The sequence below is a fragment of the Gossypium arboreum genome, chromosome 10, assembly GCF_025698485.1.
Source record: "Gossypium arboreum isolate Shixiya-1 chromosome 10, ASM2569848v2, whole genome shotgun sequence".
NCBI lineage: Eukaryota > Viridiplantae > Streptophyta > Magnoliopsida > Malvales > Malvaceae > Gossypium > Gossypium arboreum.
In genome coordinates this window covers 110163520-110235608 of record NC_069079.1, presented here as the reverse complement: position 1 = coordinate 110235608, position 72089 = coordinate 110163520, and the positions used below count along the sequence as shown (strand labels likewise).

The following is a 72089-nucleotide window of genomic DNA, read 5'->3' as shown; positions in this document are numbered from 1 at the left end:
TTCAATTAAGAAGAGAGAATTTTCGGTTCCACCCTCAAAAAAAGGAGAGAAATTTTTTTTCTAGTTTTGTGTTTTGATTCTATTGGTCCAGCCCACACTCAAAGTAGTTCATGGTATCAGAATAGTGGAGAAGATCGTTTGGTTGAAAGCTGGAAACAACGAATGTCCGTTAAGTCGAAAACACATGTATGAATTCAATTAGGGTTTATTACTATAAATATCACAAACTGGGCCGATTTTCAAAATTTTAATTTTCCACCTTACAAGAAAATCGTTTTCAAACCGGATTTCTTCCAACAGTCATCTACATGGAAGTTCAAAGTTTGGAGATTTTACTTCTACCGTGTTAAAATTTTCAAACTCATGATATATACGATTTTAAAATAAGATGGTGAGCTACATCTAGAATGGTATTGTTGCTAACTTAGTAGGATTCCTTCTTTAATCTATTAAGATTGTTAATATAACATTCCAATTTTTTTGTTCAGTATTGTTGATGTCAATTTTCTCCTTAAACTCAAAAGGAAAGAGGGAAGCAAGAAATGCACCATATCATTGTGGCCTACTTGCTGAAACTTGGACATCAAAGATACAAATAACTATAGGCAAGCAATGTCTAGGGTGCAGTAAGTACTTTTAGGTAAGTTCCCATAACATCAATTATTATACCACTGATTTGTGTATTGTGGTTCCTAAGTTTCTACTTGTGTTGAAAGTATGACATACCATGTTACACCTTTTAAAATTGCGATTGCGTTGTATTTATCATGTATGACAATAATTGTGGGTTCTTTTGATGGATTGATTATATCAATGATGAATATAACTCGATAGAGACATATTCGAAGGATATGATGTAAGATTTGCTAACTAAAAACATAGTATTGTGGAGGGAACATAGGGAACTTAGAATTGAACATGTTAGATTAGAAGCATATGTGTACAAGATTGAATTCATTTTCTTCATTTTTTTATTTAATGAATTCTAATATGTACACTATCTTATTAATAATATTACATTTCATTATGGAATGTTATATGGTAAAAATACTAGTTCAACCAACTAAAGTTGAAAACTTTTTAATTTAATTCCTTTAAAATGCTAAAAATAACACACTTATACAAAGACAAAATTGAAATTTGACCCATTTACACTTTTATAATTTACTTTTGGCCCCTCCAAATATAAACTTGTGGCTTAAAGCCTAGCATATTAAGGTGATAGAAATGATTAGGGTGTATGATGTTTATAACACAGTCAATGGAACTCTATTGTGATATCAAATACCGTGCCATGCATCATGCATGCAACCTTACACAATAACAGTCCATATATCCTATAAGTACTGTAAGTTAAACATTTAACATTTTGTATGCTAGAAGTGAATTCAAATAATCAAGAGCGGAAATCCTATATTTTTAAACCCACTACACTTGTGTTTTAAAGTTTAAAGTTGGTTAATTTTTACCCATGTCATTTTCGCCCTAAGGTTAACTCAATTTCATACGCTTGTCACTAAAACCCTGAACCATCGCCTACATATTTAGGATTGTAAAACAATATTCTAGCCTTTAACTTCATATTCCGAAGGTTAACTTAGGTAATAATAATGGTTTTATTTGATAAATTCTAGTATAGCAATATGTGTTAAGAGATGTTGACATCATTGACAACAACACTGATACCCTAGTCAATGTATATATAAAGAGACACTCTCTTGTTGGTCAACTGTCGACTTCTCAATCAAGGTTTGCCATGTTCACTTTGTATTACATAATGCAAGGCCAATAAAGGAAAAGTTGGAAATACATGAATTTAATAGGAATTACTTTCTATTTCTTTTTACTAAAGAGAATGATAAACAAATAGTAATGTGTGAAGGTTCATAAGTGATAATTTGGAGGTCTCTAGTCTTGAAGGAGTAGGACCATGATTCCACGTTTGAACAAATAGGTTTAACCCATATAGATAATTGTGTTCAAGTGCAAGGCATGCAAAGCTCCAACATTTCAAATAGGAATGCCCATAAAATTACTTCCTCTTTTTTTCTTTTTTTTAAAATGTGGTTAGATTGATTATTCGTTCTGTGCATCCTGTAAGTTAGATGTGCTTATAAGAATGAATGTGATAATAGATATATATAACCCCCTGATCGGAGGTTTCCACCTGGAACGCACTAGGCAACTGTGATTATTTGCAAGATTCAAATATGAGAGGTTACATATCTATTTCTTTGATTATGTGGTGATGGGTCCTACACATTTTGATTTTTATACCAATGAATAACTTCAATACACATTGGTAGTTGTCAATGACTTTGGTAAGGTTGAGATTGAAATTTATGGTAGCTTTCCAAATTGTAGATGTAATCTAAAATAAAAGCTTGGAAAAAAAGTGGTGAGAACCTAAGCATGTGTATTGTCTTAGCATACTACATACTTAACATATATTGATGTTGATCGAACAAATATTCTATTATGTAGGTACAACTTTGTGATGCGCTATTTAGAATTAAGAATTACGATGCTGGTGTTCGATATGTTGGAAACATAATAGACAGGGAACTCAAACTCATTAAGGATGCTCTAAAACAAGAAAACATGTAAATGTATATGTACAATTCAATATAGTCTTTAAGGAATTTTCTAGAATTTCCTAACTTGGATGAATGTTCATGTGATTTTAGGTGCACTACGACATGTTTACAATTATGTTGATGATAAGTATTGTAACACCCCAAACCCGGCCCAGACGTTATGGCCAAATTTGACGTGCCACATTGGAGTTAAAAATCCGTGTTTCGTTTTAGTGTTTTAAAAGCCATATATTTTGCTTTGAGTTAACAAAGTGTATGGAAGCTAGGCACCGTAGGTATCCGAGGCGGAAGAGGTGAGCCATGAAGGTCGCTTAAGTACCAAGCTCTTTGATTGGATCCAATCCTGACATGCCCACAACCATAGCCACACTTTGTTATACTGAGTTTAAATTTGTTTAAGTGGACGTCTTTGATAAATCAATTAATCGTGGCGTGGAGATATTTTAAAAACAATTATCGTTTTGAAAACACGTCCTAAGTATCAATTATCGTTTTGAAAACACGTCCTAAGTCTAGCCCATTTGAATAATTATCAACCAATTTTAAAGTTATTAAAATTAAAATAATCCCGAAAAGAAATAAAAGGAAAGTTAGAATGGCCTTATTACAACCCAAAAATAAATAATTTTTAAAGGAAATTTAAAAAAAACCAACGCTTATTTAAAAGTCCAAAGACAATCACCGTGGCCACTCAATCTCCTCCTACCAAGTCCCCACATCAAGGCTCACCGCAAGGTTAAGGAAAGGGGTGAGTTTGGAAACTCGATGTGCAACAAGCCCTTTCGAGCCCAAACCAATAACACACTGTTGGGCCTAAGCCCACATCCAATCTCAACATGTCTTGGGCCATAGCCCTTTTCATATTTCATATTTCATAACACTGGGTGAAGCCTTTCCATATTTCATATTCTTGGGCGAAGCCTTTCTCAGAACGTTGTGGCCCAAAGGCCCATTTTATAACACATGTAATGTCAATGAAAGAATGCAACCCATTTGGGAGACTACTCAACCCACCTTCCGCTACTCTCCACCCATACCAACCAAAGACACCATGTGGGATTAACTCGACCCACCCCGCCATAACTCTCCTTTGGCAAATATAGCTTTATCATATATCTGAGGCCTAGCCTCTTTTAATAATCGGGGCAAAAGCCCTTTTAATAAGCGGGCATAAGCCCTTTAATAATCGGGGCATAAGCCCTTTTGATAACCGGGCATAATCCTTTAATAAGCGGGGCATAAGCCCTTTTCACTTCCTCCATTCATATAAAACCCAACCCAATGCATTTATGAGTACATCATGTGCATATCATACATATCATGTGCATATCATACATGTCATGTGCATATCATACATACCATGTTTATCAAAATCCCATGTATTAAAATCATACATAAACCCTAGGGGTATAATGGTCATTTTACCTAGGGGCAAACGGTCATTTTCATGTTATAGAGGTAATCTTGTAATTTTACCAAAAATTAGGGTTTCCATGTCCATTAATGGTTACAAACAATTCATAGGTGCAAACAGTGATCCTAGCCCATTTTTAGCGAAATCGAGTTATTGGGCCTAAAACCCCTAATGGGCCCTACTTAGTCGATTCTGTCATCTAGGCCCATTTAGCCTATATTCCATAACGGTTTTAACAGTCTTATCATGTAATTTAACAGATTTCCCATTTTCTACCAAATTTACCCAAATGGGCCCGAAAGCCTATTGGGCCCTAATTCAGCCCTTCGAGGCCCAACCTACCTGTGAACGCCAAAATCACGTCCTTACCGTTTCCATTGTTCCCAATCATCATCTCATCGATTATAACTAACTAGTGAGCGTTCGCTTGCTCACAAGTCCTCGAAATGCCAGAATTTCGGCATTTCGGCTTTTCGGCATTTTATCGCTTTAAGCTATGAAAAAGGGTTCGTTACACACCTGTTGGCGATATTCCTCGATGAGATCTCCTACACGATTTCTCCTATAATCCATCGTTAATAATCAGCTTCCCATAATTGAACCAAACCAAAAATCATCTAATACTAATACTTACACATTCGGCCACCATCCATAATGGCCTTAGGAATCTTACCTTTGTCTCGATTGATGACTAAGTCTAGCCACTCCGGTGATCCAAGCTACTCCAAGTCGACACTACACCTTGCTGCTCCTCCACTAAATAAACCACAAAAATATTAAAAGAAGACCCCATAAGGCCTACACCCACATTCGGCCACCTCCCTAAACTAGAGGGGTTTCGGCTTTTGGCCAAAAGTTACACTAGGAATTGTTTAGAGTTTGAGCACTTACCACAGTCTTTCTCCTCTTGAATCCGGATGCCTAAAAGGAAAAGGAATTGGACGCCAACAATTAAAAAGAAAAGAAAAGGTTGCTGGTCACAAAGAATCGGCACCCACTATCTTCACTGATTTCGGCTTTTTGCGGTATTTCGGTAGAAGTAGAGATTAAGGAAAGAACAATAAATGAGTAGAGGAAAGTAATGGGCCAGTTTTGAATAAGAAAAGGAGAAAAGATGAGAGGAAAGATGGTAGATTTGGCGGGGAAGAAGAAAGAAGAAAAACTAAAACAAAGGAGAAAACAGCACGCCTAAGACCCTAATGCCGAAATTACTAACCTAATACCCTTCTCGAATTCCCTCTCTAACCCCTTCCAAACGGCTAAGCTCTATCCTTCCTCAAATCCTAAAATCTCTCCCTTATCCCTCCTTAATCCATGCGTTTGACTTGATCCAATTCTCCTCTTACGTAATCCACTTAGGTTCCAACACTTACCCTTCCCGCACATAAAATAAATAATCTTATTTGCCACCACAGGAATCGATCCTGTGTGTTCCCTTATGCTCCACACGCCACCTTTTAGGAGCTTAGTGGCGTCACCCTTGCCACTCTACCAAAGCTCTTTTGTGATACACTTTACCCACAACTTAATATAAGGGCACCTAGCCGAACCCCTAACTCCTAAGTTCAAAATTTAAAAATTCAACCGGGTTTTGGCTAACTCATAAGCCTTCCATAAGCCCATTTACACACCCAAATTATGAATTCCATAATCACATACCAAATTTTATAAAATTACTTAAAATATCAGGAATCGCGAAAAACCCGAAAATCAGGATGTTACAAGTATGCATTTCAAAGATTATCGATACATGGTATAACTAAACCCAGTAAATAAATGTTATCTATTTCACATAGTCTATGCCCTATTAATTAAATTTATGATTGAATGGCTTTTTTCTCAAAGGAATGCAATCCTAGCAATCATACCAATCTAGCAGGCAAGTTGATTTACAGCAAGCTAAATTCTAAACCAGATGAGATTATGAGAAAGTTAAACTTCTTAAACCTAAACCTCAGTTAGATAGGTGGATCCATCTTTATGTAGTATTATTTATTTACTATTTCAATGATGTTTAAGACTGACTTTTTAACTTTGTAAGGCATTGTTGCATTCAATACTTATGATTTACTTGTGTTATTAAAATTGTTAGCCCTTTTCCTGCCCATCGTTTTGGGTTGGAACAAGTTAATGTATTTTCAATATTGGTATGACTCACATAATTTAGTGAACTTATTCATTACGGGCTTCAACAACAGCTAAAACTAAAATGCTAAACCATACTATTGGACTAAGTCCAACTCACTATGAATATGCATTAGCCATTTTGCATTTTATAAATAGTAGCCAACAAATTCCTTCATTATAAATGCATATACCATGCCACTATACATAATAATTCCATAAATTTAATGTTAATGCTAAACACATGAACACGGTAATTAATTGAAAGGCTAGTAGTTGGGGTCGCAAAACTACAGCCTCCATCATTCTTCAAACTGCCAACATTAGCATTGTTGATGGGCTCCATTGATTGATCCTAAAGAAAAATTAATTAAATATAGTTTGGTAAAAATGAAGTCTTACAAATATAAGCACTATAATAGTAGTTTATCAGACTGACTAACGTCAAAATAACGTTTGCTCTCGCTTACTTCATCATTTGATATATTAAATTCCAAATTACTTATTTCTGCACAAATAGAGGTTTTATTAGTACCGAAACTGAGCATTTTGTTGGAAAAATCCAATTCCAGAACAATTTGTTTGCACAATGAAAAATTAAAATTCTGAAAACCGACCCAGTTTGTGATATTTATAGCAATAAACCTTAACTGAAATCGTACTTGTGTTTTTGGATTAAGCGGATTCTTGATGTTTTTCAGCTTTCAACCAAAAGATCTTCTCCACTATTCTCCTACAACGAACTATTTCGAGTGTGGGCTCGAACCAATTGAATTGAAACACAGAGCAAGAAAAAGTTTTCTCTCTTTTTGGAGTGAAAACAAAAATTCACTATTCTAAATACAAACAGGTAGAATTGTTATCCTAGAAAAATACATGTAATAGTTGAGAATAAATTCTCTCAATTTTTCGGTAGAACAACAATCTCTTAAAGTTGTGTAAATAGCTCTAACAGTGTCATCTATTTAGAGAAAGGGAAGGTAAAACCCTTACTGAGTTGTAGTGGTTTATTTCAAATAGAAAAAAAACAACTTTCTACCTAGAGTTGGATAGGGGTGGATGGCACACCCTAGTATTCCTACCAGGGTTGCCGCCCCTTTCATATTACGTGAGGGGTTTTAGGTCTCTCTCAAATGCCTTTTTGACCCAATACTCTGTAATGTGATCTAATTCTATTCGGTTTTTCTATTTCCCAAAATCAATTTTAATATTTATATATAAAATAATTTTCTCATGTCTATTTTACCCCTAACAAAATTTTGACGAATTTACCCCTGGTAAGATTTTGACGATTTTGCCCCTACTAAAATTTTGAGAAAATATATTCAATATTTCACAACTAGAGGTGTGCATGGGTCGGGCCGAGCCGGGGCCAACAAAAAATTAGGTCCATTTACTAGGCGTGGGCCTAGCTCGGCCCTAAAAATTCACCTAAAATTTTGCCCAAGCCCGACCTAGATAAAAATGCAAAAACTTGGGCTCTAATTTACCCACCCATATTAATTTTTTTATTATTTTTATATAATTTTAAAATATATATAATACATCAAAATATTAAAAATATCAAAATAAATATTTCTCAACAAATTGAAAATAAATTTTAAAAATATGTATACTTAAATAATACTAAGATAGGATGCAAATTAACAAGCAAATGTCTCTAAAATAATAACAAAATTAACAAATATCTTTAAAATAATAACAAAATTAACAATAAAATAAGTTTTATACAATATCCAAAAATAACAACAAAATAGTAGCAACATAAGAGTAAAATGGTAGCAAAATAGGGAGAAAATAATATTAAAAAAATAGATTTTTTGTCATTTAGTGAATTCGGGCAGGGTAGGGCCCGGGCAAAAAATGTCTTACCCGAGGCCTGACCCATTTTTAAAACGGGCCTTTTTTGTCCAAGCCCATTTTTCGGGCCTATATTTTTGCCTAAACCCTCCCACATTTCGGGCGGGACTTCGGGCTGAGCCGGGTGGTTCGACCCATGATCAGGTCTATTCACAACTCAACATGTTCACTATTAATGAATGGTTTATTTTCATTTTCAAGCTTCAAAACAGTCCAAAAACATAAACTCATTTTTCCAATCATTTTATAAGTACTCCATATAAGATTGCAAATTTCCATTTTCATTTCCATATCCATTTTTGGAAACCTACATTTATTCATAAATGATTCCATTTCACCATTTCGAAGAAAACCATAATCATTCCTAAATGTTTCCCATTTCTCTTTTTCTATTCATTTTGTTCATTTCTTTTCAAACACGCAATTCATTTATAGTTTCAACGCGTTAGCGAAGGAATCGATTGGACATATGTAGTTAAGGCTTAAATGATTTATAATTAAGTTTTGGCTTTTCACCTATTAAAAATAAACTCATTTAGTCACGAATTCATTCCACAATAGTATTGTGATTGAGCTCTCCCGAACAACATACCATTATGAAAGCAACTACTCAGTGCTCGTCCAATGACCTTGTCATTTGTGTGTTACCTTTATAGGATATCCTTGATCTCTTTGGGGTAATATCCGTTCTCCCAATATGATCTTATTTTATCTTATTGTAACTATTACTTTTTCCTTCATGAAAAATCAATCACTACCAAATAGTGATCAAGTCATCTATCATAAAAATGGACGACATGTGTCCATATTTAATTTTCATCAACCATATAATACCAATGAGAGGATATCATTTACCCATGTTTTGGGCTATGAATTCCATTGTTGTAAATTACGATACATACTATAGAATTCGTACACCAAACGCACTAGTTTTTAGTTCATTATCTATTTGAACTCGGGCTTTTACTTACATCAAAGTGTACAAGTCACGCATACATAGTCCAACATCCACTCAGGATTTAGGTATGTGACACTATGAATGTCACAAGTAAATAATTCCATAAACAGATTTAGAATCTATTCTACTTGTGTCCTGTCTGATGTACTATCAATCACATCTGTATTTCTATCTTCTAGGAGTCATCCACTCTGATGCCTAAGACAAGAAATCTCCCCAATTGGACTTGATAGATGAAATATTAGTCTTTTAACCAGTTTGCTCATTTCTAATTAGACTAAGGACATGTTTAGGTTCATCTACTAATACAAGTTGTCTTTTCGTACTACGATCTGACCACGTAATACCATTTAGTAATAGTTAAACATTTAGCCAACCAATGAGCAACATTTGCTTCCATTTTGCTTTGTGTGAAAAAATCATGTAAGGACAATTATAAAAACTATATTTATGTAATCAATGAATTTGTTTTATTAACCAATTTGTTCAAAAAATTTACAAGTGTATATTGACAAAAATACTACACTTAGGGCACCAAATCCAACACATTTGACAAGTTCAAAAATTATGGCCAAGTTTTCCACATCTCGAATATATTTAACTTCTTTGCTTTTATTCCTTCTGTTCCTCATACTTCAATGGAATTTGGTTGTATCTCTTACAAGGGTCTTCAACACTTGTATCCTTATTCGAGAATTTGTTGTTTAGTCTGGAAGAAGAAAGCAAAGTTGCAGCCATCTCATCCAAACCTCTTCCAACTCGCTCAAAGTCTTTTTAACATTTTGAGAAAGTGTCCAAAACACGATTGGAAATGGAATTTGATTAACCTTGCCATAATTTCTCCATTGCATCACTATTGATGCTAGAATAAAGAGATAGCCAACTAGCATTTCTTGTATTTTTCGTCCAACAATTCATTATGCACGAAGCTACTATTGACTTTATATGCTCAATTTTCATCACAAATATAACATGCTTGCAAGTAAACCCTTCCATTTCAGACATTCTACATGAACATCTCATTGTGTCTGTAACAGCCCGATTTTGGGCCTAGTCGGAACAGTGGTTTCGGGACCACAAATTCGACGTAAGAAAAATTATCTTCATTATATTTTTATGGTATACGATTTCACAAAATTATTTATTGAAAATTTTGTTCGAAAAATTCGTTCGAAAATTTTAACGTTTGGCCACTCAATTTACTCAAAAAGACTAAATTGTAAAAAATGCAAAAGTTGAGTTCTACATGCTAGAGGTGTCCAATTGCTATGAAATTTTAAATTGGAGGTCCTTAAATGGTAATTAGACCATGGGATAATTTTTTGGACAAAAATGGATATGAAGTAGGTGAAATAGAATATTTTTAAGTTAGAGGCATTTTGGTCATTTAGTAATTAAAAGAATTAAAAAGCCAAAATCAAAGCAATTGTGTCCATCTTCAAGCTATGGCCGAATTTCACAAGGGGAAACCATGACTAGGGTTTTTCAAGCTTCTGAACTCGACTGTAAGTCCGTTCTAGCCCCGTTTTTAATGTTCTTTACATTTTTGATATCATCGTAGCTCGATTTAGCTATTTCCACCATTATTTTGAGCTAGGGTTTGTGTTTAAAAATTTACCCATGGATGAAATACATGAGTTTTGATGTCTAATGGTAGAATATGAATGCTCGGTGTGTAATAAATGACTTTTACTAAGTGATTTTTGGTGAAATTGTCAAAAAGGACTGGTTTGTAAAAAGTTGTAAAATGTGTGTAAGTGTGTGAATAAATGGAAATTGTGGACTGCTATAGTTATGAAAATGGTTTATCTAGGCTTAAAATACAAGGAAATTGAATAAAAATCATTTTACGAGCCTAGGGGAAAAAGTGTAAATATGACAAAGTTTAGGGGCAAAAATATAAAATTTTCCAAAATGTGAATTTAGGCTAATTTGAGTAGCAGGATGAATAAATGAGTTAAATGTGTTGTTACAGATAAAGGAAAACGAGATTCAGACTTAGAACGGGAAGAAAAAAAAGTGACGAATAAGTCGTTTTTACCGGTTGTGCTATCGAGGTAAGTTTATATGTAAATAATATATCATTTTTTCTTATATTATAATATTTTGTTATTATATGAGAGGTGGTTGCATATTGAATGATCACTTGATGTAAATTATGAATTGAAATTGATTTTGGATGAATTGGTAAAATGTTGAAAAGTGAGGAATTTTCAGATGGACCTTCAGAATAGAAAAGATACAAATAATCCTTTGTGAGAACACATGTGTAGTACTATGTGCAGGCTAATATGTGTTTAAAATGGATTTAGGTCACGTGTGTAGTACTAATGCAGGATACTACGTGTACCAGATGGTTAGGTTGCATGTGTAGTACTAAGTGCAGGCTACTATGCATACCCGATTACTTCAATCACATGTGTGGTACTAAGTGCGGGCCACTATGTGTAAAAGATATTTTGGGTCACAAGTGTGGTACTATGTGAAGGTCACTTTTTGAAGAAGGTATCTTTAAGTATAAGGGTGGTACTATGTGCAGGCCATCGGGCATCCGTTATTATTCCGATGTGTTCAACAGGAAATGACTAGGTGTAATTGAATATGACTATGTGATGAATAGGTGCAGGTTCGTGTGTGTAAACTTATGAGAAACGTGTTCGATATGTGATCGAACTTTGGTAAGATTGATATGGAGTAAGTGTTACAATAAAGGTTACTACAAAGAAAACATTAAAGAGTGAAATTTAGTAATAAAACAGTTTTGGACAGCAATAGTTGTGTGACTTTGAAAAATCACCAAAAATGGTGAAAATTTAATTAGAAGTTGAATAAGATATGAAATAAAATATTATTGAGTCTATTTTCATATAAAGGAAATGGTGTAAGAAAAAGAATTTCATATTATGAGATATTTGAATTTTTGTGAGACAGAGTCAGAATGATTCTGGAATCCCCTATTCTGGATTTGGAAAATCATTTAAAATTGTAAAAAAATAATTATGGGTTATAATTTATATTATTAGAATCCTTAACGAGTCTATTTTTGAAAGAAACAAACAGAAACATTATCCAAATCTTGTATGAAAAGATAATTAATTTTTACTGCAAAGGGGTTGGAACTATCAGACAGCGAAATAGGGGTGAATTTAAAGAATAAACTGTACTTATTGGCTCAACCAAAAATTCTGGAAATTTTATGGTAAGAATATATATGAGCCTAGTTTCAATTAAAATTATCATATCTTAATTTGGAGTTCCTTAGCTCAAGATATAAATAATTTAGTGACTATGACTTGAGTAGACAGCATGAGATGAACATGAATAAATAGTGGAACTATGTGCAATTATGATTGTATTATCTTGAGAACATATTGTGAAGATTTATAAAAGCATGTTAATAGATTACTTATCATTTACATACCTACTTACTAAGCGATAATGCTTACCCATTTCCTTACCTTTTTCCTATAGTGTCACAGATGCTAGCTCGAGTTGGAGGTTGTCGGAGATTCTATCACACTAACAAGTTATTGATTGGTATAGTATTAACGATCTTCAAGTATTTTTAAGTCTACAACATGTATAGGGACTTGATTATGCATATATGTTATTATGATTTGGCCTAAAATGTTGGCCTATAATATTTGATAGTTCATTTCGTACAAGGCCATTGAGGATGGCTAATATTAGTTAAGTTATATGTTTATGATGTTGTATTTTGTGGATGTGCAAGCTTGCATGACTTGGTTGAATGAGTGTGTGATGATTAATTATGGAAAGTGAAGCATGTGAATGGTTGTGTGAAGAACACGGCCTTGGACACGGGCGTATACCCCTATTTTCAAGAAATTTTCTAATGTTTTCCAAAGTTCATGGTTTAGTCCCGGACCATTTCCAAAGTATGTATTGGGCCTCGTAGGCCCGTATAAGGGACGATATGCATGTGTATGAATGATTTTAAATTGAATGAAATTTTATGACTCGGTTTAATACATTTACAAGCGTATGTGTTTCGTTAATGCCTCGTATCCTATTCCGGCGTCGAATACGGGTAAGGGGTGTTACAATGTCATTCATTAAATTGTAACACAAATTTATCTCCTTTTCAGGCTGCAAATAATGTGTTAGCTTATAAACATTTCTATTTTGGTCCATTTTTATAGCATTCCCTTTTTGGATGATCGTATCTTACCTTCTTCACTTTTTTTAAATCACTTGAATGAATTTATGGTATAAACTTCAACTGTATGTTTTTCAAATGGTTGAATAAAGGTTGCAGTCATGTGCCTCGTATCATAGTCAACTTCTACTTCCAATCTACACTTGCTTGCTACGACATTATCGATCAAATATAAAAAGCGAAGAGAAAAAATCAACTTCTCTTTATATAATTTTTCAAGAATGAGTTGCACCCTTTGGATCTAGATGTTGTTTTCATATGTTCAAAGAATTTATCGATAAAAAAATCTTGCGTCCACATCCATCTTGTGGTATATTTCTTTACAACCCAAGAATGATTATGTAGGTTATGTGTCTCAACCATGTTCTTTCACTTTCGAGACGTACACGAACGTATGGCATTCTTATGTTACAAACTATGATCGTGTATGCAAATGTTCCATAACTTCCAATAAGCACATGGTCGTGTCCGTGTGTGACACATGGCTGTGTGCTAGACCGTGTACAACAAAATAGACCATAGGTGGCATAAGACACCCAATCTTTCCAAAATGGCCTATAATGCATTCAATAACCAATGCAAAACTATCCCAAAACTTGATCAATTCATACAACCAATATATCATCATTGGCACCAACACAAACATTAAAAACAAGTCATTACAACTCATATCATAACCTTTAACTAATTCATACCACATATTAGATCATATTCATATCATCATCTAAGCTTTGTTATTCATATGAACATTCTAAATACCAAACTTGGCAACAAACCATACATCATTTAAGAAGTTACCATATAGACTTTTATACAAGGATAACCATGCCAAAACACATTCTTCAACTTGTACAAGTTTAACCATCCTATGTACATACGACAAATAACCAAGCTTGAACATTTAAAATTTTATCAAATCGGGAAACGATAGGTGTGTGCTTCTTGTTGATTTGATCGACATGTTCCAAACGTCTAAAATTTATAGAGAAAGTAGTAACACTGACAAGTACTATGAATACTTAATAGGGTCATACAATATAAACAATTTACTTACCTCAATCACTTATCACATACTATTCAATATGCTAAACAATTATCCCTATCAAGATATAATACAACATCATCAAATAAGTAAGGTTTTTGAATTATAATCATGCATATAATCTCCAATAACCATATATCAAGAATAAGTCAATTTGAATCTAATATTCATATCATGATAATCTTTTGTCACCATCAATTATATAGTTCCACATTTTTCCATATTTTGTTTTTACCCGATGAAACATCGTAAAAGAACTCAGTACATAGGTGATGATAATGTCAAATGCTCATCCGAACTAATCATAAACACTAGTGTCTGGTTCTCTATCCGAGCTAAACCTTTATTAGCACAACAAATAATTTGGCCAGGGCTTTATATAAATGTAAGGTTACCCGTCCGGGCTACACCTATAAAACAACATCAAGTTACTTATCTGAGCTAAACTTGTGTTAGATGTATCTTTGAGTCCGCAATAGATATTGGAATTCAAAACCATCGAGCATCAACTCGTAACCTCGCATATAAGACTTTTACTAAATTCATCGGGATTAAACTTAACATTTTCGTCTAGTATTATTTCACTTCAATCAAGTCCAACACCAATTTGCATACTACCTCAAAACCAATTCAAACTTCCAATCACATAAAAATACACATTAAAACATAATTAAACAACAAATTAAACTTATTTATACTGTATGAACTTACCAGGGGCAAACAGCAAAAGCAGGAGTATCATGTATAATCTATAAATTTCTCTTTTCCTTGATTATCTATCGGTTCTTGATCTATACAGTAGTTTATTTCCAATTATCAGTTCCAAAAACTTTAAATCATCTCATTTCATGTATATAACATTGTTTATTCATTTTTCATAATTTCCCAAAATTTTTACTTTTTATTCAATTTAGTCCCTTAAACCAAAACAACTGTCACTTTCACAATTGAACCTTGTTTTTCATTTCAGTTTCAATTATACCCTTTTATAGCCCTCTAAAATTTGAATTTATCGAAATTTCATGCTACTTTATCAACTTTTGATTTTTAATCCCTAAATGCAAAATTAACAAAAATTACTTAACAAAATAGTCTTTAAACATCTCTTAGCTTTCAAATCTACCATTTTCTATAAAAAATATCTAAAATTCATCAATGGTAACTTTAACAAACTTTAATGGTTTTGAAAACAGAGGTACAGGTTAACTAATTCGAATTACAACGATATCAAAATTATAAAATTTATCAGAAACAGACCTAGGAAAACTTACATGCAAGAGGATAGAAAGCTTCAATTGAAAATAATGGCTTCCTCTTTTTATTTTAGTATTCAATAAAGACAACCCAAAAATGGGAAAGAAAATGACCATGTTTTATGTTTTACTTTATTAATATTATCATAACATTAAAAGCAACATATAAAATATAACAAATATGTATTATCTGTCTCACTATAATAGAATATGGCATTATTGCCATATTACACCTTAACCATTTTCTAATTAAGCAATTAGCTAATAAAATTCAATAGCGATCAAGTTTTTGGTTTTTACAATTTAGTCATTGTACCTAAATTAACCATCCAATTAATAAAAATATTAAATTAAAATTCACTATATCAATATACTTGACTCGTAAATATTAAATAGTAACAATTACTAACTTATTTATATAAATTGGAGTCTGAAATCACTATTTTTGACATTACTGAAAAATGAGCGGTTACAACATGCATCTTTTAAATGCCTTTAGAACTTCAACTTTGTGGAGGCAACATTCCGTTGTATGTGACAGATGCAAAGCTTATGGTTAACTTTTGGCATTATCATTTTCAACATTGAACGCATTGCCCAATCCCTATCCATAACCATCGAGATTGGCTTCTTCATTCTCATTCATCGTATAAACTTATTCAACACCCAAATAGAACTATTACCTTTCTCATTTGACAAAACTGCAAACGTAAAAGTAATTGCTTGGTGATAATTGTTCACTCTAACAAATACTAAAAGCTGAAGACTGTATCCATTATTCTTGTATGTCGTATCGAATGCAACGACATCTTTAAAGTATGTGTCATTAGTCTTGCCGTATAAGTCAGTCGAAATTTTTTTTGAAGCTGTTTGTCTTCATCTCTGGTATATGTTATGTACAAACTAGGATTAGTTGTTCTTTTCATCTCAAAATATTCTAAAGCAACATTTGCATCCCTATGTTCAACTGCTTTCATTGACTCCACTTGCAAAAACTTAATAAGATTTTTTTTTCCTGAAGCTCATCTTCTTATATCCCCTAACTTGGTCAGCGAAGAACGAGATAATCTTGGAAGGTTGGATTCCAACTTGTCTCATCACCAATGCTTCAAACTTTATGAAATGAATTTATTAGGTTATTCTGTGCATGATGTACAACCCATTCATGATTGTGCTCTTTAATGAAGTTAATAATTGTAACACCCCCAACCTAACCTGATTGCCAAGTCTGAGCTACAGGATGCCGAGTTCATTGTCAGATCAACTACTATCAATTACAATTCAATATCAAAATTCCATACCATTTCCATCAATAATTCATATCACGTATCACATTTCATTTAGCAATTTATATCATACTCGTCTTTATTATACTAAGACCTCAACATTCAACACCGTTGAATAATTCAATTCAAGAAAAATAATATCTTACCTTAATATTTAATATGCAAAAAATATGTATATGCATGTATATAAATGAAATTATCTCAAATCATAAAAGTACAAACCAAAACATTAGTCACTCATCTATGACTCTCTTCTTTCCCTTCTCTCACGACGACCTAACGTTGTCTTTAGCTACGTTTGATAATTCAATAATAGAAGCAACATTTGTTTACATCCAATTGACATTCAAATACATAGCCAAATATATTTTGCATTTGATTCAATTTAGTCCTTATACTCGGGATATGCATATTTTTCGATATCTAGCATCAAATCAAAATCTAATTTCACAATATTTCATTATGGACCCTATACTTTATATGCATAGCATAATTTTATGAAAATTTTTTCATTTATTCAATATAGTCCCTAATGTTACAAAGGTATCTAACAAGCTTAATCAGTTTATAATTTAGTCATTATCATGATCTAAGCTTATTAACTACCAAATTCAAGCCTAATTTATCAATTCCTCTATGATGGTAACTTGATAAAAACTTAAAATTTGAACAAATTGATACATGGGATAGCTAAATCAAGCTCCCATGATCATAAATCTATAGAAATTACAAGAAAATGGCTTGGTTACCTTAATCAATTGATGGTCGAATGTATTAAGAAAATTTTGAAGCTCTCTTTCTTTTTCAAAAATGTTGCACGGTGAAATTGAGGAAGAAAGATGATGTTCTCATCGTTTTCCACTTACTTTGATTTTTATATTATGATTGAACTTTAATTAATCTTGTTTAATTAACTTAATTAAGGTTTTATTGTAATAACCTTACTATTAATTAAACTAAATGGACCAATAATCATCATCCACTAACTCATGTTAAAAATTGGTTTATTAACCATTTTGGCCTTTAGGATAATTATTGTCTAGGTCCCCAGGTCTTTTCTAAATTAAAACTCAATAGCGATTAGACTATTACAATTTTGTCCCTGAGTTTTAATTAACTATTTTCTAGGTTAAATTGCTTAACTGAACTTCAATATATTTCCGTAATGACTTTATAAATATTTATATTTCATCCTTATGGACTTGGTTCACAAAAATGAGGTTCTGAAGCTGCATTTTCTAACACCACTAAAAATTGAGTCGTTACAGTAACAACCCATATGCTTTTGCACTTTTTGAATGCCACTCGCATTTTTGCATCATACCTAGTTTGAGTGATATTTTTAGGCTCGCAACTCCTTTTCTTATTATTCAATCATTTCTTTGAATGCTTCCATTGTTTATTACAATATAAATACTTAGCAACAACATCCCCAGTTTTGAGGTTTGTCTTTATTCCGTCAAGCCTAACACTAAAACCAAGAATATGAGCATAGGTTAGATAGAGCGATTGAGTATCCTCTAAGCTATTGAATACCATTCCTTTACCTTCCTTTGTTGTTAATTCAATTGTATCGTTAAAATTAAAAAAAAAATTATAAAACCAACTTTTCCCAAAAGTATTTTGCCTTCCTTCTTTTAATTCGTCATTTAAGTAAACATTTTCTCTATTTTGTTTAGAACCTTTAGCCATTCCTAAATAGTTTAATATTTATCCATAAACATCAAATTCACAAACTCTATTAACAAAAAAAAAAAATTCACATATATTTATGCATAATCACAGTTTTTAAGACAAAAGAGTTTCTTTTAGTCTTTAATGTATATATATCAGCTCTAGTGTTAACATGAGTGAGGGGGCTTGTAACAGCCCGTTTTCGGTAAAATCGAAACAGTGGTTTCGGGATCATAAATTTGATTTCAGAATAAAAATTATTTTTATATTATTTTATGGTTTATAGTATGATAATAATGTCGTATAAAAAATTCGTAAAGAAATTTTACCGATTACATGTTTAATTTGATAAATGACCAAATTGCACAAAGTGCAAAAGTTGAGTTCTAATAGCTAAAGGGATTAAATAGCTATAGAACTTTAAAGTGGAGGTCCTTATATGGTAAATAGACCATTTAAAAATGCTTAGTGGTTAAGGATGATGATTCATTCATGGAAAATAAAATAAAGAAAATGATGAAATTTGAAAGTGAAAAAAATTAAAGATGATAATTAATTAAATAATGAATATATCATCTTTTTCATCATCTTTTCCAAATTATTTCCATGGAAAACCTAGCTAAGAGAAAGTAGCTCAAGCAAGCTTACTTTGATCAATTAGGTATGTTTTCTTGTCTCGTTTTTAATGATTTTTATATTTTTGAGATTGTAATAGCTTAATCTAGCTATCTCGGGGATTAATTTGCAAAGTTATCAAGGTACTAGGGTTTGTCCATGGATGAACATAGATGAATTATGAATTTTTATGGTAGAAAATGAAATGTTGTTAATAGATAAATAACTTTTGTAAAGGGAATTTTGATGAAATTATGATTTAGGGACTAAATTGAAAAGATAAAATACAAGGGCTGTAAATTTTACATGTAAAAATCAACTAGGCTTGGAATAAGGATTAAATTGAATGAATTTCATTTTTCGAGCGTAGGGACGAAATTATCATTAATTAAAAGATTAGGGGCAAAATGGTAAATTTTACCTAAGATGTGAATTGAATTGAAATGAACATGAATTAATGTTAAATTCATTCATATAGATTCGAATAGACCAAATTCAGAGTTAGAACGAGGAAAAGAGAAAATATAGGATTAGTAGGTTTTACGTACACGAACATTTGTCAAGGTAAGTTCGTGTAACTAAATTATGTATATTAATATGTTTGAATTGAATGTTGTGTATGTGAATTGTATAAATGCCAAATATATGAAATTGGTTATGTATCCGACAAAGTTCGATAAATATTAAATCTCGTTTGAATAATGGAATTCGATGGATACAGGATTTCCCGATTGGTTGTGGTTCTGCATGTGTTGCAGACACACCACAGCTCCTACGAGCATCCCGTTATAAGCCCTCTCGAGCTTCCCATTATATGGTTCCTGCGAGCATCTTCATCGGTAGTGATCTTGCATGTGTTGCGGACTACTGCAGCTCTTTGTGAGCGTCCTGTTATATGATCGGTTGTGATACTGCATATATTGAGGACACAAATGCAGCATTTTCTGAGCATCCTAATATGGCTCGCTTGAACTTCCCGATATATGGCTATCTGGAGCTCCTAATTAAAGGCTCTTCATGAGCTTTCTAATTAAAAGTTCTATGTGAACTTCCTAATTATGGCTCTGTGTGACCTTCCCATTATACAGCCCAGATAAGCTTTCTGAAAGGCTCTTTGTGAGCTTCTTGATTAATGGCTCTTTGCGAGTTTCGTGTTATATGGCTCGAGAGAGGATTTCCCGATTATGTGCTTTAGTGAGCAATCCCGAATATGAATTGACGGATTGCTAATTTGTACACTTTGAGTGTACTACCTGGGTATCCATTGATATTTCAAATAAAATTCAACGGGCAAAATTCTGACATGAAAAGATATAAATACGAAATGAATTATTACACATATCTACCTAAAATACATGAAAATGATAATACATGATATATGGAAATATGTGATAATGCTATATGAACATGGAATTTGTTTGATGAATATATTCATCTATAATTATATATTTGTACACCTCAATTGTACTACCCATGTAACCATTGACATTTCGATTGATTTAATAGGCAAAGTTCCAACATGAAATAGTCTGAACTCGAGACGAATTATTATACAAATGTACTTGAATACAAGGATATGATTTGTATATTTTATATGAATACATGATGTGGAAAGTATATGACTAGCATGTTTCTTGTTGTTGAGCCTATACATGTTTCTTGGTATTTATATGAAATATATGACTAACAAAGGTAATGGGATATTTGTTGGGGCTCGTGATCAAGTTGATTCAATGTGTCTTGTATGTTTATATTGAATTTAAATGAGTGGTAAGTTAATTACCATGTTATACGAACTTACTAAGCATTTCATGCTTATTTTGTTTTATTTTCCCCTGTTCTATAGTAATTCAGAAGCTCGTTGGATTGGAAGCTTGGCGGAGATCACTCACACTATCCATCAGCCCATTTTGGTGTATATATATGGTAAATCAATTATGGTTATAATGGCATGTATAGGTTAATTGGCCAATATCGGCATATATATGCTTTAATTGTAACTAGCCATTAGAATGCCTTGTGATGGATATGTTTGGTGATAAACTGTAATTTATACATATTTTTACCCCATGCTTAACGCATTTTATGGATGATTTTTCCTTAGAATTGGTGAATTCGATGCTCCTAATGCCTTAATTTCATGTTTTATACTTAGGTGAGCATAGGAGAGCGAAAGGAACGAGAAACAAGCCAAAAACTGAGAAAATGGGCCAAAGTACGAAATCAACATGGCCTGGACTTCCTCACACGGGCATACCACACGGCCTTGTCAATTTGGCAGAATCGAAGCACGACTCACACGGACGTGTCCCTACCGAACCCAAGTTTAGTCCAATTCGAAAAAGGCCAATTTTGAGGGTTTTTAGGCATTCCAAAGCCTATAAATACACCCTAGAGGAGGAAGAAAAGGGCACAGAGAGAAGGAGGCAGGGAACTGCTCAAGGGAAGTCGATTGATCCATCTTAAAAGTCGGATTCACCATCAAGACTGAAGATCTCCCCTCAATTTCCCTTCAGGAGTTTTGGGTTTTCTTTATGTTTTGTATTCATTATTCTTCTGAGATGTTTTCCTTTTTAGTTATGAACTAAATCCACTAAATACCTAAGGGGAATGAAACCTAAGACAAATCTTGTTATTATTTTCTGAATTGTATGATAAATATTTAACTTATTCTTAATTTATTGTTTTGATATCCCAAGATATTGATTCAAGATAAGCTCTTATTCAGAGGAGGAATAGACCCTGTCTAAGAGTACATTTGTCATAATTAAGCGGAGTTGTTTGCACGCCTAGACATAGGGTGACAAGATTTTTCCAGATTAGGGTGAAACCTAATAAGGGGATCCATAGATCGAGTTAATGCAACCCTAGGGTGTTAATTAGAGAAAAGTCTCAATTATTCAATCTAGGGATTAGACGTTATTAGTCTTGAATAGGGATAATAACATAACTTAGGGATCTCTACAGAACAAGTTAAATGAATAAATCGTCCGATTCGGAGCCAGAATAACAAGTAAAGTCTAGGTGGATTTTTCCTTAGGTATTGTCTCAATCAATCGAGTTTTCTAAAAGTCATTCCCCAATTCTATTTTCTGTGATTTCTTAGTTTAGTTAATTAGTTAGTTAAAACAACCCCATTATTTTTAGGTTAGATAATAAAAAGACAGTCATTACTAGTACTTTTAGTTCCTTTGGGTTCGACAATCCGGTCTTGCTAAAACTATACTACTGTTCGATAGATACACTTGCCTTCATCGTGATAATAGTTAGTTTCAAGAACAATTCATTATAAATTTATAAAACTTATCACACAAAATCACGATCATTTGGTATGTGTTTGAAATGGTTGATTGATAGAAATTATATTGGCATATTGATGATTGAATTAAGTTAGCATATTTGATAAGATATGCATATATGTCAACTTGGTAATTTAAGTAAGTGTGTATACTTGATTATATGAGGTATTATATCATGTATAGGACTTGATTTTGAGTTGGGTTAAATGACTTATAATAGCTTGTGAATGTGTTAAAGTGTTGGTGTAGGAAGATGACAAAACGGAGTGAGAAATATGACTTGGAAAATAGCCTATTTTTGTCCACATGGGTAAAGACACAGGCATGTGTCTCAACCATGTGTGACACACGGCCTAGCACATGGGAGTGTGACCTGGCTGTGTGTCCCATGTATCTTTAAAGTTTCAAAGCAGAATGCCCAAGTATTTACACACGGCCTAGCACACGGGCGTGTTTCATGGCCGTGTGACCCAAGTCAGAGAGTTACACAGCCTGACCACACGAGCGTGTGACCCATGCACCTAGGAAAAATTTTGAGATTTTTTGAAAAATTCTCTGAGTACTTGGTTTAGTCCCGACTCATTTCTAATGCATGTTTTAGACCTTGAGGGTTCATATAAGGGAATTTATGTTTGATTTTTGACATGAATATTGTATAAAATGAAATATCTGTTTTAATCTGTATATTCTGGTAATGTTTTGTAACTCTATTCTGTCGATAGATATGGGTTAGGAGTGTTACAGGGCTATTGGCCATAGCGCCTGAATGTTCCTACTGTTCATCGATTCCCCCTTCTAGGGGGCAAGGGGTAGGCTATCTCTAGTTTTTAAGAGTTTCTTTTAAAAGTCTTTAATTTATCTTTATCAGCATTAGTGTGAACATGTTCTTGCTGTTCTAAATATTTATATTTACCAGCTTTAGTGTGAACACGCTAGTGTGAACACGAGTGGGGGGAGCTATTGGCTATAGCACCCGAATGTTCCCTACAGTTTTCATTGTTTATATGTTATCAACTCTAGTGTTGACACCAGTGGGTGGGCTATTGGCTATAGCCCGCAAATGTAACAGCTGTTCTTAGTTTTTAGTGGCTAGCCCTCCCGAGTGTTCACCTTCCGCAATGGTATGGGAAAGTCGAATTTCACTTTTAAGCTTTTTTCGATTCCCAACCATATGTATTGCGGTATGGAGCCATCGTCGATCAAGTTTAGCATGTGTCCTTTTCAGACATGTCACTATAGACACAGGAGGTCTATCCTCCCCGACCCTATGAGCTTTTAAGCCGATACATAAGGCTCTCAAGCTATAGTGCAACCAATGCCGTCTCGTCACCTAGCGAGTTCTCTTTATCATCGCTTGCACTCGGGAATGACTCTATAAGACTTGTAGACCTACTTCATGGCTAGAAGTAGTACTACACCTACCAAATGGTATCCTGAATTATAGTTCCTGAATGCACAAAGTAAATAGCATAGCTGGACAAAAGACTAGGATGGGAAACAAAACGGAATGTACCGGATTTTTAGCACGTGCAACCATCAAACCAGAGACCAAAGCAGGGCTCGACAAAACAGAAAGTATCATGGTACGTCGTCCTTCCCTGAAATGGAACTTTCATGCTGGAGCAAGAACTAGCATGAAAGTCGATCTATTACGACCAGCGCGGTTGTTCGTATTTCATTTTCTTTTTCCCTTAGAAAGCACTCACTTTGTTACTTACGGAATCTCAAATCTTTCTCGACGCCGAGAATTTTTTATGTGTCTAGGTCGATCAGAGGTTCGGCTTGCTTCTCCCCCTTGGAAACTGGCTAATCAAAAGGGGGCATTTTTAGAAAATGGATCCTCAATAAATAGAATACCTGTGCGGATATGTTCAGCTTTGGGTTGAAAGGTAAGGAATTTGACTCCGACTAAGATTATTGTCCATGGTGTAATGGACACAGCCCAAATATGTAACGACTCAAATTTCAGTGGTGTCAGAACAGTGATTCAAAATCACTAAATCCAACATTTGAGTTTATTAATTTAGAAATTAATAAGTAAAAGTTAGGTGTGATTTTAGAAATATTTCGAATTGGTGAATTTTTTGAAATTAAAAGAAATTATTAGGTCAAATGAGTCAAGAACGAGGTATCGAGACCTCAAAATTCATAAACCAAATATTTATGGAGTGTTAATAAGATAGTATTAAAGTTTCGTTAGGAAATTTTAACATTTCGGTAGTTAATTGAATAAAAAAGACTAAATTAAATAAGATGTAAAACTGTGGGAAGTGGTTAAATGGCTTAAATAATAAATAAGAGGGAATTAAAGAGAAATTTGAACCAAAATAAAATGGGCTGGACGGTTAGGTAAGTGAATGGCTGAAAAATAGTGTGAACTAAGGGCAAAATAGTAATTAAGTTGAAATTAAATAGCTAAAAATTGGATTAAATTAGAATATCTAAAATTCTCTTCATTTTTCTTCATCCTCTTCAGCCAAAAATACCATTGAAGGGTTTTCTTAGGCTGGTTTCTCATATTTTACTACATCTAAGCTAAATTCTTGATTTTTTCTTGTAATTTTTGTGATTTTAAGACTTTTACAACTAGGTCCTATTATCTAATTCATTAGTTTTTGATTTTATGAATGATTTAGAAAGTTGTCATGAATAAGTGCTGGAATTTTATGATGATTTAGCATGGAATTAAAGCTTTAATTTTATTTTGTGATGATTTTATAGAGATAATTAAATAGAAATTGATTTTTAGGACCTAATTGTGAAAGTTGTTGAAATTAGGGTTTTGTGTTGAAATTTTGAATGTCAAAGGCTGTGAAGTAGTTCATAATGTCTAGATAAAGTGTTTTTTGAGAAGAATTATTTCTATTGATGAATAAATTGATGAGGGACCAAGTTGTAAAAATCGAAAAGTTTAGGGTAAAAGAGTAATTTCAAAATTCAAGGGCAAAAAGTATGAAATAGAGTAAAATTGTGATAAATTTTAATAATTGAATGATCTTATAATTATATATCAAGAACCCGAAGCGAATCTTGGAAAGGAAAAATTGTCAGAATGGTCCCTAAAATTTTTACAACTTTTGCAAATTAGCCAGGTAAATTCATATGGCTAAATTCAATGTTTTGTTATGAAAATTTCATGAATTCTATGGTATATTATTGCATATGAATGTTATTAAATTGTGATAATTGTGAAATAATGTTTAAGTAAAAGTACAAATTAGGTGGAATGACGGATTTGAGTACTTTCGTTCAGTGGCTAAAATGAATTGGCGGAAAAGACCATGGTTGGACCATGGCAACATGTGATATGTGATTTCCGTATAAGACTATAGCTGGGCTATGGCATCGGTGTGATGTGATTATGTGCTTCTGTTAGAGAAGCATCACTATACACCACAAATTCTTTACCTGATTCGGGTTGTACTAACACTGGTGCCTCTGTTAATAACTTTTTCAATTCTTCAAAAATCTGTTGACATTCTTCCATCCATTCAAATTTAACATCCTTTCGGAGTAATCTAGTTATAGGAGCAGCAATTATAGAAAATCCATTTACAAACCGCCTATAATACCCAGCTAGCCCCAAGAAACTTCTAACTTCGGTTACGTTTTTCGGTGGTTTCCAATCAACAATGGCTGAAATTTTACTAGGATCAACCCGTATACCATCACCGAAACAATATGACCCAAAATCCAACTTCAAGCCAAAATTCACTTTTACTAAACTTAGCATACATCGCTTATTTCTCAAAGTTTGCAAAACTATACTCAAATGCTCAAGATGCTCAGATCATCTTTTGAATAAATTAAAATATCATCTATAAACACTACAACAAATTTGTCCAAGTATGGCGAAATATGCGATTCATTAAATCCATAAACACAAGAGGAGCATTTGTCAATCCGAATGGCATAACTAAAATTCATAATGACCATACCTTGTTCTAAAAGCGCTTTTAGGCACATCCGACTCTTTTACCCGCAGTTGGTAATACCGGATCTCAAGTCAATCTTTGAAAACCATGTCGCTCCTTTTAGCTGATCAAACAAATCATCAATTCTTGGCAACGGATACTTGTTTTTGATTGTCACCTTGTTTAACTGCCGATAATCAACACACAACCTCATAGAACCATCCTTCTTTTCACAAATAACACGGAGCACCCCAAGGTGAAAAACTTCGGTCTCACAAAACCTTTATCACCAACTCTTGCAATCTGCGACTTTAATTCCTTCAACTCTGCTGGTGCCATTCTATACGAGCAATCGAAATCGAGTGTTCCTGTATCAAATTAATACCAAATTCTACTTTCCTGACTGGAGGTAAACCCGGCAATTCTTCTGGAAATACGTCCACAAATTCACACACAACCGGCACTGATTCAACATTCTTTTCAACTTCTTTTGTATTACTTACATACGCTAAATAAGCTTCATAACCTTTTCTCAGATATCTTTGAGCCGACATTGAAGAAATCACACTAGGCAATGCCTCTGATTTATCTGATTCAACCCGCAGAGTTTCACCATTTCCACACTTTAATTCTATAATCTTTTCTTTGCAATTTATTTTAGCATCATGCAATGTCAACCAATCCATACCCAAAATAACATCAAACTCATCAAACGGCAACAACATCAAGTCGGTAGGAAAGTAATGATCCCGAATCATTAAAGGACATTTCTTACATACTTTATCGACAATACACATTTGCCTAACGGATTCGACACTCTAATCATAAATTCGTGTTCTCAACAGGTATATTCATACTAGACACCAATTTCATGCACACATATGAATGAGTAGAACCGGATCAATCAAAGCAATAACATTAACATTATAGAGGAAAATGTACGTAATCACATCGGTGAGGAAGCATCTTCACGCTTTAATAGCATAAGTTCTAGCGGAGCCCTTCCTTCGAGTCTAACTGGTGCATCCTCGACTTCATTCTTACTGCTTGCTTCGCTCCCGGCTTTTCTTGGATATCTTCCTCTTGAATCCTCCCCACTTGTTTTTGTATTCTGAAATTTTTCTTTTTTAGCTCTCTCTGGGCAGTCTCTAATAAAATGATCCGAAGAACCACATCGAAAACATTCATTTGCTCTACACGGACCAAAATGATTTCTACCACACCACTGGCACTCAGGTTTAACAAATCTCGAGTTCCCTACACTGGCTGCCGAAGTAGTCTGGGATTTAGGACCCACATTTTGCTTCTTATAATTCCCATATGATTGCCCAGCTGAAGCTTGGGAACGAGGATTCATATTCCTTGACTTTCCAGGTTGCTGTGAAAATGAACCACTCATCGGTCTTTTTTTCCAATTTCTAGTCTTAGCCTCTACCTTTTTCTTTTCTTTAAGTAATTCTTCGGCCTTACAAGCTCGATCAACCAATACTACCATTTCTTTTAATTCAAGAATTCCAACAAATACCTTGATGTCTTCGTTGAGCCCGTCTTCAAATCGTCGGCACATCTTGGCCTCTGAGGAACATACTCTCGGCATACTTACTTAATCGAACAAACTCTCTTTCATATTCTCAGAATCATCATATTACCTTGCTTCACTCAAGAAATTCTTTACGCTTCGATCAATAAATCTTTCACTAATATTTTTCTTCCGAAACTCTTCTTGAAAGAATTCCCAAGTTATTTTCTCTTTCGGTACTACCGAAATCAAAGTCTTCCACCAATTATAAGTTGAATGCGCATTTCAAACATTCTTTAGGTGTACAAGATAATTCATCAAATACCCGGATTGAATTTTCAAGCCAGAACTCTGCTCTATCGGCATCATCATCACTATTTGCTTTAAATTCTTCGGCCCCTTGCTTGCGAATTCTATCAACTGGAGTTCTGTGAAATTTCATCAGATCCATACCTTGAGGCATCGGGGGTACAGGTTGAGGAATTTGGGGAGGTGGGGGAGGTTGTACATTTGGGTTCGTCTGAAACGAACTCGATGTACCATGCACTCATCATTTGGAGAAAGGCTTCGACCCTTTCTCCTCCTCCCTGACCAACAGTAGGAGGTGGATTTTCAGTCGGCGCTGCTCCTTCAGCCGGAGCTGGTGCATTACTCTCTACTTCATCTGCCACAGCTGGAACGGGATCCATTTACTATAAAAAAATCATTTAAAAAGGTCAGAAGTCGTCACACTATCACAATTTATACATATGGCATGTATAGCAAAATCTGTACATACAACACGTAGTCCGAGAACCGACTAAACCTGCTCGATACCACTAAATGTAACGCCCCACGCCTCGAGACCGTCATGCCGAGTCGAGTATGAGGTGTTACTAAGCTTAGTTTAACATTTTAGAACTTTGGATTATTTGTTTCTACATTCACAGCTTTTAAGCTACTTGCGTCACAGTCACAAGAAAAATCATATCTCGAGTTACAAAACTCAAAAGCAAGATCCGTAAATTTTGCCTGAATCTAGACTCATATAACTATCTACTAATTTTTTTTATAAAATTTTTGGTTGGGCCAATTAGTACAGTTATTAGTTAAAGTTACCCCTGTTTCAGGACTTGACTGGTCTGACCTCTGTTTACTACGAACCACATTTCTCTCTGTAAAAAATTCATATGACTATGAGGTTTGTTTCTCCTAAAACTAGACTCAATAAAGATTCTGAGGTTATAAAATAAACCACCTAATTATATCTTTAAAATTTATGGTGAATTTCTAAAGTAGGAACAGGGATTCAGAAACTGCTATGACCTGTTTCACTAAAATTCAAATATCTTCTAACATATAATTCCTTTACTGTTTCATTTGTTTCATGTGAAACTAGACATAATAATATTCAATTTGATATGTAATCCATCACCAAATTAAATTGCTATGATTTTTAGTAAATTTTCAAACTCGCGTCGTTGTTGCTGCGATGATTCATTTATGGCAAATTTCATCCTCTTATGAGTTTTATGCACTAAGTATCTTAATAATTTTCCTTAACATCAAACATAATCTAAACTTACCATTTTCATAATTTATCATTATCAAATATTTTCTCAACCATTCTGTCACCATATCATAAGATCATTTACACAAAATAAGTATATTGCTATACATGCCATACTTAAATTTACAAGCCATTTACCAAAAATCTTCCTGATAGTGTGGCTGAGCCTTCGACCTATCCCGACTCCTGAACTGGCTTGTCCAAAACTACAATGAGTAAGAAGGAGGGAGTAAGCATAAATGCTTAGTAAGTTCATATGTAAATAATAAATAACATAACAAACAATCAAACTAATCAACATTAGCATATATCATCAACACACTTATCACATTTTTAATCATTTTCATCATCTTATTACCTTATCGTGGTTGTAATCAACACTCAACCCGAGGGTTAAATACATACCTGTCCAAAATATCCATTTCTCATCACTTACCAATACGTCTCTTTTCATCTCGAGTATTCCTCCATTTGAGTAAAACTTTACCCGTTGAACACATCGGAATATAATTAGGATACATGGATAATTTGCATATAAGTGCCACATATTCAATCAAGCAATCATGTAACCCGCCCATAAGCGAACTCGGACTCAACTCAATGAGCTCAGTCGTTCGCATTCATAAGTGAACTCGGACTCAACTCAACGAGTTCGGATGCCTAGTTACATCTCACGAACTCGGACTCAACTCAATGAGTTCGGACATTCGCATCCATAAGTGAACTCGGACTCACCTCAACGAGTTCGGATGCTCAACCATCCTAGTGACATGTCACTTGTATCCTAATCTATTCCTAAGGTTCAAACGGGATTTTTCTCGAACACTTATCCTTGCCGTCTTCCGTAGAATGCCGAAATCAATACTCGATAACAATTATATTTAACAAGTAGCTCACATAATTTACATATTATTTGAAATTAACCACAAAGCATACATTTCATAATGAAATTCAGCATAACACATAATTAATATCAATAACTTAAAAATAACAATTATGCTACATTATTTACACATGAACTTACCTTGGTACCAAAATACAAAGATTTTGCAATTTAGTCCATAATCTTTTCTTTTCCTCGATTGAGGTCGATTCCACGTCTTTCTTGATCTAAAATAACACATTTAGCTCATTTAATACTCACATTATCAAATTAATCCTTAACTCAAATTTTGGCAAAATTACAATTTTGCCCCTAAACTTTTACATAATTACATTTTTGCCCCTAGGCTCGGGATTAAAATTTATTCCTTATTCTTATGTTTTACAACATGCTGATCACTTTTCTCTTCTATGGCAACATCAAATTCTCACTCTAACATGTACTTGTGACTATTAGGTATTTTTACCGATTAAGCCCTTTTACTCGTTTTTGCTTAAAATCGAGTAGTACAAGTTGTATAACATAATTTAAAACCCCATATTCTATCATAAAACATCAAAATACACAAATTTCACCTATGGGTATTTTTCCAAATATAAACCCTAGGTTGAATTATTGCTAACATAAGCTCAATCGAGCTACCGGGATTCCAAAAACGTAAAGAACATTAAAAACGGGGCTTGGAATCACTTACTATAGAGCTTGGAAGCTTGAAACAAACCCTAGCAATGGAGAACCCTTGAAATTTCGGCCTAATGAAGAAGATGGACAAAATTGGCTTTTAATTTTGTTTTAATTCATTTTAATAACTAAATGACCAAACTACCCTTACTACTAAACTTTCCAAAATTCCTTCCATGTCCTAATTTTGTCCATGAACTTAAAATTGGTCAAATTTCTATTTAAGACCTCCTCATTAATATTCCAAAACAATTTCATACTAAAAACTTCTAGAATGCAAGTTTTACAACTTATTCGATTTAGTCCCTACTTTCAATTTAAGCACTTTAGGCATAGAATTTCATCACGAAATTTTCACACAATCATGCAATCATATCATAATCATCAAAATAATTATAAAATAATTATTTCTATCTCGGATTTGTGGTCACGAAACCACTATTTCGATTAGGCCCTAATTCGGGATATTACAGCGGTGCTCCTTGCTACTAGGGTTTACTAGTTTTGTCAAACCTAGGTTTAGATTTTGGGCCATTAACCCCTGCTGTAAATGGGTATTTGGGTTTGTTATTGGGCTTGTATTGGTTGTAACCGGACTTGGACTGCTGGTTTGGTTTTATTATTATTTTGGTTTATGTTTGTACGGGCCCAGGCAAATTTGGGCCTATATAATATGATTCTTGTAAGATGTTCGGTAAGATTTATTTTATATGCCTATGAGCTTACTAAGCTTCTATAAGCTTACTTGTGTATGTTTATTGTTCTTGTAGTTTGATGTATATACATTCGGAGGATCGGATTGACATCGAGGATCACACTATCCAGGTTTACTCTGATAGATTTTTTTTAAACAACTTTTTGATTTATATGGCATGTATAGGGGTTGAAATAATAATGTAATAGAATGAATGATTAAGTTTGCAAAGTAAATTGAATCTGATGGTTGTGTTAGATAATGAAATATACATGTTTGGATTGAAATGGTTGATTGGTTGGACTTAATTAGTATATAAATGTGATTTTGTGCAGGAAGATAGAATGAGAGTGAGAAAAGTGGTCTTAAATGGCCTATTTTCATCCATACAGACAGACACACGGGCGTGTGTCTAGGCTGTATGTGACACACGACCTGCCATATGGGCATGTGTTAAGGTCGTGTGTCCCCTACATCTTAAAAATAAGAAACAAAATATCCAGGTTTAGACACACGGCTTAGCATACAGGCGTGTGGCTTGGCGTGTGACACACACGGGCTCCAACATGGCCGTGTGATATAGTCGTGTGAAGTCTGCACTTAAAATTTGAAATTTTAATTACCACACGGCCTAGCAACATGGGCGTGTGCTCAAGCCGTGTGACTTAAGATTTTTCATAGATGCAAGTTAGAGAGGTACATGCCCCAGAGACACGGCCATATGGGCTACACGGCCATGGCACACGAGCGTGTCCCATGTGTAACAACCCAATTTAGACCCTATTCGGAACGGTGGTTTTGAGACCATGAATCTGAGTCAGAAAAATATTTTAATATTATTTTCTATGTTTATAATGTGTAAATTTATATGTGTGAAATTGTTGTCTTTTAATTTTATCGTTTGAGTGCCGATTTAATAAAAAAGACTTAATCGCGTAAAATGTAAAAGTGACTAGCTAATTGTGTAAGTGATGAATTGTTGTTGTTCTTTTAATTTGGAGGCCTTAAATTGAAATTACGCTAGTTAATAATAGGATGGACGAAAGTAGACAACCAATATTAAGTTGTTATATTAATTTATAAAGGTTATTATAGTAAATTATGAAATAATATGTAATATAATAAAACAAAATTAAAAGACATGCATTTTGTTCATGTTTTTGGCTGAATCTTAAGAAAGAAAAAGAGGTTAAAAGCTTTTGAATATTCGGAAATTTGGAAGCTTGATTCAAGGTTAGTTTTTGTTCGGTTTTTGAAAATTTTTACGTTTTTGAGATCGTTGCTATGCTATCTATCAAACCCATGTCTCAATTTTTGAATTTGATGATGATTTTATATTTTTCCATTGTTGAAAGCTTTTGATTTTTTTGTTTGATGTTGGAAAATAAAAGATATGTGATAGTTTAACATGTTTTGTATTTGAAGTTTTGATGAATTTGAGTAATTAGGGGTAATTTGTAAAAATAATAAACTGAGGGACTAAAATGTGAAATAAATGAAATGTATGGACTTTTATGAACATGAGTAGTATTCGGCCTAAGCATGGTGTGTGCAAATTTTTTATGTTTTGTGTTTTATGCAATTTGGACTAAATTGTAAAAAGTGTGAAATGTCAGTGGCAAAATGCTAATTTGCCCATTTATGTTTTTTGGACTAAGTTGAGTGAAAATATGTTTGAATGAGTTTAATTTGAATATTTTTAGATTAAGAACCAAAGAAATCGGATTTGGATCGGGGGAAAACCAAAGTTATCGATTAGTCGTCCCGTTTCGATTATAGTTATCCCAGGTAAGTTTATAAGCAAATAAATGCTGTAAATTTTGGATGTATGTGAATGTAAAATGCTGATTTAAATTTTATGAGCTTGTATTTATGATAGCCGAATATGTATATACTTGGGAACTATGTTACGAGTTCGATTCGATCGAGTTACAACGTCCGAGAGCCCCGTATGAACCTTAGGAATATCTAGGATACATATGTAATGACCTAAGATTCTGATATGTGATGTGCGATTAAGACCATGGCATCGATATATGTGTGCGAGTAAGACCACATTTAATACGTTGGCATCGATATGTGATTCTGATATATGTGTGCGAGTAAGACCCTGTCTGGGACAGTGGCATCGATATGGGATTACATGTAAGACCACGTCTGATACGTTGGCATTGTACGATATGTGTGATTATCCGAGTATCCTATTAAATTCCGAATGGTTCAACGGGCAATATTGAGCTAAGATCGAATGTGAAATTGAGCTAAAATGTCGGTATGTGCTAAGTTAAATGATTTGAAAGATAAGGTAAGTATATAGTTAAGATGAACATACGAAATATGAATTATGAAAGTGAGAATTATATATGCTTATGAACATATGTGTATTCAGCTAATAATTAGATATGGTTCATGTGATGGCATATGAGTTTTAGGCTTGAAAAATGTGTATTTGATTAAAGATTATTTGATTTGGCTTAGTTGATTTAATACTAATGTTCATTTGATTATTATTTTCTTATGACTTACTAAGCTATTTAAGCTTATTGTGTGAGTATTTGTTTATTTTTTTATAGATTTTTGAAAGTTGGTTACGAGCTCGGAAATCATCAAGGAACTTCGTCACACTATCAATCATCTTTGCGGTATTTTAAAAGATTAAACTATGAAGTTATGGCATGTATAGGCTAGCATTTGTTTTGGTTGGTTTTGAAAGTGCATATATGTATAAGCTAGTCTTAATGTGTTTGGATTTGAATGTGTATATAAGGCCATACGAAAATGGCTTGATTATTATGCTTAAGTTTGGTTTTATATGTTTTTGATTAATATGTTTGATGTGCTTGGTTTTGGTATTTAGGTATTGGTGATTGAATTATGTGGTAAAGTGTTTAAATATTATGTTAATATTAAGTTTAGTAGCACCATTATGTGCGGATTTTGCTATGATTGGATATGGATGTTTGATTGGTTGATATGGTTAATTTGATTTAGTATTATAATAGTATGAACGTGTATGTCTTATTTGTTGTATGGAAGTTTGATTAAATAGCCGAAGGTATATAATAAATCGGTTGAGTTTTATATGTGAAATTTTGGTTTGATTTATGGTATTTGGAATTGGCTTATTTTGACTAGGTTAAAATGCTTGTAAAATGGTAAATGCTAGTCAAGTGAGCAATATATATATTGGTTTATGTTGCAAATAAAATTTGATCATTGGATATGCTTATGTGTAATTGTATAATATTATTATTTAGTCGCAAGGTATAGCTTAATTTAAGCTAAAATGTGTATGTGGAAAAGTATATATATATATATATATGAATGTATTGACATTATTTTAGGAGTCCAAATGCTATATTGCAAAATCAATAGATTCGGTCTGTGATGATTAATGTTAAACATAACTTGAATTGATAAAGTTAGTCTATTAATGAACACAAATATGTGCACATAATTTATGATTGAAATGTATAATTTGGATGTGGTTAGATATGCATAATACTTCGATGTGTAATGTTGTTTAATACATCTATATTGCTAAGTTGTTAATGCCGTGAATGCTATTGAATAATAAATTGGGGTATATGGTTTATTTGATCTAATATGTGCATGAATGATTTATGAATTAAATGCTTGTTTATATTTTTTATTATTAGGTGTTCGAATAATATTAAAATGATGAGCACATGATGTAACGCCCCGAATTGTGGGCCTAGAAGTTTTGGGTTTTGAGTGCAGGGATAGTGGGGAGGCTGCACATATAAGCTAAGTTGTGCAGTTTAGTGACAAGAATGGGCCTGCTGGTCTAGTGGTTAAGGTGTGTGTTAGTGTGTTTGAGGTCTAGAGTTTAAGTTACTGTGTGGGCGTTTTAGAAAACGTTTTAGTTATTTCTATTTTAAGTTTAAGTTTAAGTAATTGTTTTATTAATTGTGATTAGGGATCTTATCATTTGTTTTGGGTTATTATTCTATTTTATATTATTTTATTCTCTTTGATTTTCTTGTACTTTGTACGTTAGTTTCTATTCTTTTTTTTTTGGTATTGGCTCTTGTTTTCTTCTCTATGTTTTTGGATCGGTAGTGTTGTGGGGTCGAAGTGCTTAGATTTTTTGCTCATCTGTCGTGTCATTTTTACCGTCAAACAGGTGTGGGATTCGAACTATGACTACTTTCCCTTTTGTTTTATGTAATTGTTTCAGTTTTTCTTGTCGGTATGTTAAACAGTTGTTTTGGGATGTTAGTCGATGGAAGTGGTGAGAAATCGCCACTTTCTGATGTACTGTTGATCGGGAAAGGCTTAGGGATCTTTTCGGTGGCTTAAGCGGTGGTTTCGGGGCTATTTTGGGGTGGTTTCCTGACTGCCCCGACGGCCACATGGGCTTGTGCCGAGGTACATGGCCGTGTGGATTTGGGGATTAATGTTTCAGGCTAGTTATGGGTGCCACACTGCTTGGCCACACGGGCATGTGGCTAATTTGGGAATTTTTGTCGGAAACCACACGGGCGTGTCCCTTAGGGCACACGGGGTGTGAATTTGGGAATTAGGGATTTGAGATTTGGAGTCACACTGCCTGGCCATACGGCCGTGTGACTGATTTGGGAATTTTTAGGATTCTCACACGAGCGTGTGTTTCGGGACACACGGTCGTGTAGCCAATTTGGGGCCTAGGGATTCCACATGGGAGTGGTTTGTGGGACACACGGCCGTGTCTGATTGCCACACGGGCATGTGACACCTTCACACAGCCGTGTTTACTCTGCACTTGAATTTAACGAAATTGGACAGTGTCTTACACGGCCTGATACACAGCCGTGCCTTTGCACCACATGGGTGTGTGCCTCTGCCACACGGCTGTGTGTTACTCCTTACACAGGCGTATGGCTCCCCACACGGCCCGGATTGCTCCATACGGTCGAAGCACACGGACATGTGGTCCTATCTCGCCAAGTTTGATTTTAGGTTGATTTAAGTGTATTCGTGATCTTTGTTTGTTCCAACCTTTCGACTAAGATTTCTGAGGGTGATTATGACTCTGTTCTCACCTCGATTTATGTATGGTTTTTGATTGAAGTATGACAGGTTAAGTATCGAATCTGAGTGCACAAGTGTGCATGTTTCTGTAATTAATTGACTGATTGCAAGTGAATGTTTCTGAATGTCTGTCTAAGATTGTGTTATGGATTGATGCATCGGCATTCATGCCATCGCATACACTTATCTGCAAAAACCTTTTTTTTTTGGGTGGGATGTTGAAGAGAAGGGAGATTTACGATCTGGTAGTTGATCTGCATTCTGAATGCCTTGATAATACCTAAAGGGTCATAGGCGGTCCCAATACCCTGAAGGTCGTGGATATTTCTATTAACGGTATAGCGGTTTATTGTCTTACACTGTACCGCATGTACGTTAGCTACGCTACGTACTAGTATCTGATCTGGCAATTTATTTTGCACATCTGTACCGTGGTTCACCGCATAGCACAAGATCAAGATATGCTAGCTTTCTGCGTAACGATCTCGATCTGGCGCTTATATCAGATGTCTGTATCATGGTCTTCCGCGCGCCTCAGACAGACTTTTGATAGTCCCAATTCCCTGAGGGTCGTGGACAATGTATAGGGGATATAAGGTTGGATAGGCTTTTCGAGGTCGTATTTGGAGTGATTGGTTGGATGAGCTTAAAGCTCTATTGAGGTTTGATGGGGGACGGAGATGGTGTGTTGGTTGGATGGGTAGGTTATTTTATAACTCATTCGTACTCATATGCATCTGTTTGATTTTGTGACTAATATATCTATTTGATTGAAACATTTCTGTCTGATTTTCTGGGAAATCTGACTGCAATATTTGACTGGAAGGCACTCGTGGCTAAAGGAATTTTGTGTAATGGGCTAAGGCCCAATCGACTCGGATTCTGGGAAAGGGCTTAAGCACAGTTTGTGACTTCTGAGAATTTTAAGTATTGTGTTTAACAGAGCTGTATGACTGTAAAGTTACATATAGTCTGTTTTGTTAAGTCGCTCTGTTAGTATGTTCCGCTGCTGAACTATTTTCAGGTTTACTGTGTTTGTTTCTATTTCGGTAGTTAGTTAGTTTGATTCATACTAAGCTTGTATAGCTTACCCCCTCTTTTCTTTCCCCTTTCAGGTACATTTTGGGATTTTGGATGCTGGACTCGGTATGCGAAGGACTCAAGCAGTTTGAGACTAGTAAATTATTAGTTATGGTTTCTGGTTTCTATTTGTTATTCAGTTTTGAAAGTAAGATTTTTACTAACACTGTGGTAGAATGTTGTTTTATGTTTTAATCATTTTATTATTTGGATTTTGAACATGTGATATTTATGTTTCTCAAAAATCGAGTAAAGGATGTTTATATAAATATTTTCTCACAATCACTTCGGTGGTCAATGTAGCATTCCGAATCGGCCTAGATTTCTAGGCTGGATTTGGGGTGTTACTCATGATTTGAGTGATGTAGTATTAAAGTAATTGTGGTATGACTTTGGAACATGGCTATTGAAAATTAAATATGATATATGTTTGATATGGGTTCAGTTGAACTTGTGATATGATTTGTATAGGCAGTATGATTTATATTTAATATTTGATTAATAAGAAGTTATATTTATTATATTTGCGAATATGACCTATGTGATTATGTGAATGTACTAAAGCTGTATTTTTTCAGTAATACTTCGTAACCCCATTCCGGAAACGGATACGAGTTAGGGGTGTTACACCATGTCACACGGGCGTGTGACCCCTTTTACATGAAATTTTTTCCAAGTTTTCTAAAAAGTTTTCAAAATTCTCAGTTTAGTTCTGAACCATTTCCAATGTATGTTTCGAGCCTCAAAGGCTCATAATAGGGACAATATATATGTTTTTGGAAAAGTTTTAAATTTGAGTGGAAATTATTGTTTCGGTTTTGTATGAATGCTTGTATTTTAGTCCGGTAATGCCTCGTACCCTGTTCCGACATCGAATGCGGGTAAGGAGTGTTACAAAATAACCCTTGGGTACTTACTTTTTAAGATGTTTGACAAAAATTTCAATATTATCCTCAATACTTTGCACTAAAATCTCGCTTAACTTTAGTTATTAAGAATTCCAAAATGGCCACTCCTAAAGTTGGTACTTTTCTTCCTTTAATATAGAGAAATTTGGTCTCTAGTTCCAATGGGTTTATGTTTAGTTCAAAATTATTCAGAATACTGTCCTGCAATAGAGATTATTATTTCTTTCAACTGAAACTTTAAATGAAAAATCCCTTTTTTGTTGATGGAACCGGTTGAATTGGTGGAAAGATAATAACACATTTCTTTATGGAAATCCAATGTGGCAACATCAATGGTGGATTGGTGTTTCTTTTTCTCCCCTTTTATTTCAATCTTTGATTTAAAGGGATCCCACTTGATCCCACTAAAGGGAATCTTTAAATAGATGTCATTTGAGATAAAAATAAAAATTATACAAAAACTGTTATACAGTTTGTAATGTTAAACATCAACTTTAATTTGGTGCATTTGTATACATCAAGATTTAATTTTGGTTCAATTTTCACATTCCATTAATTATCTATTTGTTAAGTGTGTGTAAATTGTTGACTTGACATTTTATTAGGTTAAGAAAAAACAGATAAATTTAAATTATTTTCACCTAGATTAAAAAAATAGATTTCTTGGGGAAATAAGAAAGCTAAGAAATAAAAATTTATTTTCCCAAGTATGTTTATTTTTTAATCTAGATGGAAATAATTTAAATTTGTTTGTTTATTTTTAACCTAATAAAATGTAATTTAAATTTATTTGTTTATTCTTTAACCTAATAAAATGAAGTCAACAATTTACACATGACTTAACTAGGAGTGAAGCCAGAAATATTTATAAGGGGTCAAGATAATTATATAAAGTAGACATTTTCAAAATTACGGGTTAGGCCTATTTTGAACAAAGTGTTTTTAAATTCGAGCTAGTCTTGATAACCTAAATTAACATTTTAAAAATAAAAGTTAAATGCTCAATTTCCATTAAATATTGTAATTATTTAAGTTTATTTTAATCAAATAAATATTTAATATAATTTTTATTTAGATACTGTAATTATTTAACATTATTTTCTTACCAAATTAATATTTAGACATTGTTTTGTATTAGTTTACCAAATTAAGGGTGTGTATGTTTCACAAAAATGACTTACTAAAAATGTTTTTTGCGTTTTCGTGTGTTTGCTTCATAGAAAACAATTTGGTCAACAAAAAATGACTTATAAGGCAATAGAAAATAAACTCATTTTTTTTATAAATTGACTTACCCTTTAGAAAAACGTAAATTATTTTTCAAAAATAAATGTTTTATGAATACTTTTACTTTAATATAAAATTAACTTGAACCAAACCTAATATTATTATATTTATAATAAATTTTTAACTTTAATTTTTAAAATATTAATAATCAAATATTATAATGTATAATATTATTAAGCATACATATTTAATTATTTATATTTAATAATATAATAAACTATTACTATGATTTGTTATTTTAATAAATTATTTAATTTTATAATTTTATTCTAATAATAAATTTAACAATAATATTATTATATTTTAAATCATTTTCTTGATATATTATTGAAAATATTTATATTAATATTTTAATAATAAATATATATTACAATTTATAAATATTTAAATAAATATTTTATAGTAAAATATGAATTTTTTAATATAAATATGAGTATTTGTTTAAATCATGCTTTAACAAATATTGTAATTTAAAGTAAATTTTAATTAAGCAATTTAATTGTTAAGTTTATATATGATATTAATTGTTATAAAATAAACTTTTTATTTTCAAAAGGAAATGCTACTATATATATATATATATATATATATAATATATTTTATGTTGAGTTTGTTTCATTGAAAAATTAACTTTTAGAAAATAATTTCTATAAAATTTGTCAAATAATAAAAATATTTTATACGAATCATCCAAACACCAGAAAATATTAATTTTTTCATAAACTCAATCTATTTTCTAATAGGAGAAACACAACCTAAACTAAAATGTTACCAAATATTATTTTACCAAATCAATATTTAGATACCATTTTGTATTAATTTATGAAATAAAACAAAAGAAGCTAAAAACTTTAGAAAACTTTGGGGCAAACACAAATCCTTGTGTTTTTAGACATTAATTATCATCCCTTTAACAGAAAATTATGCTACATAGATAATAAGTTATTCAAAATACAAATGCATGAACTTAAAATTGATATATAACATTATAAATTATATCAAAATTTATGAATAATTTTAATATTTATCAGAATCCACTATATTTTTAAAACTATCACTGACTCTAAATTTTATATAATTTTTTAAAATCTAAAATATAAATTCTATCAAATAAATTTTACAAGTTATTTATCGTGCGGGCATCATACTTGTACAATTATAAACCTTTTGTGAGTAATCAGTTCCATGAGTAATTGAGATTAGGGTAACTTATTTAATAATGGAACTGAAAATTAATAAAAAAATCCATGTTAGCAGCTATTATTTATATTTTCAAAGAATATTTAATTTTTATTATATTTTGAAAATTAAAACTACAGATATAGAGTCCACCAGGAGCGTGTAAAACACATAAAATATTTAAAATATTTTTGGTACAAAAAATTAAAAATATTAAACACAAATTATTTTAATTATTTCCTCAAAAAATATTGTCTTTTTTGGGCATATACTAGAGTCTAGACATCAATTAATGTTTATAAAATCAATTAAAAAAGAGAGAAATTTGACAGTAACATGACCAACAACAGAGGTGCAATAAATTAGTCAAGAGATTGAGCTGTGTAATGCAATAATGTAAATGTAACCCATTCATTAGGTGGAAAAATAAAAATATTTGTATAAATATAACATTATGTTTTCACATTCGTTTCAATTCAACCCCTCTTAATTCCTTGCAAGCTTATATATACACATTTATTTCTTCTTTTCCCCCTTTCAAAGATCCAAGCTTTGGATCTATCATTGCAATCAAGGGAGAAAAAGAAAACAAAACCAAGCCATGTTTTTATTTGATTGGTTTTATGGGGTTCTTGCATCTTTGGGTTTGTGGCAAAAAGAAGCCAAGATTTTGTTTTTAGGACTTGACAATGCTGGCAAGACCACTCTTCTTCACATGTTGAAAGATGAGGTAAAACACAATTTTCTTCAAAAATTTCCCCCTTTTTTTGTATTTTGTGGGTTGTTGAAACATTGATGATTTTGGGTAACTGTAATTTGCAGAGATTAGTTCAACATCAACCAACCCAGCACCCAACATCTGAGGAATTGAGTATAGGCAAAATCAAGTTCAAAGCTTTTGATTTGGGTGGTCACCAAATCGCTCGCCGTGTCTGGAAGGATTACTATGCTAAGGTAATATTCTTTTTATTATAATGGTATTTGATTTTGTCAGATCTTCATCATTTATATATAATTATGGGGTTGAATCTTTATCAAACAATAGATTTCATCTGTTGATTCTATTTAACTGGCAAAGAACAGTGGTCTGGCTTCAATGCTTATCAATAATAGATTTAGATTTAAATTTAGCTTTGGATTTGGATTTGCTTCCATTTATTTTTCCAGTTTTTGCTCATTTATGATCCCTAAATCTTCATAAATTTCTCTGTTTCATGTGGGTTTTTTTTTTTATGTATATTTTTATCTGCTTGAGTCATTTTCCAAGTAATCTAATTTGGTTGGCTAATTCTGCCTTTATAATCCCAAATAAAGTTTCATAGTGTTTATCTGAATCATGATTGGCAAATATTAACAATGTATATTGCATCCATGGTCACTCGGATTAACGTGTGAGTGTTGGATACGGGAATGTTTAGTCGTTTCTAAGTTTCTTTTTCATGTATTTGGAGGATACTTGGAGGTCATATCCTATCTCCCAGTGTTACTTCAGGAAAAAATAAAATAAAATAAGAGGCCGAGCAATATAGTATATCATTGAAAGCACCATTCTCTTTTAATTCATAGGAAGTGTCCTATTTGTAGCTTTTCCATACATCAATGGATTTTTCATTGATATCAACAATGGATTATATGTGAAAACATAAAAACCCAACAAGCTTCTGGTTTCCAAGTGTTGGCATGCAGTGTAGGATTTTCAGTCCCTATGTAACCCCTTCCTCTCTCCCCTTTAGAATGTAATTGTTTGTATGTATGGATTTATGTGTATAGGCGCAAAAGTGTAATTAATGTTGTGAGCAGGTTGATGCAGTGGTATATTTGGTGGATGCATACGACAAGGAAAGATTTGCAGAGTCGAAGAGGGAATTAGATGCGCTGCTTTCAGATGAAGCATTGGCCAATGTTCCTTTTCTAATTCTAGGCAATAAGATTGACATTCCGTACGCAGCTTCAGAAGATGAGCTTCGTTATCATCTTGGGCTGACCAATTTCACGACTGGGAAGGGCAAGGTCAATCTTACAAACTCCTCCGTTCGACCCCTTGAGGTATTTATGTGCAGCATTGTTCGCAAAATGGGATATGGTGATGGCTTCAAATGGGTCTCTCAATATATTAAGTAGATAATATCTTCCTAAACCTTTTTTATTGCTGTGCCGCTGTATTCCTGCCTTTGTTTTTGCTTTGTTAGGCCTACTGTTAAGCTCTTTTTTCGGATATATATGAAACTGCATATTACTTTTTTGATAGACACATTACTTCTTTTAATATTATAAGCTTAAACATGGAAATTATTCAGGTTTGATTAGGGAGGGTATGAATACTGCTATTTTCATGGATATTAGATACATTTATAATTGTCCAGTTCCATCTCACTATATTTGATATTTAGTTCTTGTTTCTAATAATATCAATGAAAATAATCTATGAAAATGTCATTTAAATATTTTAGTATTTATAGTCCAAAATTTAACTCAAGTAGGAATAATTCATTTTTAGAGATAATTTGACATGTTTGAGCAATTCAAAGTGAAGCTCACACAATTTCTTCTCAAATTTCCAAACCTCAAACATCTTATGGCTGGAGCTCTCTATGTCAACTTTCTTTATCCGACACATTATTTTCCAAACCTTTTGCTTCTTTTCATTGTGTGAATTAAAACAAGGTTTGGAAAGCTAGCAAAAATATTATGAGATTCAAGCTTACAAAGCTATGAATTAGTCAATTCTATCTTTCATCCATAAACAGAAGTGAGAATTTGTCGATTGCCTATGTCGATAGACGATATTAAAAAGATACAAACGCTAAATATCATACCTTCAACCTTCAAACTAAATTTTAGATCGAAGATTGAGATTTGCTATTAACATGTGTAACAACTCTATTTGTGATCATCAAACAAAAAGAACTAAATACATCGATACCAATTATCATCTAATTCGGTATCAACTTACACACAACGTGATTCATGCACAATTAGTCATACACCTATATATACATATAGGTTTACCTCACAAGCTTTTTACCAGATGTTAACCTAATTCTAGAGTAAGATACATTTGTAACAAACTAGATACATACAACATATATACTCCGGTTTTACGGTAACATATCAAAGAGGAAGATAGATCTTATGTTTCTAATGTTCTAATATACTTACATATGGAACTACCATGTTGTTATACTACTTTTCTCCGATCCTTTAATTTCTATGGTCTTTGGGCATCATATCCGAAAGAGGGCCGATAAGGCTTTCATATTCCAACTGCAAAAAAATAAAAAGGATTTGTGTTGGTAAACTGATGTACAAAATAGAAATTTCTTTAAGACAACTTCACATACCGTTGCTAAATCATGAGCTAACTTCATTCTCCGGTATTCTTGCTGTGCTTTCTTTGAACGGAACATAGATTGAACTCGTATAACAGCTTTCTCAACACGTTCTTCAGCTTGTTTTCGGCTGCTTATGTAGTAGGCCTCTTCTATGTAAGTTTCCTGCCTTTGCTCTTCAACTGCTTCGTCTGTGGTTATTTGTAGTCCACGAAAACCTTTTCTCCTTAATCGCCATCGCAAAATTGCTTTTTCAAGCACACCAACCGACCATACAATCTTACGGTACTGCCTCCTTGCTTGGAAGCCCCGGAAAGCGGCCTGTATTTAAATTTTCATGCAATGTCAAATGTCGAAGAATCTTTCCTATTCTAAGCAATCCTCACTTCCTCGGAAAGAAAAACCAGATAAATAAAAAGTTAATACTGTGTCAAAAAATCAGAAATCCAGATAAAATAAGAAATTTGTTTAAGAAAAAGCTATTAAAGCATGAATTCCTGAACCTTTGTGAATATGAGAAAATAGGAAATTTGTAAATCCTAGTTTAATTGGTCCAATTAAAGAGAAATCATGCTTGTTCACAGTAAACAACAAAAATAAAGGGATTTTGAAATAATACATAGAACACAAGTAAACACGAAATCTGTAAGAAAAGGGAGAGCACTTACTTGGATTTTGATAGCCTGGCGGCGCATATTTAGGAAATCTTTATGCATTTTCCAAGTACGGAACCTATATTGGATGCGGGCAGCAGCAGCCATTTTTCTTTTAGCCTCGTAGTTGCGGAAGGCATGTTGAATCTTCATAGCAGCAATTATACTTCTTGCTTCGTCCTCTGCATTGTAAGACTCAACTGCTTTAGCTCGAACTTTGAAAGAGTGTGCCCTGAATGCAGTGTTTATGCGCGCAGCTGCATCAGCGGCTGTCCTATAAGCAGCTAAAGTTTCCCTCAAATACAGTTCATCTTCGTTAAGGTTAACGAGGTTTGTTGCCTCTATTCTACTGGTTTGAAGAGACCCGCTGGCATTTCCAGCTAGTGCCATATCGTTGAACTGTGCCACTAGAGCCTCTTCAGAAAGATAAGCAGCTAGCCCATCATAACCATTCAAAGACGCAAGATCAGCAGCAGTGCAACCGCTCGGGTTTTGGGTGGTGGGGTCCGTCACCAAGTTCGGCTTTGCCCCTGCAGATAAAAGAACAGCAACCATTTTTTCCCTGCAAAGTAAGGTTTTTTAAATCAAATAAATAATCCAAAGCTGCTTGAAACAAATTACTGAGAGAAATAAGATCACGTGGAAACAAGACTGTTAATATATTCAACATCTTTAAGTTTCATAACACTCACAGAAAAGGAACAAAGAAAAATGCATTCACAATAGACAACATTACTGTCATCACTTCGGACAAAAAATGCTTAAGAGGTTCCAGTTTACAAAACATGCAGCAAGCTTCAAAATTCATGCAGTGAATTTAGGAAATTTAAGTATAGTGAAAAGTAAATATTTACGATGGCAAAAAGCATGTACCGGCCGTAATATGCTGCCCAATGAAGAGCTGTCCATCCATGTTTATCACGAAAATCCAGTGAAAGGCCAGACCATGAAAATAGATAAATAGCCCATGTATAACCAAGAATAGCACACAAATGAATCACTCCTTGACCTTGAGCATCATATTCGGTTGTTTTACTGCCGTAAATTATTCTTTCCAACAGCCAGTCCTTCAGCCTGTTTTTTAAAGCAATTTCAAATAAACTATCTTTTGCCTGTGTAAATGAAGCTCTATTTTCTTCAATTGACTGAATCAAATATGTCCAGCTATTGGATATGTTGCTAGTCTTTTGAGCAAACTTCTTTGCCTCCTTCAAGGAATTTGGTGACACTTTACCCGATAGAATGTTAAGGCTCTTCGAAGTGGAGAAGAGCAAGTAAGCAAGCCTCATCTGCAACCGGAACTCCTCCCACCTAGACTTGTCTTCTAGAGGAACTACTGGGTCATGCAATAAAGGAGCAATATACTCGAAATTGAGAACTTGGCTGATGGGTTTATGTCCATCAAGACTCATATAGAGCTTCACTAATCCTGGGGCATGTTGTGATAGCAAACAGCGATAAACCCCAACTTGAATAGCTTCCGCTGGGTAGCATACATCACCGCATACACAAAACAAATTGGACTTAGCAAGATGTTGATAAGCTTGATGAAAGACTCCAGTGACTAAAATCTGCAAATTAATATATAAATAAAAGTCAAAACACATAACACAACCAAAATTCATGCATGCTACTAAAATGAGTGATTTCTATCAACCCAAAAACAGAGAGAGAGAGAGAACCTTTGTCTTCTCAGTTGAATAGGCCCATGCAGGTGATACTTCAGTTATGCTAAATATTTCCTCTGGGGAGGTGAAGGAATCTTGACCAGATGAACTTGAAGATTCTAGCACAGGATCACCCATTGAACATGGGGATTCAGTCACAGTACAGTTTATCCACTTTCCAAAACTGTCCTGACTTTCTAAACCATTATTGATCAAAAGGTCCAATGGTTTACCCATCCCTATCGCACTAGAGTCTTCCCTCTGCATAGTAGAATTTACTTCGGTACCTGGTGTTTGATAACAAACACCTCCTCGGGTGTTGAGGTAAGCATTATTACTCTGAGCAACTGGATCAACTAAATTGTCAAGCAATGAAATGTCCGGTGATGAATTATATGCGGAGATAGGGCCACCCTGCAAAAGTGAAGCAACTTGAGTGGTCATCATTAAGAGAGTAATACAAAATAAGGCAAAAGAGAATATTTAAGTGATCTTCACCATAAACAGAAATGATAACTTACATGTCAAACTAAAATGAACGATAAACATAAATAAATAATAGATTAATATGAAGACACCTCAAGCAGATGCTTCCACGCATGCAAAACTCATAAATCTATGTAAGATAACACATGCCACATATATGTATAGAGACGTGTAACATATATTAAATGCTACAGAGATCTAGAAAATTATTCAATAGATCTGTAACTTACAGGTTTCTGCATAACTAGCATGCTATTTTTGGGTATGCATGAGGAAAAATTATTTGGATGAGATTCAATATGCTCCTTCTGCCTATAAAGACAATCACAGCTAGTTGCCATGCAGGCTAAAACAAAGAAGTAAAACAAAAATAAACAAAAACGCTCTCTTCTTATAGAGGGATAAAAACTATAGAACTTGAAAGCTATGAACTGGTTTTCTTACATCATTTGAGAGGCCATTTACTGTTTTTTGGTTCCATTGGTCAAAGCAAGCGTTCATGTCTGCCATCACATTAAAATAAGTTAATAATTCAGTAATTAAAATGGGGGTAATACAACTATAAACCAGTCGGTTACCTCCACTAGATACAGCCGAGTCATTACTATCATTTGTCACCAGAAGCTCATCCCATTCAAGCGTATTAATCTCATGAAGAGTCATTTCATGATTTGCCTTAATGCTATCACTGAGATCTGTTCACTTTCAAGAACAGTAATCAATGAGAAGATGGTGTATTGATAAGCAGAGAAAACTATGATGACAAAGACATGCTATTCGTGAGTTATCTTTTGCTTGCCAAATAAGAAACTCCTTTATTGTTTACATAATTTAACTTCTAGAAAATTCGACGCTGACCTTCATAATATGCATTAGCAGCTCCAGAATCAAAGTCCTCCGTGACAAGCAAAGGAGTAGACTGATCAGTTGTTAAACAGGAATTTGAATTCACAGGTGTGGCTGGAGAACCCTGCAACTTTACCATAAATAGGAAAATGTCGGTCACTATCTGATTACAAGGCATAAAGAATAATGAACTGATAATCTTTGGAGACAGTATCTCGAAGTTTTCATTTTTAAGTATTTCAACACCAACCTCCTTTGTTTCACGATAGTGAACAAGAACTATGTTTTCCAGAGTCCTGAAGCAAAAGAAACCATAATAGAAGATTAGGCTAATGATGTCAACATTAACACACACTGAAACATGAGATAAAGTGAAAAAATTTCATGATTTTTATTTCAGAACTAATAATGAGGGGACTAGATAGGAAGGTTAACAAATAGATATAAATTACATACTTATCAAGCAGCCAGTAACACCTGCGAACAAAAGTTGGATTATCTAGGCCGTGTGCATAATATACATGAATCCTTTCTTCATTACCAACCTGAAACGTGAAATGCAATGAAAATATCAATGATCTATGCTTTCTCAAAATAACTACATGTTGGTCATTCAAAAGCATGGGAGATAAAATGCATGTATTTAAGGAGAGGAGATTAAATTTAAATTTAAATTTACAAAGGAAAGGAAGAAGCAAGCCAACGCGTAGATACAGCAACCAGAAGATTCTATACAAGTGAAACTACTTTCTAAACCACAAATACTTGAGATAGGAACATTTAAAACATAAGATAATCTTAATGCACAAAGAGAACATTGAATGTATTGCGTGCAGTGTAAGACAACAGTAGAATCTAACAATTTTTATGTACAAACATATAATACAAACAAGTGATATATGTAAAAATAGGACAGCTTCAGAAACCAAGGATTTCAACCCAAAAAAGAAAAAGTGCTTTATTCACTTAGCTATATAAGCTGTATAGATAACAGGGTGGTGCAATTTATAAGACTTTATAAAGCAAGAAAATCTCACTTTTAAGTGTTCATGAGCTTCTTTAACAGTCTTCCCATCCTTTTTCTTTTTCCAATTATGACCGTCTTTTCTGAAGTTTCTGAGCATCTTTCGGTCAAACAATACTATAGTACCACCTACAACATCAAGAATACAGTTATCGATTCTATAGGTAGACTTCCTTCTTATTCATTACATGTAAGTATAGAAAGCACAGTTAATTTGAAAGCAAAGTTAAAATTTCCTAGAGTCATAAGTAATGACACTTAGACATTCTATTGCAGCATGGATAACTTTGGCAATCCTAATGAAATACTGAATCAAATAAGTGTTCATTTGATTGATGCCCTTTAAATTTTCATACTTTCTTTGTGCCTTTTTTTTTTTTTTTTTTTGCAAAATAGAAAAAATGTACAGAAAGCCAAAAGGCAAATAATAAAACATGAACGGAAAACAAATGCATTAATCAATCGGGGCCCAAATTTTATCTCAAACAGCCAGTTGTTTATAAACTCTTATTATAAACTTAGAAGAACTGAAAAAATGGTAAAAGCTCAGGAATTTGTTTTATTCAATCAGAATTGTCGTGATTAAACATGGAATAGATTATTGCTTCATGGAAATCCGAGAAAACATGAAAAATGGGGTAATGAAAAATGGAGTATTATGAGTAGTTACTTTGGGGCAAGTTCACTGGCTTCACAAGGATGGGGAAGTATTTGTAGTTGGAAAGTATAGCATGAATTTCATTTGGACGTAACCATCTTGACTTTGCCTCTTCCATCATAGTTCGAACATCCAAATCTATCAATAGAAACTAAAATTAGCAAAAGAGAGAGTCACATAACTATGACATATACAAAGCTTAAACTACTTATCTAGCTCTCAAAGAGCCAAAATAACTCTTACAGAACCTCTATTGTTCAACAAATTAGAAACAAAAAGTAAGAAAATTGCTTACAAAAAGCTAACAAGCCAGAATTCTTTGCAATTTACAAGTAATTAAACAAATTTAAAACGTCAAGTTTAACATATTTTACAAAACTCCTAGAGTGAGAAAATTAGTAAAGCAGAATTAGATGAGATAAAAGAAAAGATAGATTCTGTGTACGGTACCTTCCAATGTATGAAATCCATGAATTTCAGTGCCGGCGAGTTGACCCGAACCACTACCGTCCATCGCCAAAATCCGATTACGAGAGAAGAATATTCGATTTAATTAACTTTCTACACCGTAAAAAAGAAGCTAATTTCATCACATTAAACGCATAAAAACGAAGTTATCATAATAAAATATGAAAATAGAAAACAGCTTTAGCCTAAAACCTAGCAAAACCTTGTGCAAAGTGAAGGGTGTGTTCTTGGAGCGTGGAAAATGGAAGTTTTATTATTATTATTATTAATTTTGGTGTTAAAATAAATAATCGAAATTAGTTTATTAATTATGAGATGACTCTCCTTTATCTTTTCCGAAAAGTGATTTGCTGAAATAAAGGGGTTTTTTAAATTTTGTGTGGAGGAGATAACAGTCTACAGTTTGGTCAAGCATTTGCTGTCGGAACCTATGCCTTTGATTTCTACGCTGGGTCTACTCATAAACGAGTGGTTTCCATTCCTGAAATGCTTTTCTCTTTTCTGTTACTTTTTAGTTCCAATTCTGCTCTCAATCCCTATGCTCATTTCTCATTACTCATTACTCATTACTCATTGCACATTTCAAAGTAGGTTAAAAAGAAAAAGGAAACTACACCAATTATCCCTAAATTTTCATTTTAGATTCATAATAATCATTAACATTATAAATTTGTTACATTTTTGTCGCTCGTTTAAAAAGGCAACGTTGCATCTTCAAAGGACTAATAGCTAATTTGGTCCTTAAGCTATAATTAAAAATCATTTTAATATTTTTAAAATTTTAACAATAATTGTAAAATAAAAATAAAATTATTTAAAATAAAAAAAATTAATTGCAACAAAGAAAAATCAAGAATTTTGCAACTAATTTTTTTTCAAAAATAGAAAACATTAAATACTTATTCACTTCCATCTAACTCGTTTCTTCGTTTGCTTTGTTGGTACACTCTTTTCATATATGTTTTATTTACCATGCAATTAGAGAGAAGAAATTGTGGGTTTGAAAAAGAAGAAGAGCACTTTGCATTATAAATTTAAAAATTCCAAAATTTCAAAACTAAAAGTCATTAAAAAAACCCAATCAATCTAGTAACTGAAGTTACATAAAAGAAATAATGGGTTTAGAAAAATAGGGTACTTTATATTATAAATTAAAAGAAAAATAAAAAGTTTCAAAAAATTGAAACTTACCAAAGAACTCATATAGTGTAATAGAACATTTTGCTCTTCTCTCTTGCCTTCTTCTTTTTTAAATTTTTTTCTTTTCATAATTATCAAGAAAATCTTGCAAATAGGTTATTGATGATAAAAGATTTTATGATTCTTAAGAATAAAAGCAGTGTTGCAAGCCTAAATTTTGTTTCTTGAAAACTTGAACAGCAACAATCGATCTAATAGTGAAATTTGAATCTTGCATTAAAATTTATTTTACTAGGGCTTTTAAGGATTTGAGAAATAAAATAAAATAAAATTTGCAAAACAATTTATGGGTAAAACAACATCAAGTTGTTCATCAATAGTGGAAAACAAATGGAATTTAGTTTGAAGATTTTAAGTTTTTTATATAATAAAAATTACAAGAAATGATAATTTAAAATTTTTAGATCTATACATATTTAAATATTTTATATTTAAAAATATATGATTTTAACTATTTTATGGATTTTCTAATAATTTTTAGTTCAAGATTTTTATTTTAATTTTTATAATATTGTTAAGAAAATTTTAAAAATATTAAAATGATTTTTAATTGTAGTTCAAGGACTAAATTAGCTATTTAACTCTTTGACTTAAGGTGTAACGTTGTTTGTTTAATGAAAGTTAACAACTAAGTGACAAAATATAACAATTTAATAATATTAATGACTATTATGTAACTTTTGAAAGTTGAATAACTAAAATGTAATTTTAAATAAAGTTTAGGGACAATTAATACAGTTTATCCTAAAAAATTAGGTACGAAAAAAAAAGGCAAATATAATTTAAGGATAAAAGTGAACATTAAACCTACTTAAAATTAAAAGTAGAGAACTAAACTTCATTGTCGGGAAGAACACGGAGATTGAGACCATAACTACACCTTACGTTTATGAAATTTGATAAATATATATACATATATAAAGTATTTAACAAAAGAAACTATATTAATTAAATTGAACACAATTATCTTAATCATCCTTGATGTTAATATTATATTTCATGATTTTATATTTCGTTTGAAAATGACAACCCAAATTTTAAATCATTAATTAAATATAGTTGAATTTTGAGTTAAGCTGGTGGTTGATATATTAATATATATTTATTGCTTATATAAAAATTGATTTCTAAATTATAATGTTTTCTCATTTAATATATTTCATTTTTAAAGTGGTATTTAAATTTTAATTTTGGTACAATCGTTACTTTTTAAAATATATATATATATATATATATATATATCTTAATCAATGTGACATTTTATTAAATAAAAATTAAATTACAAATAAAAATTAAATTAAATTATCAAATTAATATTATATTTATAACATTTTCTCTCTTTCTCTTTCTTCTCCTTCTTCTTCCTCCTCCCTCAAGTAGCTCATTTCCACTGCAAATATTGCTTTGCATGCTGCTTTTTTTTTTTATCTCTTTCAAATAAAATTTTTATCAATAATCAGCAATTACAAGCATGTCATGGCTGTCCAGACACCATCCATCTCGTTACAACTTCCCTTAAAACTGTGGAATTAAGCCTGTGAATCCAAGGACAAGAATCAGAAAACCCCTCATAAATGGTTTAATAAAACCCCCACAAACTCACGTCCCACCCCTAAACACCCTTTATCTCAGCAAAAACATACTAAGTACAATCAGAACCACCCCATCATCAAGTTAAAAGATCCAAAATCAATTCACCTAAAGCTCATGCCTTGTCTCATCCGATTGCTAGATAGAACGGATGACTGGGCCGGAGATGGTGAGGAAGAAGAAGATGAAAAAAATAATATTAAATTTACTTATTTTTTATTTACTTGAAAATGCCTTGTATCATAATACAATTGGTTAAGAAATTAAAAAAAAAAAAAGGTAATGATTGAATCATTTTGTGTAATACGTCCATAGTTTATGTATAATATTTACCAAAACAAATTTTAAGGACCTAAATATGATGAGAGTTATCAATGAAATCTATTTTGATGTATAAGCTTAAATAAATTTGAGATAGATCGGTAAAAGTATTAGCGAGATTTATTTTCTATAAGTTTAATTATATTTTGTTTCTATTATTTAAAATTAGTCTCTATATATTATATTAGAATAAAGAGTAAATTAGTCATTTCTGATAAAAATTTCTTCTACTTATACAGTTAAAACTGGCAAAACTGACGAAATAACCAAGTCTACCTTATGCTAACGTATATAGACTAGTTTTTAATGGTAAAAATTGATATAATTTTTAACAGAAGGTCCAATTTGCTCTTTGATCTAACATATAAAGACTATTTTGCCCATTTTTTAATAGAAAGAGCAAAATGCAATCCAACTCTTAGTACAAGAGCCTCCAAAGATGTCATATTAAATCATGTAATCGTACCTTCCTCTATTTATTTCTTACCTACTATTTTTCACTTTTAAATTATAAAGTGTTTAAAAAAATAAAATAAAGAACATACAGATTTTTACGTGAAAACCCTTTCGAGAAAAAACCACAGGTAGAGGAGAAGAAAATTCACTATGTCGAATTCGAATTAATTATAAGAGGAATAGACTATATCTATTTATAGGCTTGTAAAGCCATATTCTAGTAAGACTGAAACACCTTATTCTAATAAATATTAAATATATGGATTCTTCTTTTATTTTATTTTACCACTGTATTTTATTTAATAAGGATTCGGGTCACTTAATTTTAACAATCTCCACCTTGACACAAATTCTCAATGAACAAGTTCTTCATCACGAACTCTCAACGAACAAGTTCTCCACCTCTTCCATAAAACCCCTTAAGGGTTTAACTTCAACAATGAACACCAACCAAGTCTAAGCAATGCTCAAACTTGGTTATAGGAAGTGACTTAGTCATCATATCTGCAGGATTTTCATAAGTACTAATTTTGCTCACAACAATATCACCACGAGCAATAATATCACGAACAAAATGATACCGAACATCAATGTGTTTTTTCTCTCATGAAACATTTGATCTTTTGTAAGAAAGATGGCACTCTGACTGTCACAAAATACTGTGCTGATTTGAAGATCTTCATTGAGTACAATAAATAGTCCCTTCAACCAAATAGCTTCTTTACAAGCCTCAGTAATCGCCATGTACTTAGCTTCAGTGGTAGATAAAGCGACTGTAGTTTGCAAAGTAGCTTTCCAACTAATTGCACAACCTCCGATTGTAAAGACATAACCTGTGAGAGGTCTTCTTCTATCAAGGTCTCCAGCAAAATCAGCATCAACATACCCAATTACTCCATCTTTAGTTCTTCCAAACTATAAGCAAACATCAGTAGTTCCTCGTAAATATCTTAAAATCCACTGAACTGCTTTCCAATGTTCTTTACCGGGATTCGCCATATATCTGTTAATTGCACTAACTGCATATGATAAATATGGATGTGAACAAACCATAGCATACATGAGAGATCCCATTGTACTAGAGTATGGAACATGTGACATGTACTCAATCTCATCATCTAATTGTGGAGACAAAGCCGATGAAAGTCTGAAATGGGCTACTAAAGGAGTACTAACAGGCTTAGCACTCTGTATATTGAACCTGCAAAGAACTTTCTCAATGTACCACTTCTAACTTAGGTATAATTTACTTGCTTTTCTATCTCTGAGAATCTCCACACCAAGTATCTTCTTTGCTGGTCCTAAATCTTTCATCTCAAATTCTTCACTTAGTTGGGTTTTGACTTTTCTTATCTCTTATTTATCTTTTGTTGCTATCAACATGTCATCAACATAAAGAAGTAGATACACAAAAGAACTATCACTGCTTTTCTTAAAGTAAACACAACTGTCAAAACTACTTCTTTTGAAATCGTGAGAAGTCATAAAGGAATCAAACCTCTTGTACCACTGTCTTGGTGGCTGTTTCAAACCGTAAAGGGACTTTTTCAGCAAGCAAACGTAGTCCTCTTTTTCTGAGACTGTAAAACCCTCTGGTTGTTACATGTAAATATTCTTCTTAAATTCTCCATGCAAAAATGAAGTTTTTACATCTAACTGCTCAAGCTCCAAGTCAAACATGACCACAATACCAAGCAAAGCTCGAATCAAACTATGCTCAACAACTGGGGAGAACACATCTGTGAAGTCCACTCTTGGAATTTGACTGTAACCCTTTGCAACAAGCCTTGCTTTATATCTGGGTTCTTCAACTCTTGAAGTCCGTTCTTTCTTTTTAAACACCATTTACAACGGACAACCTTTTTACCTTTAGGAAGTTTTACAAGATCCCATGTTCTGTTTTTGTGGAGTGATTCCATCTCCTCTTCAATAGCAAACATCCACTTTTCTGAGTCTTCACAACTAATCACCTCGGAATAATTAGATGGTTCTTGATTCGCATCTATATCTTCAGCCACATTTAAAGTATAAGTAACTAGATCAGCCTCAGCATACTTCTTTGGAGGTTTAATTTCTCTTCTAGTTCTGTTTTTGGCGATAGAGTATTGCGGTGAATAAGCAACTCTATTCTCAATTTTTGTACTGGCTTGAGGAGTCGACTCTGTATTAATCTGATGCTCCACCTGCTTTTGATTTTCTTTATTGGAAGAGTCTTTAAGAGATAAGTCAGGTAGCATAGCAGTTTCATCAAAAACAACATCTTTGCTAATTACAACTTTTTTATTTTCAAGACACCATAACTTATACCCTTTTACACCAGCTTTATAACCAAGAAAAACACATTTAATGGATCTCGGTTCCAATTTTCCATTATCAACATGAGTATACGCAGGACACCCAAAGATCTTTAAATCAGAATAATTAGCAGGATTACCAGACCATACCTCTTGTGGAGTCTTTTTCTCAATGGCAAAGGATGGGGATCGGTTGATCAAAAAACATGCAGTAGAGGTTGCTTCGGCCCAAAACGACTTTGATAAGTTGTCATTTGAAAACATACATCGAACCTTCTCCATGATTGTTCTGTTCATTCGTTCTACAACGCCATTTTGCTATGGAGTATGGCGAACTGTTAAGTGTCTTACGATCCCTTCTGACTTGCACAATCTATTAAACTCATCAAAACAGAACTCTAAGCCATTGTTTGTACGGAGGTATTTTATTTATTTTCCAGTCTATTTTTCAATCATAATTTTCCAAGACTTAAATGTGGAAAACACATCACTTTTCTGCTTCAAGAAGAACGCCCAAACTTTTCTAGAAAAATCATTAATAAAGGTTAGCATATAATTAGCTCCACCTCTTGAAAGCACTCTGGATGGCCCCCACAGATCAGAATGAATATACTCCAATATTCTCTTCGTGTTATGGATTCCTCTGGTGAATCGAACTCTTTTTTGCTTTCCAAAAACACATTGCTCACAGAAATTCAGTTTGCAAATTCCTTGCCCATCAAGAATTCCTCTTTTGGTCAATTTTTTCATGCCATTCTCACTCATATGCCCTAGACGCATATGCCAAAGTTTAGTAATATCATTATCTGAAAAGGAAAAGGAAGCGACAGTTGCATCACCAATAATAGTAGAATCCTGCAAAACATATAACTTGGCAGTCTTTCTTTGCCCTTTCATCATAGTAATGGAACATTTGGAAATATTCAAAACCCCACTTTCAGCTGTGTATCTATACCCTTTTGAATCAAGAGTACTCAACGAAATTAAATTTCTCTTTAATTCTGAAACATATCGCACATCACTAAGTGTTCTGACAACTTCGTCAAACATCTTAACTTTAATTGTTCCAACACCTGCAATTTTAAACGAAGCATTATTTCCCATCAAAACAACACCTTCAAACACTGTTTTGTAAGTTGTAAACCAATCCTGATTGGGACTCATGTGAAAGGTACAACCCGAATCAAGGATCCACTCTTCGCTCACTTTAGAATTCTTGACAGAAACGACTAGAAGTTCATCATCGCTGTAGTCTTCTGCAACATCAGCTTCACCGAAATTTTCTGGTTGTTTTTCCTTTTGATTCGCAGCCTCTCTTTTGATCTTGTTCTATAGCTTATAGCACTCAGATTTAATGTGCCTTTTCTTCTTGCAAAAGTTATAAGTTTTACCTTTATTTGAAGACTTCGATCTACCCTAAAATATACTACGAGGATTCCGATCCTGTATCCTTCCACGATCATCATCAGCATTTCGATCTTGTCTCACACGAACAATGAGAGCCTCTCCCTTAGAGTCTGGTTTAACCACAAGATGCTTCATCTTATCATACAAGGTCAAAAAATCATAAACCTCATCAATTGTGAGAGACTCACAACTATATAAAATCGTGTCTCTAAAGGTTGAATAAGACGGAGGCAACGAACAAAGTAGAATCAACCCTAGATTTTCCTTATTATACTGAACCTCCATGGCCTCCAAGTTTGAGAAAATTTCTTTAAACACTGTTAAATGTTCGTGAACAAACGCACCTTCCTCCAAACGAGAGCATAAAGACGTTGCTTCATATACAACTTGCTGGTTAGAGTTTTCGACATACATATTTGTTTCAGCTTCTTTCATAATACAACGGCGATCTTCTCCTTCATCACATCTTACAAAATTTCATTAGACAAATAAAAATATAATTGTGTTAATGACTTTTGATCTTTACGCTTTTTCTCTTCATCCATTAATGTTGAATGCATCTTATCTATCCCTAGCAGGGCATCCTCTAGATCTATCTGCGCAAGAACTGCTTGCATATTAATCTTCCACAACGCAAATCTGGTGTTGCAATCCAACAGCTGAATTTCATACTTCAAATGTCATTACCGTGATCGAGATGAACAACCCATAAGCTTTGATACCACCTTGTAAAGAATAGAACGTCGGTAATGACAATATATCACAAAAAAAAGAGAAATAAAAATTAAGAACACACAGTGTAGCACCCCAAACCCGGCCAAGACGTTATGACCGGATCCGACATGCCACATCGAAGCGTTCAAAACATTTTATATTGTTGATCCAGAAAAACTTACTTAGTGTTTTAAAAGATAATTTCATTATAGGTTAAAGTGAATGGAAGCTGTGCACCAGGTAGGAAACCGAAAAGAGGTGGTGAGTCCATCTGATTTGCTAAGTACCAAGCTCCTTCGGATCCAATCCTAGACATGCATACCGCCATTGCCACACCTTAATGTCATGGATATTTCTAGGAAACTGATTTGATTAAGTAATTTTTAGGAAAGTGATTAATTTTGGAAAATACTTTCATTGAGGAAGCTTTGCTTGTTGTCGTGTTATTTTAAAATCAATTGTTGTTTTTGAAAATGCGCCCTAAAGCTATCCAATTTCAACAGTTAAATATAAATATTACCTATCTTAATAAAACATATAAAAACCATCAAAAATAAATAAGCGGCCTTATTACATTTAAAAACCCAAAACCTCAAACGTAATTAAAAGGATGTCCAGTTCACCAGAAGAAAATCAAACTTTCAGAACGGGTGGCCACTCCAAATTCCCTCACAGCTCCAAGCCCACTATGGTTGGGGATTACCTGCGTGGATGGAAATAAAAGGGGTGAGTTTGGGAAAACTCAATGTGTAAATTAACCCAACCATAGCCTATATCAGCTCAAACCACAGAAATAGAATAAGTTGGCCTTAGCCTAGAACAGAATTCAGAATAAAGCCCATAGGCCCATAACAGAATAGAACATATATTACATGTTTATGCAGAAACCCAACCCAGATTCATCCATAACACCCCCATACCAGCCTTACACCATGTGGAGAGACTACTCGACCCACTCAACCGCTTCACACCACAGAAATCGCAGCGAGGCTGCCAGATATTGTGACGAAGTCACCAGATATAGATATTGTGGCAGAGCCACCAGAACAGATATATGTAGCAAAGCCACCAGATCAGATAATCGTGGCATAGCCACTAGGACAGATATATGTGACAGAGCCACCAGATCAGATAATTGTGGCATAGCCACCAGGACGCTTCCTCCATAGTATAACCCAAGTCCCCATGCAACAGATATATAATCATGACATACATCATACAGAATCAGATCGTCATGCTTTTCAGTCAAAATTAACCCTAGGGGTATAATGGTAATTTTGCATACATAGGGGTATTCAAGTAATTTAACTATTCTTAAGGTTTTCATACATAACATAGCCATTTACGTACGATCAAAAACACTTACCGCGTTTTCTTACCAATTTGGGCCCGTTGGCCCGTTATCCCGTTTTTGGCCCATTAAGCCCAAAAATATCGAAATGCACAGAATCGCGCACTCTACAGTCTTATCACTTTAATTTACCATATACATCAAACTATTAATCTTATGAGCATTCACACACTCGTAAGATCTCAAAATACCGGCTTTTCGGCATTTCGACTTTTCGACTTGTCCGATCTAGTCTATAAGAGGTGTTAGTTACACACTGCTTTGCGACGATATCTTGACGAGATCCACACACGAACGCCTACAATTGGATTACTAACACGTTAATCTAACTATTCAAATACGAACTACGTATTAACCCCTTACAATATTCGGCCAACCACACCTACAGATCATAATAAGCTTATAAGAAATCAATAAGCAACTCATTAACAAATATTTTGTCAATGTTTACCACATAATCAAAATTTCACTGCAAGTTGTCTTCCTGAGCAACAGTCACTAAATTATTTATAACTGGAGCTACGAAACTCCAAATCAAGTTCCATTAATTTTTCCTGAAAATAGACTCATATATCTTCTATCCATAAAATTTTCAGAATTTTTGGTTTAGCCAATCAATACCAGATTTTTCTCAAAGTTTCCCATGTTTCACTATTTGACTAATCTGACCACTCTTCATTACGAATCAAATTTCTCATTGTACAGAATTCAAAATATGTTCTCGTTTATTTCATTTGAAACTAGACTCATTAAGCTTTAATTACATAATTTATTCACCTTCTAACTCATCTCTCACAATTTATGGTGATTTTCCAAAGTCATATTACTGCTGCTGTTCCAAGCAGATTTATTACCAAATCACTCTTTCACACCTAACTTGTATGCTTGTTATTTAAACATGTATATCACCAATCAATCATCACATATCTATGATTTTACTTAAGTATAATCTCCATTTCATCATTTTAAAGCACAACATGTTAGCTGATTTTTCCCCTTAGCATCTAAGACACATGCATGCTCATTTGTTTGGCTCAACTTCACCTATCTTCCATTTTTCATCAAAAGAACATGAAACAACAACCATTTCCTTCATTTTAATTCATGACTAAATGCTCATAACACAACTAAAAACCAAAATATGCTTCAAGAGTTAAGGTAGAATCAAGAAGAACTCATGAACATCAAGATAGAAGCAAACTACCATGAACTTACCTTCAATTTTCTTCCCTAAGTGACCGAACATTCAAGAGCTTTCTCCTCTCCTTTCTCTTCTCTAACTTTTGGCCATGATGAACAAAGATGGACAAAACTTTGTTCTTTTCACCCCTTTTTTCTTTTAATAAAATTTCATATTTCATCCATTTAATTCTTTAATACAAAAGACATGAAATGCCCATCATGGAACATTTACCTAAACCATTATCATGGAACATTTACCTAACCCATTATCATGGAATATTTACCTAATCCATTATCATGGAACATTTACCTAACCCATTATCAATTTGTACCATGAATTATGGATATCAAGTGCTCATATTGTCTACAACAACATGATGGCTGGCCACTTCATGTAAAATGTGAGGTTTGTCATGCAAATCCTCCTATTTGCACTCCTATTTATTTGGCCACTTCAATTTAGCCTATAGCATTTTCAAACATTTTTCACATAGGTTCTATTTCATAATTTCACCCCCTTTTTCTTATGGAATAAAAATTAACTAAAATTACCAGGTTCTATCTTAAGCTTGGGCCTTCTAGAGGCCCACTAACATAATTAAGCCTATGCCAACATTTACAGAATTCCCGAAAATTGGGCTGTTACACACAGATTTTTATGTGGAAACCCGTTTGGGAAAAAAACCACGGGCAGAGAAAAAGAAAATTCACTATATTGAATTCGAAAAATGATTACAAGAAGAGTTTCGACTACATCTATTTATAAGTTGAAAAATCCTAATTCTAATCAAAGTCAAATATATTATGCTAATAAATGCTAAATATATTATATTCATAAATACTAAATCTTCTAGAAAAAAATATATTTTGTTTAACTTGACTTGCAAGCAATCTATTAGAATTTGGGTCACACAACTTTTATAAGTTCTAAGCATTATGTCAAAAAGAACATATATATAATCAGAACCTATAATGTTTGTTAAACAATTTTTAGCATGACTTCGAACTATGTTACCTCATTCTCACGCCTAATATTCTATAAAAAAAAAGAGGTTAGTTTAGGATATTGTTGTTATTAAAATTATTTTTGTAAATACAATAACAAGCCCTTAACCTATTTTTGTAGTTAAATAAGCTCTTAACCTATGATTTTTATTCATAAAACCTTTTATTTTAATATTAAAGTAAATATATTTTACCCAAAGTATAGCTATTTAAAATATATAAACTAATTCGCATTTTATGTTTATGTGAATTTGATGAGAATAGTTTATTAAATAAAAAATAAAATTTTAAAATTTCTTGAGAGTCCTTAAATATATGATTTTCTTAACTACTCTTTTAAAATTTTTGATTACTTTTTAGATTTTATCTTGATGTTAAAGTGTATATAATTTTATTGCATCAACAAAAATAAAGATAAGAGCTTGAAATTCAAAATATATTTACTTTAATATTAAAATAAAAGGCTTTTATAAGTAAAAATCATATATTAAGAGCTTATTTAACTACAAAAATAGGTTGAGGCTTGTTTAAATACAATATAGTGAGTTGAAGGGGAATAAAAATAAAATAATAAATAAAGAGAGCTTAAAAGGTAATTAGTCACATTTAAAGTTTGGTGCCGCCACACCGTTAGGAGGCACCCTTTCACTTTTTTTTAGTAGCCACTCAAAAGGGTAAATTTGCATATCAAGTCTCTAAATACTTTAGATCATTGCATTTGAATCCGGTGCTGCCAATTTGACAGACGACACCAATAAAATTATACCATTTTAGTAAATAATCTTATAAGCATATTATTTTAGTTATTAATTTTATTTTTTATATTAGTTAGATGAAAAAGCCCAACCAAAAACAATGATTCATTTTTCTCAAAATAAGAATGGATATGAATACCTCAACAAAGGTTTTTCTCTTGGATATCAAAACATCAAGAAAGGTCATTCTCAAAGAAATTTTTTATTGAAAATGACATTTAATCTTTTAATGATCTTATTTTGTTGAAAATGAGGAAGAAAAGCATTGACATACATGCATTTGATGAAGAAGAGCATCCAACTCCATTAAAAGCAAGGTCGGCCATATGTCACATTCGTAAAGGCCCTGCTCTAGTGTGAATGAACCTCGTAATTGCATGCCGCACATAACATATATTTTCAATTTTCATACATAATTACTTTCATTTCATGTGTGTGGTCCAGTCGGAGAGGTACTTTATATTTTCGAAAATTACAACACATTCTCACCTTTTTTTTCCCCAACAGATAAACACAAGCTAGTCTTTAATAAAATTGATAATACGAATGAAGTAATTAATTAGATAGATCTGTACATTGTACTACAATTGAACATAAAAATATAATGGTAAAAAACTTTCAAGATTTAGAAATTGCAAATTTCTGTGTTTTTTTTTTCGTTACTTCAAAATATGGTAACGCAATTTTATTTTAACATTTAAGATTACGGATAGTTAAAATTTTAATTATTTAAATTTATGTATTAGTCTAATAATTAGGGTGTTCATTATTTCAGGTGTGGTTTGAGTTTAAGTCACCTTAGTTGCGTTGCTATTAGGGTCTTTCCCTTCTCTTGTGTAATTCACCCCCAAAAGATTAACTATTTACTTCAAAATTAAACATATAAATATTAAATTACTCAGTTTATATATTCTTAATAAATTTGAAATTTAATTTTTTATTTTTCTTTCAAGGAATTTAGTTTTTTTTTACTTTCTAATTTAAAAATGCAAGTCTAATTATTATCGCCATTAAAATTCTTTTATCGAATTCGTAATTTTTTAGTTACATGACTATCAAATAAGTATTTTTATTATTTCAAAATGTCATACCAACAAATTCAACAAAGAAATTTTAACAATCATAACAATTTGATATGAATTTTAAATTAATAAAAGTATATGGATTAAATTTCAAATTTACGAAGAATACAAAGACTTATAACATATTTTAACCTAAAACAAAATTTTACATTAGGGATAATATCACGTTTGCTTGTACTTTTATCAAATGTCTAATATGGTATATGTATTATCAATTTGTGTATTATTTGATACATGTACTTTCATAAAATGTCCAACATAATGCCTGTACTTTGAAAATGTCAAATGTAGTACCTAAACTATGAATTTGTGTGTTATTATGATACCTGGAATTAACATGATTAGTGAATGCTAAACTAACCAATTAAAATTCAACATGTGGAAACTTTTCTTTTTCCAAATCATAAATTTCATATGGATAATATATAATTATGTGGAAACTAAATAAAACAAAAAAAATAAATTAAATTATAAAAAAAACAAATAACTAAACTTAAACCTAAACCAGGTATAGTTAATAAAAGGAAGTAAATAAACCACTTCCATAAGAAAAAATATATCATATTCTCCATTAAAATAAATACTAAATTCATCTTTCTCACTTGAAATTAAAGTTGCTACACATGAAATCCTAATTACAGAAATTTGATCTTAATTTGAACCAAATGTTGTTTAAAAACTTCACTTTCTTTGCTTAACATGAACCCACATATTTTAGAAACAAAATTCAGAGAATATTATGGTAGTCGAAATTAAATTATTTAACTTTCTATTCAAGTTAAGAGACATAAAATTTAAAAAACTTCGACATGTATAAATTTCAAAATATTTTGACAAATTTAGGGTTTTTAAAAATGGAAAAATTATGAGTTAAAATTACAAGAACAAACCTATTACTGCCTTACTTTTCAAATCTCTTCTAAGAAAAGTCTCAAACAATGAAATTGATTTTTTTCAAAGTTAAACTTATCTCTTCTAAGAAAGGTCTCAAACAATGAAATTAAATTTTTTTAAAGTTAAATTTATGTTGTTTAGAATTAGTTATTTTATTTTATTTAAATTTTTATGTAATGTTATATTATTCATGTGTCAAATTTTTATTAATTATAGTTTTTTAGTGACAAAAATAAAATTTTAGTAATATCCATAGAAAGTAGAGTAGGAAAAATCCAAATGCAATATCAACATATGTGACCCACCTCAAAATAAACACCAAAAAACATACAAATCAAGAGTCTCAAAAGTAACACCAAAACGATCCCTGCCGAAGAAAAACATAAAGGGATATCCAAACCAACCCCATTATTCACAACCCAAGTCAGGACAAAGAAAGTCGCAAACTCAATTCAGTGAGCTTCCTTCACCTTAACAATTTTGTATTGCATAAAACATGCATCATCACCATATCATAAATGGGTACACAACACTAAAACGTTGATTACCCTACTTTATGACACCTTCCCAACACCCCAAACATTTTCTAGAGATGAAACATCTTCGTACTCATATCTGAAACTCCAGCTTCTTGATCCTCAATGATAATTAAATCCTCACTATCACTCGCATTCACCTCGAGCAGCTTCGCAAATTGAAATGTTTCCTTAGCTTCCTTCACTATACTTGCGATTCCCAATGACAGAGTCAGTAAGGGAACCATTAACAATACGATCATCCGTTCTTTGCTTCTTCACCAGACACCACACCTTTAGATATGATTGGTTTTCTACCTCTACGTTTTTGCTTCTTTTTTTTTTTTTAACCAAAGTCATCACTTTCTCTTCAATCTCTGCCAATGATCTCACCTTCTTCTTCACACCATCAACAGTAATTATCGTCGAATAGGGATTATGCACTACAGTGTTTTGCATTGCTACTCCCATGGAGTCCTCCACCCTAACTCTACTTGTAGGACTCCTAACTAACGAATTGCAAAGGGTTTCGCGACCCGAATTGTTCCCTTTCTGACAACCCAAGTCCACTTAGGTTCAATCATATTTAAATTCGTATCAACAATCTCCTCAGCCGACCAAGTCACAGCTTTCAAATCTGCTCCGCAACCCACCATTTGATCGTGACCAAAGTGTGAACTTGCCTTCAACAAATCAGGCCCAGAGCCTCGTTCTAATCATTTCTCGAGGCAATAGCAATAGTTGGGTCTAAGTTCTCTGCTAATTCCTTTGATTTCCTAGAACCTCTCGAGCTGCCATATTGGGTTTTTCACTACCCACCTCTTCATTAAATGTATCTTCAACCTCTCAACTCCTTTCACCACCAGACGAATCTTCTTTAGCAAAATCAAAATGACCTTATGAAAATTTAGCACGTCCACCTCCAGATTCAAAGGCTGTGAATCCCCAACTTCGGAAATTGTTCATCTCCACATTCAAGAATAATGAGTTCCTCAATTTGTTTTAACTGATTAGCCGATATTAAGCGAGTTAGACTCCATGGAAATAAAATCACCCTAATAAATAGCAACGCTTTTGAACGTCTCTAGGTTCCAAGCGTGCTAAGGAGCGCCTGTAACTTCAATCCAAGTTGTGCGAAAACGTATGAAATGGAACTGAGACCAGCGTTCAACATCGATGAAAATTTGTTTTAACAATGAGAACTGCAAATCCTCCATAGTCTACTAACATTTCAACATTCGAAATCTCGAAAAGAAATTGGCTTGATATGATTTATTTAGGGTGTTAATTTTATGTATTATAATAATGCACAAATTGATATTTTATGCATCACATTTAATATTTTTAAAGTATATAATATCAATCATTTTATGAAAATAAAAGTACTAAATAATACATAAATTGATAGTTCAAGTACTACATTAAAAATTTTCAAAATATAAACATTTTATAAAAGAATAGATACCAAATATGACATCATCCCCTGTTGAGAGTAACCAAAAACTGTTTTCAACCAGCCCATGAGAAGTATTTGGCCCAAAAGCAAAAGTTTCAGTACAATGAATTATGAATCCCAAAAAAACCCCAAGTGGTCCAGGTCCAAGCCAGTCTAGGGCTGAGGAAAGAAATGGAAAAATTGAAAAGTAATTCCAGGGTCTGATTCAATTTTATTAAATTTAGTTTGATTTTGGTTTCGGTTCATAAATTTAAAAATAATTTTAAAATGTTATATAAAACTGTTTTTTAAAAATAAATTAATCAATAATCTAAAACGATAAAAATGGCGATTTGAATTAAGCTCATATTTTGAAAAAAAAAAAAAATTATCTCATCCAGAACTGATTAAAACCGAACCGATGAATCCTAGAAGCCAAGCCAAGTGTGCAGAGTAAGAATAGAACATCAACATTTTGCTTTAAGCTTTTCGTTGCTTTCACTCTAAGAAGCATAAAACGCAAGCAAAACTTGACACTAGTGTGAGTGTGAGTGCCCATCATTCATCAACCCTGAAAATCGCCCTTCCCCTAATCAGTTCTAACCTCACTTTCTAACACTTTCACTGCAGCACTCAAAAACATCCGCCGAATCTTTACTATAAACTCCCAGTGTTGGTTTCTCCACTCCAAACCCAAACCACGACCACCACATTTTGCTTTGTATCTTTGATAATGGAAGCCAAATGGCTGGTTCTTTTTTCAGTGGCGGCAATGCTGGTGGCACTGGCCAACTGCCAGGAATCGTTGAAGCCATTGGTGAAGATGGTAAAGGGCAAGAAGCTGTGTGACAAAGGGTGGGAATGTAAAGGGTGGTCAAAGTATTGTTGCAACCATACCATTTCTGATTACTTCCAAACTTACCAGTTTGAGGACCTTTTTGCGAAGCGTAACACGCCGGTAGCACATGCGGTTGGGTTCTGGGATTACCATTCCTTCATTACTGCTGCTGCTCAGTATCAGCCTCATGGATTTGGTACCACCGGGGAAAAGCTCCAGAATATGAAGGAAGTCGCTGCTTTTCTTGGACATGTCGGCAGCAAAACTTCATGTAAGTAAATATGTGCTTAGTTAAAAGTGTTTAATATTACTTTTGATCATCCAAGAGCAATGTTAAACGAATGTGGCTTATCTAACTGTTTGTTATTCTTGAACAATGGCTCTGGTTTATAATAATTTCAGGTGGCTATGGAGTCGCTACCGGGGGACCATTGGCTTGGGGTCTTTGCTACAACAAAGAAATGAGCCCTAGCAAAATATATTGCGATGATTACTATAAATACACCTATCCTTGCACACCAGGAGTCTCATATCATGGCCGTGGTGCCTTGCCTATCTACTGGAACTACAACTATGGGGAAACTGGAGAGGCTTTGAAGGTGGACTTGTTGAACCACCCAGAATACTTAGAAGACAACGCAACCTTGGCTTTCCAGACAGCAATGTGGAGGTGGATGACGCCGGTGAAGAAACACCAACCCTCAGCCCATGACGTTTTCGTTGGCAACTGGAAACCAACCAAGAACGACACCTTGGCCAAGAGGGTTCCAGGTTTTGGAACCACCATGAATGTTCTTTATGGTGACCAAGTTTGTGGTCAAGGTGATAGTGATTCCATGAACAATATGATCTCTCATTACCTTTATTACCTTGACCTTTTGGGAGTTGGCCGAGAAGAAGCTGGTCCTCATGATATGCTCACCTGTGAAGAACAAGAACCCTTCACTGTTTCTCCCTCATCTGCAACATCATCATGAAAAAAGGAAACAAACGCTAGTATATGCGGATTTATTTCAATTTGCGTGAATCCCACAATGGATTGCTCTTAACAATTGTGGAGTTTTACAGCAGTTTGTGTTGGTTGTATAAAATTTGAGATTTTCTTTTTCTTGTTTTTACTATCAAATTGTAGCTAATAGTATGTGATTGAGTGGTGTATATGTCTATTGCCCAAACATGGAATATAAAATTGATTTTTTTATTTTCCGAAAAATAATTTTATTTCGGTTTTTAAAAAGATTTACAAGGTGCCAACCAAGTGATTTGTTAAAAAATTTCTAAAAATTCATGGGGTGTTGTGGATTAAAAAAACTCAGAATGTAAATTCTATTTCATTTAAAAATAAAATAAAATTCTCAAGATCCATGAGGTGGAGGTCGGACTAAACGATTTTTCAGACTGCACTTTAGGAATTTTCTAAAGATTCTTAGTGTTGTATGCTTAAATAATTTTTTAAGTAAAAAATTATTTCATTTTAAAAGTTTACTAAAGATCAATGGAGTACGGAAAACTTATCTAAATTTCATGAATATAATTTTAAAAATTGCAAAATAGAAGATTCATTTATTTTATTTCTCTAAGGATTCTTTGAGATTTCTTTGAATTGTTATGGCTCAATGTAATACCCCCTAACCCCGAACTGTTACCGGAACGAGGTTATGAGGCATTACCGGACATATCAGACAACTTACTAATAATTTACAATTATTAAAAATTTTCATAGTATAATATAATAATTGAGTCCCTATCTTGAACTCTCGAAGTTCAAACACGTATTAAAAGTAAAATGGGAATTGTTCGAGTATTCTAATTTTTTTTATTTTTTTTATAAAAATTTCGGCAGCATTTCTGCTTATTTTTACTTAACCCTCCTGCAAATTCAAACTAAAACAACCAACACCAATATTTCACAATCATATAACTAATATTTATATCATTAACAAAATTTTAACTTAATTACTATCATAGCATCATTCAAAATTGGTTAAAACTTCATTCATTTAACAACTTAATGTTCATGTATCAAAATATCATGTACTTTTCTTTCCATTTCATTTAACCATCTAAATTTTATAATTCATCCTTCACTACCCAAAGTAATATACATATTCAAGTGACTAAACAACACCTATGTACATGCCATCTTTACCCAAAAGAAAAATATACATCACCAAGTTTGTGTTTGAGTCGGGATTGTTCGGATCTTTGAGTCGGGACACTTGACTTCTACTAACTCATGCGGAAACAACCGTGCACTGAGTATGGATATACCAGTGGTATTACTATAAATCAAGACTATTTAATATTAATAAATTACAAACATCAACCATAAATTTTTATAATTATTTAAACTACTTTTATATATAATTATTTTACTTCATAAAATCTTAAATTCATAATTCATTTTTCTCATACTAACTCAATTCATAATTTAACTCATACATTCTTTCTCGTACTTTTCAATAGTGCTAAAACAAATAATCTCATTTTCAAAATTTCATTTCAATTATTTACCCTATTAACAAAACTCGGACTATGACAGATACACGGATTTCCACCCAAACACACCAGAATATCCAACCCAAACACACCCGGAATATTGTAAATCCTCCATAACACACCGGTATAATATATCCTCCCAACACACCAATAAGGCATTAAATGCCTATTCGGATAAACCAAGTATATAATAACGAAACATCTTCTCAAATTAACTACAATCTCTTCATCACATCACAAATCCAATGGCATGCCATTTGTATCGAATCTAGTCCGACGAGTTAATAGGATATTATTTTACTTTTCTAATTTCAATTTCACATACTTACCTCAAGTCTTATTTACCATACATAACAATTAAAATTTCAGCAATCAATAATAATTAAAATTGAATTATAGTAATACACACCGTAATTCTCCGTTTTAGTCCTCCATGACTTTCTCCTTTCCTTTCGATCTTGATGCTTCGTGTTCTTTGTTGGCTACGAAAATAATAATTTATAATCATCAATACAACATGATTCAATTTAATTCATGAGCCTAAACATGCAAATTTAACCATTTTAATGTATATATATAATTTCACCATTAAGCTGTCTACTTGAGTCATTGTTACTAAATTATTTATATCTTGAGCTCTGAAACTCCAAATTAATATCCGTAAATTTTTCTTAAAACTAGACTCATGATATATCTTCTAACCATAAAATTTCCAGATTTTTGGTCTAGCCATTTAGTATAGTTTATTAGTTAAATACTCCCTGTTATTTCATTTGACAGTTCTTACCTCTCTCTACTAAAAATAAATTATCTCATTGTACAGAACTCGAATAAGGTTCTTGTTTATTTATTTTGAAACTAGATTCATTAAGGAGTTCACATATATAAATTATACTCCATAATAATTTTTGTACAATTTTTAATGCTTTTCCAAAGTTAAAATAGGGCATCTCGAAATCACCCCTAACCAGTATTATAAAATTTCAAATATCTTTTGATTCATCAATTAATTGCTTACACTGTTTCTACTATAAGAAACTAGACTCAATAAGCTTTAATTCCATATTTTGTTCATCTTCTAGTTCAATTTATAAAATTTTTAGTGAATTTTCAAAGTCAAACCATTGCTACTTCCCAAAACTGTTTTGATGTAAAATGTTAATAACCAAATTTATAACACCAATTCACACCTTATTCCTATTCAAATTTCATTTAAACTCAAATTTAACTATTAAATTTTCAACATATTTTCTTAATTCCGAATTTTCCTCAATTTAGTCCCTAAAACACAAAACTTATAGCTTACTTTGCAATTCAATCCTTATATCTATTCTAACTTGAATTTCATTCAATTAAACCCTATTTCATCATTTTATTCAACATGAACTTTGTTTAAAAACCTAAGAACTTCCAAACTAACAACTTAATTTCATCAAAAACTTGTTTTAAGACTTCTAAAATATCAAAATTATGAGAAAATGACTTGATTGAGCTTACCAATTAACTCCAAACTTCATAAACCCTATTTCCCCTTTTCTTTCTTCTTTCTCCCCTGTGTCTTCTCTGTTTTCATTTTCATTTCCTTTTCTTTTAACTTATTTGTCTTTTTTATATATAATAATAATAATATAATATAATATAATATAATATACTTAATTATTAAATAAATATATATTTTTTAATCAATAAAATCTTTGATATTTTCCACGTTAAACCGCCTCAGCTATAGGAAATGGTTTAATTTCCTCTTAAGTCCTTTTAATTTTTCTTTAATCTATAATTAAACTTTTACCCTTATTCAATTTAATTTTTTTTACTAATTACTCCAAATTAAGCTAAATTTACTTAATTAAAACCTAATTAAACACACTACTAGACTCATAAATATTTTTAATAATTATTTTCGAACTTATTTTACTAAGACGGAGGCCCGATAACACACTTTTCTGGTGCCCACGGATTTTGGGTCGTTACATTTCCTCCCCCCTTAAAAAAAAATTCGTCCTCGAAATTTTACCTAAAAATAAGTGAGGATACTGTGATCTCATAGTTTCCTCTGGCTCCCACGTTGCTTCTTCTACACTATGGCTTCTCCACAATACTTTTACCAGAGGAACTCATTTGTTTCTTAATTCTTTCACTTCTCGAGCTAGTATTTGAACTGGTTCCTCTTCATATGACAAATCTGGTCTAATATCAATGTTTTCAGTAGAGATAATATGAGATGAATCCGATCGATACCTTCGTAACATGGAAACATGAAAAACAGCATGAATTTGTTGTAATTCCGGGGGTAAAGCTAATCGGTAAGCAACTGGTCCGACTCTCTCTATAACTTCATATGGTCCAATAAACCGAGGACTTAACTTTCCTTTTCGGCCAAATCTTAA

General features: G+C 32.8%; 3 protein-coding genes across 15 annotated transcripts; 2 read left to right on the top strand and 1 right to left on the bottom strand.

Annotated features, from left to right (window-relative positions):
- Positions 1 to 41420: 41420 nt before the first annotated feature.
- LOC108489372 (GTP-binding protein SAR1A-like) lies at positions 41421 to 43319 on the top strand. The gene is made up of 3 exons (XM_017793888.2): positions 41421 to 41760; positions 41853 to 41984; positions 42831 to 43319. Exons 1-3 carry the CDS (start codon positions 41632 to 41634, stop codon positions 43149 to 43151), a joined length of 582 nt encoding a protein of 193 aa, XP_017649377.1. The 5' UTR covers positions 41421 to 41631; the 3' UTR covers positions 43152 to 43319.
- A 594-nt stretch (positions 43320 to 43913) lies between these two features.
- On the bottom strand, positions 43914 to 50815 carry LOC108489371 (calmodulin-binding transcription activator 5-like). 13 transcript variants are annotated; one of them, XM_053019704.1, is made up of 14 exons: positions 50354 to 50812; positions 50144 to 50273; positions 49706 to 49844; positions 49049 to 49164; positions 48468 to 48556; positions 48262 to 48307; positions 48024 to 48141; positions 47744 to 47860; positions 47610 to 47668; positions 46695 to 47093; positions 45886 to 46583; positions 45028 to 45574; positions 44372 to 44680; positions 43914 to 44294 (listed from the first exon to the last, which is right to left on the bottom strand). In XM_053019704.1, exons 2-14 carry the CDS (start codon positions 50162 to 50164, stop codon positions 44232 to 44234), a joined length of 2721 nt encoding a protein of 906 aa, XP_052875664.1. In that variant the 5' UTR covers positions 50165 to 50273; positions 50354 to 50812; the 3' UTR covers positions 43914 to 44231. The 13 variants fall into 13 exon arrangements, with proteins under 13 accessions (XP_052875664.1, XP_052875662.1, XP_052875663.1 ...); XM_053019702.1 differs by having other exon boundaries at positions 50144 to 50254; XM_053019703.1 differs by having other exon boundaries at positions 50144 to 50254; positions 50364 to 50812.
- Positions 50816 to 66911: 16096 nt separating this feature from the next.
- Positions 66912 to 68416, top strand: LOC108487396 (chitinase-like protein 2). The gene is made up of 2 exons (XM_017791727.2): positions 66912 to 67471; positions 67603 to 68416. The coding sequence occupies exons 1-2, from the start codon at positions 67096 to 67098 to the stop codon at positions 68175 to 68177; spliced, it is 951 nt and encodes a 316-aa protein (XP_017647216.1). The 5' UTR covers positions 66912 to 67095; the 3' UTR covers positions 68178 to 68416.
- The last annotated feature ends 3673 nt before the right edge of the window (positions 68417 to 72089 follow it).

What these genes read in the sequence shown, in the direction of transcription:
- LOC108489371 (XM_053019698.1), bottom strand. Translation starts at nt 50,207, where the DNA reads ATGGACGGTAGTGGTTCGGGTCAACTCGCCGGCACTGAAATTCATGGA. An exon ending in AAGCTCATGAACACTTAAAA is followed by an intron (nt 48,557 to 49,048) that starts GTGAGATTTTCT and finishes TTCACGTTTCAG; the next exon opens with GTTGGTAATGAAGAAAGGAT. An exon ending in ACTATCGTGAAACAAAGGAG is followed by an intron (nt 48,142 to 48,261) that starts GTTGGTGTTGAA and finishes TTTATGGTAAAG; the next exon opens with TTGCAGGGTTCTCCAGCCAC.
- LOC108487396 (XM_017791727.2), top strand. Translation starts at nt 67,096, where the DNA reads ATGGAAGCCAAATGGCTGGTTCTTTTTTCAGTGGCGGCAATGCTGGTG. An exon ending in TGTCGGCAGCAAAACTTCAT is followed by an intron (nt 67,472 to 67,602) that starts GTAAGTAAATAT and finishes TAATAATTTCAG; the next exon opens with GTGGCTATGGAGTCGCTACC.
- LOC108489372 (XM_017793888.2), top strand. Translation starts at nt 41,632, where the DNA reads ATGTTTTTATTTGATTGGTTTTATGGGGTTCTTGCATCTTTGGGTTTG. An exon ending in TTCACATGTTGAAAGATGAG is followed by an intron (nt 41,761 to 41,852) that starts GTAAAACACAAT and finishes TGTAATTTGCAG; the next exon opens with AGATTAGTTCAACATCAACC. An exon ending in GGAAGGATTACTATGCTAAG is followed by an intron (nt 41,985 to 42,830) that starts GTAATATTCTTT and finishes TGTTGTGAGCAG; the next exon opens with GTTGATGCAGTGGTATATTT.